The following is a 72,089-nucleotide window of genomic DNA, read 5'->3' as shown; positions in this document are numbered from 1 at the left end:
ATGACTTCATTATATGTCTTTATTATTTTATCAGTGGTTAAACTCTTACCAAAACAACTTTACAGGAACGTACTTGGACGATCACCTACCCACGACTTAAGCATTCTGATTGATCCATCAAAAACTGTAGACAGGAAGTTGCAAGCAGAAGGACACACTTACAGATTAACCCAAAAATACAGAAAATTCAACAAAGAACTGTTGGTTACACCTGCAATGACCCAATGACCCAAACTGAAAAAAAAATGTAAAAACACACTAATTCAAATCACCACATTGACATTTAACACTTAATCTACACAAAAATGTGTGTATTTGATTGACTAAATGTGTGCGTGGGTGTATGTTTCAGCAGATGTCTCAAAGAGATGACCCTGTTACACAAAATGTCTTTAAAATAAAGCATAAAGAGAGAAGAAGAGGTTCAAAGACTCGCTATTTGAGACTCATTTAAGGAGTGTGTGATCAGGACGGTGTGTGTGTGTGTGTGTGTGTGTTTGACCCAGGGTTGGGCTCAGATTTTCCATCACAAACGCACAGACAATGGCCTCCAGAGTCGACTAAATGGAAGTGTGTGTGTGTGTGTGTTTGCCAGTAAAAGGAAACGCACACTCTTCCATCCACTTTCATACACACTCATCAAATCCATCTCCATGTCCCCAGCGCCCTCTCCATCCTCGACTCCCATCCCAAGCTCTACACTAATTAATTCCCACCCCAGAACGCGGCGTGAGGAATGGAGCAGAGCGAGCAGGGGGAGCCGCGTCAGCCGCGAGCAGAATAATAAGAGAAGCGAGAGGAAAGAAGCACAAAAGTGTGCGTGTGTGTGTGTGTCTGTGTGTGTGTTTCGCTGTACCACTCGTTTGAGCTGGATTTGTGGCCCCGATGGCTTCTCACAGAAACTCAGTGAAAAGAGTCGGATCAGCGGAAGCTTTCGCACGAATTCAAACAGCATCTGCGTCTACTTGTGCGTGCGGTGTATACGAGGTCCCTCGTGAGTCCACCATCAATAATATATCATACCTGGTATCCGTGGTCCTCAATCCAATTGATTCAGATTAATGGAGCAAACGGAAACGGGATAGCAGAAACAATTGATCCCGGTGTTGACTATATATAGAAACTGTCGGAGCGTTTCATTCTTCTGATAATGTTCCTCGGCTACTGTGCGACACAGGTTTCTTTATGCGGGAAGGGATTAAGTTATCTTAACTGCTCTCTGTGAATTTGATGCCACCACAAGATGATACCAGGCTCGGTGTTTCCTCTTCCCCTCTTTGCTAAGCTAAGCTAAGCTAAGCTAAGCTAAGACACTGAATCAACTGTAGCCACATTTTCACTTTGCAAGAGTTTCTCAAATGTAAAACCGTGCTTTCTGAGCTTAAAACAGTCGTGTAAAACCGAACATATTGGGAAAACCTAACACTTTCACATACATATGTGTGATAAGAATTATTTCAAATGACAAAAACTATCTTTGAGAAGAGTTTTTTAGCTTATAGTTTCAAAAAATAATCCATTTACATTAATATAATTACTCTCCTGATACGATATGCGACATGTACATATCAATAAATGATAACTTTATAACATAAACGCTTTGTTATTCAGTGAATTCTTCACATACACTATGCATGACAGCTATATACGTATGCTGTCATTCTTTCTGCTTCTTGCATTAGAAGCCACAGCGGGAACAATGTTCAAAGGTCGGCGGAGGAAAAAGAAAGAAAGTGATGAAACCTGACTGAGTTCCTTAGGTACAAGAAAAAAAATGTACAGTGGTGAGATCACACTTCATCTTTTCATCAGTCTCTCTCTTCATTCGTTTCCCTTTCTCTTTGTAAGCGCTGACTCACTCACATTTCCTCATGATTACTGTGTGGACGCTGTAATGAGAGGGCGCCCTAATATATAATTCACCACACACTCATTGTTTACCGTTGAATGGTACGGAGATTGTTTTTGTGCCGCGTCGACATAAAAGGTGGGCAACAGCTGTTCCGAGAGCGGCGGGAAAAGCCCGATTGTTCTCTGTAATTGACACGCAAGACTCCAAACACGAGAGAACACGCCGCTGCAGGCGAGTTCACTGATTCACGAGCGGGGAATGACGTGCTGATAACACAATGACTTCAGAAACAAAGAGGAGAGAGTCATAAACTTTTACCAGCACGTAGACAATACCTCGGTGTAAGAGAGCGTGGTAATTGGCTCATTTGTAATTTCTTCCCGTGCTGTTCTGTTGTTATTTGTGTGGTTACGCGGCTTAGTGCGAGACGCAAGAGCAAATTGATGCGCGGTGTTGTTCTAATTTATAGGGCAATTTTTCAATTTTCCCAGTCATTATTTTTGAGGATGTTATATAATTCAGTGTTTTAGATGTTTCCCCCTGCTCCAACACACCAATTACACACACACAAATGGGTCATTACCAGGCTTTTGCAGAGCTTGTTGATGAGCTGACTGTTCTCGTTCTTGGTCTTGAGGACCAGGATTGAGAAACACGGATGCTGCAACCTCTAAAGTCCACGTTTGAATCCCATCAATGTTGCGTTTTGCAACTTTTCACTTGAAAGGATGGAGGAGGTATATTTAGTCCCCCTCCTCCTCCTCCTCCTCCTCCTCCTCCTCCTCCTCCTCCTCACAAGACTCTGCCTCAGCGTTTGTCACTCATCGAGATGAGCCGTCCACCTTGAGCCTGAGGCAGGAGGAACACGGTGTCCACACGGAACAGGAGAAGAAATCAACCACCGACAGAGACGGTGAGTAACAGTTCAAGAGGAAGATCTTTAACCGTGTGTACATCAAATACTGTGTCACAGACACAGGAAACAGTTTATATCAGGCAAACACAATGATTAATGTCCGTGCTTCTAAAGACTTTGATTGTACCAGGCAAAAGGGACTAAAACAGCAATGAACCAAAGCCAGGTCATGGTACTGGACCAAGTTCAGCCCAGAACCCCAATATCTATGTTTACATGTGCAAAATTTCGAAAAGATTTGTTCTGATTGGAATTTACAATTCCATCATTTACTTGGAGGCGAAATGAAATTATCTGATTGTGGTCTTTCTTGGCCTTTACAGCAAGAAGACCAGAGTCCACAACCCAGTTGGAACAAGGGCCTCTCTGCATGTTTGCATGTTCTACCCGTGTGTGTGTGGGTTTTCTCAATATGGGGATTAGGTAAATTGGACACTCTAAATTGACCCTAGAGAGTGGATGGTTGTTTGTCTGTGGGCCTGTGATGGACTGACGATCTGTCCAGGGTGAACCTTACTTATCACCCTATGTCAGCTGAGAGTGGCACAGCACCCACCCAAGACCCTCATGTGGAGGATAAAGTGGTATAAAATGGATGGATGGATTGTGGTATTGTGACATGAGCAGTGTTGTCCACTTCTGTAGTAAACAAACACTGCACGTGTCCTCTCGTCCCCTCGCTGTCCACTTCCCGTCTCATCTTCCACGTCTGTGACTTTCGTGTCTGTTCATCTATTCTTTTGGAGTAAAAATACAGCAGTAACAAAAGGGAAATACGTCACGTGTGGCGCCAAACAGGATTGGCATGTTAACAAGGCGTCATTTTTATTCCGCTTTAAGCTTTTATTTCATTTGCTTGTGTCCATGTAAACATACAGTAGCTACTGTGTCGTGGCACTGTCCAAAACACAAGCAATCATTAAAAATGAAGGGGTTCCATTACTGCTGTGGATCAACATAACAGCTGTTTGGAGAAACACTAAATGCCCCAAACTACATTTACATGTTGCTGTATTAATTACTACACCAGAAAAACAAACAGTAGAAACAGTAATGATCGTGTTATCTACAGGACTTTTTTCAGTTTCATTCACTAGCTTTCATAATTTCACATCCTAAATAATAATTAATTCTGCCACGCAGGCATTTTCAAATATCCATTGTGACGATTATGTGACGACACAATGGAGGTTGTTGTAATTATTTATTTGAATTTATTTATGATGGTCACTGTGTGAGTGACTATGTTTCCATAAAAGAGGGAGAATATTTCAAACTCAGACAAGAACATTTAAAATCCTCCGTACATACAAAGCCGAGTCACTCTTCATTCTCTGTGTCTGTGACTCGTGTACGTCCAGCATCTCTCTCTGATTATTCAAGCCTGTCATCGAACAGGCAAAGAGTCGTATATCACGCGCTCGAAGTGATTCACTGAGAAGAACTGGGGTCCATGATAATCAGATGATCGAATGATTTCCGCTCTCTGAGTCGCAGCCTCGCCCGTGACATACAGTAAATGCAGCGTTTGCACACTGACGGTGGCTCACGACATGGTTCACCACAGCGCTGCGTGTGCATGCGTGTTCTCTTCATGAGAAACCGGGTCTGAGAAAGTCAATAAAATTAAAGGGCCAGTGTGTAAAATACAGGTTAGGTCATTTTCATTTCATTACCCGAGAATAAGCCTTTTTATTCTAGGGATTTTGTTATTTTAGGTACCAGGCCGCCATTTAGTATTTAGTAGTTTTTTTTGCTTATTTTAACCATAATAGGGCCAGAAAGTGTCCTGTAACTAAGCGCTCTTGTGTTATTTATGTTTTTATTTATGTTACGGAGGTGAATACACTGCTTGGATCCAAATGTACGAGACAGAAGGCAAGATGAAAGATTCAAGGGTTTTTATTGTCCTCTTGAACAGACAAACAAAATCAATATTACTTCTGCCTTGAAGATGAATAAACAAGACACAGTTTGGTACTTGAGCTAACTTAACAAAAGGAGAAATAGACTTGGACTCTGACGTGTTCTCTAGAAGCATAAACGACGCACTGGCACATGACAGAGAGACTGGGGACACTATATAAGGAAGAGGGAATCAAGGGCAGGTGCTAGTGATTACTTAAGGATCACCAGGTGAAGTGCATGAGGGAATTAAGGGAGATGTGTCAAGACAACTGAAGAAACCACACGACAGGAAGACATGAACGTTTACCAAAACAAAAGGGGAAGTGAAAATTAAACCCACAGCAAAGGTCACATGAACTTCACATGATTTCAAACCTAAACTAACACAAGAACTGAACTAAGCAAGACAAAAACACGAACAGATCTGACGCTTTGTGACAATTTACAATTCCCTGCATGTTAAAATACAGTGTTAAACATATTAAAAATAACATTTGTTTGCATTTTTGTCGAAATGTGCAAAAACAGGCCAAAAAATGGAAACTATTTACCGGCATTTTTCCATCTCGCTCCTCTCTGGTGACAAAGGCGCCGATTCACCGGCTTCCTGCAACAACGTGAGGGAAATTACCGTAATAACCATTGTGTAATTACGGTAATGCAAAGTGCGCTTGTGCAAACGTGTCACCTGCGATATGCTCAGTGTTTAAGGGTTAACATGCAACTTCACCAATAAATGCATGTTCAATTTAACACACTGCATCTTTTTTTTAATAGAATGAATATATACTTTATTAATTTATATACTTTATTAATACTTTTTCTAAGGTTTTATTGTTAAGTCAAGCTCTGTATAGCTTGTTAACATCAAAATAAACCAAGACATAAGATAAGATAGTTTTATTTGTCACACACACAATCATAAATACTACAACATTTCTTGCTCCTGCTACAAAGAGAACAAATTAAAATGAAATATGAAGAAAAGAAAGCACAATAATTACACATAAGATAAGGAATGAATCTAGCCGAGTAGCCGTGATATCAATATCATACCAGACATAAAGGACGCAGTAACATAGTTACACACTGAGTCTTTATATTGTGTGGAAAAAAGAAAGGAAATGACATTCAAAGACAGACTAAGCTCATCATTTGTCAGCGTGTTACGTATCTCCATCGTCTCCTTTTTGCCTGAATGGTTTTCCACTGATGTTTCCATTAATTCGGGGCCCACACGGGTCACACTGAGCTCTGAGATGGAGGTTTTTCCCTGCCATCCAAACCTAAAACAGCATGACAGAGAGCAGTAAAGAAGATCACAAACCCGCTCAACCCCACCGTCGACACGCTGACACTGCCACTTAATGAAATGTGAGCTCGATGCTTTAAGAAGCGGAGTCGGAGTAACAGGATTATCCCTGAAACACTGTAGTTTCTACACCTCACAAACTGTAGTGCTTATTGATTTTTTGTTAGTTCTCCTTCTTCGACGTTATTTATTACCAAGTTCCAGCAATGCACAGGCAACAACAGAGCAGTCAGATCAGCCTGACGCTGTTTGCATGAGCAGGAAAAGTTAAGATCCCTTCTTTAAAGCTGAGTGTTAGAAAGTGTGTGTGCTCTGCTCTCCACGAGCCTGGGCTTGTAGCGCGAGAGTTAATAATTCACACTGGGAACAAGAGGTCCATTATGGGTTGCAATGATACAGCAGAGGAGAGAGAGAGAGAGAGAGAGAGAAGACGTGCCTGTTTTAGAAGACGAGGTGTGTGTGTGTGTGTGTGTGTGTGGGAGGAGAGAAGTCTACTCTCACCCAGCTCACTCATCCTCTCGCTCTGTGTTTGTGCCAAGTATCTGGAACAGAGACAGTGAGAGAGGGAGGGAGGATACAGACGCGATGAGTGTGCGTGCTTGTTTGTGTGCCATATAGTGAGTAAACTTTTATGATAAAGCACCTTTTTCAAACAAGTGTATCCGTCTCGAAATAGATAGAGTGTCATAATTTGATGTAAAAAGCTCATCCTACCTGTGTGACTCCATGTGGGAAGATGTGTAAATCACCCGGGGGACATGACAGCGGAAAAAGGTCAAAGAGTTGTTTACCAGCAGAGAACAGACACACCGGGCATCCCACGTGTGTGTGTGTGTGTGTGTGTGTGTGTGTGTGTGTGTGTGAAGGTTATACAGTTTACTCAGTGACTGAATGTGCTTCTGTGTACAGGTGACTCAAAAGTTGTCTAAAAGCTATTTAAAGGGAAAAAAAGTATTAAAACTGCAGTACGCAGAGTGGCAAGAAATAACGTAGATTATTAGAGTTGGCAATTCCCTACTATTGTTTTTCTGTTTTGCTGCAAAACTGAATTGTTTCAGTTTTCTCCATTAGACATAAATGATGATTAATTACAGTACAGCTTAGTACAGTGACTTCTAACTGAAACAAACTTTATAAGCTGATTGACAACGTTTAAAGACAAGCCTAGTTTTATCAATCCTGGTCCTGAGGAAAAAAACAAAAAAAAAAACTGTGGATGAAGTCATGGCGGAGAAGACCAATCAACTTGGTTTGTACAAGTTATGGTTCTACTCTGGTGCATCTGATGACGTTAAAATTATGCCGTCTTTTCATCGCTCACACGACAGGATAATCTGCTCAAATGAAAATTGGAAGGCATCCTCGATTGTCGGAAGGGCCAGATTGGGGACCTTAAAGGGCCACAGTCACTCCAACAGATGCATCTGAGGTGTCATTTGATACTGGATTTTCCTGTAACACTTTGGTATTTCTGGGCCACACGGTGGTGTAGTGGTTAGCACTCTCGCCTTGCAGCGAGAAGACCCGGGTTCGAGCCCCGGTTGGAACAAGGGCCTTTCTGCATGGAGTTTGCATGTTCTCCCCGTGTGTGCGTGGGTTCTCTCCGGGTTCTCCGGCTTCCTCCCACAGTCCAAAAACATGCAATGTGGGGATTAGGTAAATTGGACACTCCAAATTGACCATAGGAGTGAGTGTGAGAGTGAATGGTTGTTTGTCTCTATCTGTGTGTGGCCCTGCGATGGACTGGCGAACTGTCCAGGGTGTACCCCGCCTATCGCCCGATGTAGCTGAGATTGGCACAGCACCCCCTGCGACCCTCCGGTGGAGGATAAAGCGGTAGATGATGACTGACTGACTGACTTTGGTATTTCTTGATTAAAATTGAAAGCCATGCATTGACTTGTGAATGTGAGACTGAACGGGTTGTTTATCTCTGTAACGTTGACCCTGCGATGGACTGTGCAGGGTGTGACCCCCGCCTTCCGCGCTGTGTCAGCTGGGACTGGTGGCTCCAGCTCCCCCCGTGTGTCCTTCATGTGGACGATAAAAAGCGCGCTGACGACGCATATTTCCACAACTCCCGTTTCCCTGCAAAGCCACAGATGATGAAGACACCTCTCTCCCTTAAGAGACTCCCTCCTCTTTCTTCCCCGCTGCACTGACTCATTGAGAGCATCCTGATAAGAAGCCACTTTACTCTATTTTTGCACTGTAAATCAACTTAATGGTACGGCCATTGGAGAACAAGGCCTTGCTGATGGCCTCTCAATTTAGTCATAATTTAGCTCCCGTCACTCACTGCTCACTGAGAGTGTGTGTGTTGTAGTGAGATACATTGTCATGAAAGACGGACCGAAAATTTCAAACGGTAAGTGTTCTTGTGAAGACTGTCATTTATTCCAAATGCTGAGTTCATTTCATTTCATTTTTTTTATCTTGCACATCTAAAATACTATCAAAATACTAAACCATCTCAGCCTCAGCAGGAGCTTCTAAACATGAGCTGCATGACTTCAAATATTCCAGTGATTGGCAGCAGGTTAACGGCCTCGAAGCCACAGAAAAATAACACACGCACGTTGACTCTTCAACGGCTCTTTCTTCAGGTTCTAGTTGCTTCTGGCAACAACCTTCACATTTTAATTGTTTATACGATTTAGTGCCAGCTCCACTCAGATCACAGAGCTGTGGCTCTAGTTACACAATATGTAGTGACATCTTAGTTAAATTTGAGGTTTAAGTTTATGTGGTTTATAATAAACATTGGAAGACCTTCCACTAATGAGAGAAAGACATTGTTCCTGCACGATTTCCAGAAAAGCAAGTTATTTGCGCATAAAAATGAATTTAGTTGGTTCATTTAGTTGTGTTGCAGACTACATTTGATGCTTAAAGCGAATATTTTAATTACAATTCAACAGCGGTTTCCACTAATTGGTGGTTCATTCCGTTGCTTTTCACAAAAATTGAAGGACCCAAATCAAATGCAGGATGCAAAAAAAAAACTAACACACAAAAACTGAAACATCTTTAACATGGAGAGCAGAAACACAACTAACACAGTCAGAAAACCAGGTGAAGTGATGCAAACACTGCGGAGCACAGAGACTAAAAGCAGGTGACACTAATTAGACACAGGTGAAACACATGAGGGCGGGGCAGGCAATCAAGGCTGGACACACCCATCACGTCATCACATCATGTGACACTCACTGCCACAGTTGTGAGGGAGTCTTATGGTGTGCTTCTGTTGGAGTTTTATTTTTTTATTTATTAACCTTTATTTGACCAGATAGAAAAACCCATCTTTTTTCCAAGGGTGACCGAGGTCAAGAGGTCATAGTAACTGGTACAGATTTATTATTTATTTATTTGACAAAAACAGTGATAAATTAAAGACACAGGCTCTGTTTAATGGCTCTTTGTCACGACTGTTACGACGGAGTATTAGAAAAAAAAGTTATCTTTCGAGAATAAAGTCATAAAATTATGAGAATGAAGTCACAATATTTCAAAAAGTCATAATGCTATAAGAGTAAAGTTAAGTTAATAGGTTTTTTTCTCTTCAGTTTGGCCCTAACACGCCTTCGTACCTCGTTGTTTGTCTAATAACAAAGAACGGAACTCTGCAAGTGCTGTTTTTCAGGCTCTACCCCAACTGGCTTCCTTTTGCACGTTCAGAGACTTTATCCATTATTAATAACGCTGCAACCTTTTGAACCTTTTATATGAAATATCCAATGTTGGAAAAATGTTCGTGTTGCGCCCCAGCACTCACAGAGAGAAGCTGCTTATTGAAAGAACCTTCCAACGTTTTCTTTTTATTATTATTATTCTTGCTCCTCCTTCTCCCTCTTCCTTTTCAGTCATTCTGTGTGTTTAACGATCTCACTCCTCTGCAGCACATCCAAGGTCAGCCGCTGAGCATCTGCACTGTACACACATCGCTCCGATTTCTGTGTACAGTGTCGACGGACTCGTGGAAACACTCACGAGTCAGCGTGAATATAGATGAGACATAATCTTTACATTTACAGGACTGTAAATCATTGCTCACGGTGGTGTTAAAAGGATTTTCCTCAACCGAAAGGACCGTAAACATCTAAACTGCAACAGCAGCACATACTTCTCCACTGCTATCAATGTTCGATTAGGCATGAAACTGCAGCATTAAAGGCGGCGCAGGCGGCGCGGCTGCCGCACACACGGACACTGATCTTTAATCATCATATTATAAACATTTAGGTCATTATCACCAACAGATTTCTCAGACTCTGAGGAGCAATAATGAGAGACGGAGCAACGCTGCAGTGCATACAAACATAATGAAACTGGAAAACTGGTCCTTTAAAGGTTCTTTTATTTGTACTCGACCTACTCAACCTTCCTCTCCTCCCCTAACTCATCCTCCTCAGCTGTCCTTTTGCCCTCCAGTAATCAGTTATCTCCCTTTTTTTTTGGCGAAGGCTGTAGGTGGGAGTCTGCTGCTCTCAGAGTTCAAGAGCACTGTCAACATCTGTGCATGTATTTATACCTTCACACAGAAAAAAAGAATGTGGCTCACAAGCAAAACTGCTGCACTGCACAACATTTGCCAAATGCAAATAAACAGGTTTTAATTTAACATAAAGAGATGCAGGGTTTGGACCTAATGTTAAAGTGTAACTTTGCAAGTCTGGTTCTGTCACCTTGTCAATGTCATAAAAACTCACTGCTGATGCTCCGCCCTCCCTTCGCCTCTCCTGGCCATGTGCATTTGTTTTCAACGGCGCCCGCTGAACACAAGCCGTGGAGCCAAGTCCATGCCGATGGAAGAACTGCCAAACACTGAGGAAGTGCAAACACACATTAATACAGAGAACAGAGTTTATTCCAAAGATACTTACAAGAGCAACAGCAAAAGAACACCAGGTCAGGTTCTGTGTTTTTCAATTCTCGCCATCCAGAATAAAGCCGGTCCGATGTTTCTAGAACGCGACGGCGCGTCTGGTCTTCAATCAGCCTAAAATGGCACGTGTCACCCATCTGTTCATTGAGCTCCACTGGCTACCCAAATTCAAATCACTGATGCTAGCCTACAAAGTGGCTCCATGGGTCTTCTCCCACTTACTTATATGCTCTCCTAAAGGCTTAAGTTACCCCTCGACTACTCCGTCCATCAAAGGATTCTCGTCTGGCGGTGCCAACACCCCGCACAAGACAATCCAGACTCTTTTCGTGTGTCGTTCCACGTTGGTGGAATGACCTCCTAGCACTTACCTTACTCTTCACTCTCTGTCAGTCCACTATTCCTATCTAGTGGATTTCTTTTCAAGACTTCTTCTATGCACTCATGTGCCTTGCTCAGTCAGAGCGTCGTTTCCTCTTCCTCGCTTCCCCAACAACGGTTTTTCTCTGCTTCTTTTTCGCCGCCTCTGTCATGATGAATGTCTAAAATAACACCATCACTGCCTCGGTCTTGTAGCCAGTACCTGGCTGACAGCCTGTGTGTGTAGTACCATAAAGCAATTTGTTTTTTCCCGCAAGACCCGAGACTTTGTAAGACCTCCCGCTTCTGAGGACTCTGATCTTGTTTTCCACTAAGAGACAGTAGAGGGAGTGGAGATTCATAGTTACACACTGCAGCTGTAAGGTTGTGAAATATTTGTACCAGAGTCTATTATTATGTTGTTAAAGGGTTAAGGCCCTGGTATAGTTCCGCGTGCACCGTGCCCATGATGCGAATTGCATCATCAACGTGTTCTTTGAGTGTGCAGCCCAGATTTTGGAACCGTGCACAAAGAGCGCATTGGGTGTGCTTGGACAGTGCATGTGCAAACTGAATTTCCAACAACAGCAGAAGTAGTGGCCAAGAAAAGTCATCCGAGGAGCGACCTGGCGACACCTGGACAGCAGCAGTGATGGCGTTAAACTGTGCAAATTCAACTTATATCGTAGATTTACTTGCCCTTTAAAGCCTAAATGCACTGCATCGTGGCATTTCCGCTGTTGTCAAGCACGCTGACCTAACAGCATTAAGCTGCGTCACAGACTCTTGCATACAGCCTTTTCATAAGCTGTGCAGTAATAACATTTTCCATGCTGTGCCGATGTCCAGCATCTCTCCTCATTATACAGCGAGAACCTTAACTCTAACTCGTGGAACTGCTTTCATTTTCAGCTCGTAACGAACGTCAGAGCTTTTAATGACACGAGCAGCTATAGAAGCTGATGTTATCTGTGTGCGTACGTGTCACACACATGACCTTTGCTGAATCCCCCCCCCCCCATCAGCTCTGAGATGTGCCGCAGAGCCTGTGATAATCAGCCTAATGTCGCACTAAAACATGCAAATGGACCTCGATTCAGTGCCAGTCATTTTAGGTTAAAACGAAAACCTACCCAGTGTGAAACCCTGCACACAGAGGCTTCTTCTCGCTCATCGTCATCACGCTGATCATTATCAGTCCTCTCTGCTTACATCACCTGACTAATGTGCAGGTGATGGTGTTCACTGGTACGTGCAGCGGCGCCCCTCCATCAAAAACTTTCTTCCCACATAAAAGACACGGTAATTACCTCACATGAGAGCGGAGAATAGCTTCCTTCTGAGGATTAACAGCGCGAGGAGCTGCAGCACAGTCCCAGTGTTCGCTGTAAGTGCCAAGTGAGAGGTGGCTTCATTTCAATCTAAATTGAATCGTTAAAAAACAAAAGGCAAGAGGTGGAAAAAGGAACTTGTTTTTTAGAGGCAGAGGAATTGAAATTGATCAAACTGGGAACGCAGTGGATTTCGAGGGTATTGACCTCAATCTAATCCCGAGCTAATTGTTCAGGGAATGAAGGAATTGAGGGTGATTGTGTGTGTGTGTGTGTGTGTGTGTCAGGCTCTAGAGCGTCAAATAAACCTCACCAGTGAATAGGAGAGGACTTTATGTTAAATATGCCACTGGGAGTTTTACTGGAGTTGGTGTGTGTGTGGTTTTGGGTGATGGAGGTGAGGTTGTGCGTGTAAATGAGTAGATGTGTTCATAAGAGTGTGCTGTGTGCGTGACCTTACAAGCCAAGTAGTGAAAAGAGTATAGGGAAAGCAGCAGAGCGCACACACACACACACACACAGACAGACACACACACTGAACTACTGAACATATGGTAAAAAAAAACAACACAAAATGGTGCCAATTCCTTTTCAAATTGGGGACCAGCTGTGGCACAGTGACACGATGGATGTTCTACTCTTCGTGGACTGACCTCCCATCTCTGTTAAACTGGAGTCATTTACAGTGACATACCTGAAATGATGGGATGTGAAGAGACAGACCTATCTGTCTGTCTACAGTCAAGGACACAAATGAAGTAAAAAAGACTGAGATAAAAAGTTCGCCAGGCTTCACTTAAACAGGACCTGAAATCATGATAGTGAATAAATAAATAAAAACTAACCACTGAAACTAGTATAAGAGTAATAAATGAATAAATAAATAAATAAATAGATAATTGTGCAATATCAGCAGGAACAAGGCTACATTTCAATCTGTCAAATCAACATTTAGTGAGTTTTATGTCACCTGTAGGACCTTTTTATGTTCTTCTTGTATGTGTGGGTTCTCTGGGTGGTGCTGTCTCCTACCACAGTCCAAGGATTGGGTATTATATTATTTAGAGACCCTGTGATGGACTGGCGACCTGTACAGGGTGTACCCCGCCACCTTTAGGTCCCTAAATCTGGAATAGTTCCAGTCCCACTGTGACAGGATAATCAGTAGAAAATGAGCCCTGAGAACTTTAATTCTCCAACAGATCAATTAGTGCTTTGACTCTCTGACTATTTTAAAGACAACGTGTCTCTTCAATCTCATCAGTATTGTCCTCACGCAGCAGTGAGTTAAGACTTCTGTCATCTTTCGTCTTCCTGGAGTCGAGTGTTTTGGTCGTTGCCCGCCGGCGCGTCGTCTGACTCCACTGCAGCAAACTACTAATGCCTCTGAGTGACATGACGCTCTCCATCATGATGGACAGCCACGCACACACAAGCTGCACAAACTCCTCATACCATTTAAGGACAGCAAAACTGGCAAAAGATTCACAGATTGAAAATAAATATATATATATATATATATATATATACAGTATATAAATACACACATCACACAGTCCCCTTAACCAGACTAATGGTTCCAAAATAAATTGGAGTGAGAAACAAGATGTAAAAAGAGCGATCGGGCCATCTGTGAGTGAAGCTTCAGACGGAGATGGACGACTGACAGTGAAAGCAGAGGCGTGTGTGTGTGTGTGTGTGTGTGTGTGTACCACGGGGGAGCAGTTGGTGGAGAAAAGGGCAACAGAGATGTGTTTATCCTCAAAAATCTTCCCATGTCTCTTCACTTTCATTTATCAAAACGCCTTTAACAAACATAACTCTATGTTTCAAAAGCAGAGACTGGATGTCTCTGATCTAAACTGTGGTTCTGACTCCCTGGTTCGGAGCGGCGGCCCAGATGAGACTCTTGATCAGAGAGGTTTGATCCTCGTCTTGCTGGGTCGTTCCCTCCTCTTCGTGCTGTGTGGAGCTGCACTGGCTCTATGAACCATCTGTTTGTTTCAGGCCTGGTTGACTTCACCTCCACAGAGACTGCTTCAGGGTAAAAAAACCCAACTATATTTCTGTCCCGTCAACTACAGTACAAAAATGTTTCCCTCTAAATAACAAGGAGTACATTTCATCCATCTAATATCTTCACTACTGATGTCTGCTTATGCTTTGAGGTTTGCAGGAGACATGGGCGAGAGCCACGTCTGTTCCTTTCTATCTAAAATACAGATGTTGGGATAACCCAATCTGGCAACCGTAACTTAACCCTTTCGTTGAAAACAATAGAGGTAATAGTAAGTAGCCACACTTTTGCACGTGCGTAGAACAAATCAGGTTTCTGGAGGCGTCTCAGAGGGACATCGACCTCACGTGAATAATGGTAATGATAAGTAATTATCATTTCGATGTGTGGGCGGGGAGTTTATCTAAGTGTCGTGTATTCATTCTAACTTCAGTCGTGGAAACCGTGGCACACAGAGGTCACTAGCTATTGACCTAACCCCAATCTGCACGTCTTCGGTGGAAGCTGGAGCGCCCACTGCTGAGTGGGTCCCGAGGACCAGGATTGAGAGACACTGACCTAATAATTGCTTCATACACAACAAAATGGGAAAAAAACAAATAAATGTAAGATAAGATCCGCTCTATTGAGACTACAGTATATGTATATGTGAGGAAAACAGCTGACACAAGTGAGAATTAAGATACGATACAATGATGTCATGGATATGGTAACTGGTGTGTCGTGTGATCAGATTAGATTAGATTTTATTGATCCCCACACTGGGGAAAATCACTTTACTCACACATGTGCTGTAACCCCGGGTCTTTCTGAGCCACGCCCCCCCCCCCCCCGCGCTCTAACCTGGCACCTCCCCTCGTTGCCCTCGTTTAACAGCAGTTACACAACTGTTTCCGACCATCTGCTCGGTCTACACACGGACCATCATTTGGTTGAAAGACATTTGTCCTTTTCCCTCCTCTCTGCTCTCTCTGCAGTCTGTGACCGAGCAAAACAAAACAAAAGGCATCCATCTCGAGGTTCTGATGGTGTCCCGCTGCGTCTGGCCTGTCAGTACATGCCCAGGAACGATGCTGCTGTCCCGGACTGTGGGACCGTGAGACCGCTCTGAGCCCAGAGCCATCTGGCCACGCTACATTTCCCAAAAGCATACAGTTCGACTTGCACTTTGTCTCACAGCCTGTGCACTTTTGTCTTGTGCGTTCATCGTTAACAACCCCCCCCATTTATAACAGCACAGTTTTCTATATTGTTTTCCACTTTGCTTTTAATACCTACTACATCTCCCTGTCTGCTATGCTGCTGCCGTCTCCTCCTCCCTTTTAGTGCTCGATCTCAGACCTGGAAGGCTGTATGGAATTTGACTGCATCTAAACACCATCTGGTAAATGGATTCCCTGAACACTCACAGACTCTTTTTTTTTTTAAACTTCTGTTACCAGCTCCTTATCTGCTCTGCTCCCTCATTTTTTTAATAAAAGAGAGGTCAAAAGTTAATTTCAGATACTGGTTGTAGTTTTAAAAAAAAAATAAATGAGCGGATAAATCTTTTTGTTGGTCTTAGTGATAAAATACGGTCCGATTTTTTTCCCCCAGAGCGAAATGGCTTTCACTGCTACTTATCCAGGACCATCTGTCTGCTTTGAAATTGGATTTCCAAAACTGAAATGAGTCTGATTCCACCGTGTGTCACTGATTTATCCTGTTATTTAACAGTAGAGGAAAGCAAAGCCCCATATATCTCATTTAAATTAAAGATTTGCAAGAAAAACCAAAAAGTACAAAGATGGATGTAAGTGTTTTCCTCAGGTTGTGCTTGAAGGGATTAAAGTATATTACTCTTAATACAGGAGAGCTTATACAAATGTGTGCTGCTGCAATTACACTTACGGGATGAAGTGATTTCAGACAGTAGTCATTAATTATGCGGTATACACAGTGAGGCGTGCAAAAAAGTTGAGGTTTTGTTTTTATGTCACAGTGTGATAGAAAATCAATTCAAACATTTTAGTTGTGATTTATGTGCTTATACTGTGGAAATATAGTTTTGGAGAACACTGACAAACACACTGGAGCCCTTAAATAATGATGATAAGTTTATGTTTACGTACTATGCGCATCTAACTTTATAACTTCAAATCTTTCTTATTTCTCTATAATCATTAAATATTCATGACTATATTTGCAACATAAAAATGAGCAAAAACACCATCAGTTATCATTTGTCAACTTTGCTGGAGTCTAATTGCTGTAGGGTCGAGGTTTTCAAACTTAATATCAAGTTATTATGACTTATTTCAGTATGTTTTTTTATACACTTTTATTTTGAAATTATGTGAAATATCATCATAAATATTATTTTGATGTATTTTTCACCAAAAAGTTGGACTTTTGGATACCTGCTGTATAGGAATATACCACTTTTATAAGCTGTATGTATACGTATATACAATGGGTACGGAAAGTATTCAGACCCCCTTAAAGTTTCCACTCTTTGTTAATTTGCAACCATTTTGCTAAACTTATTTAAGTTGATTTTTTTCCTCATTAATGTACACACAGCACAGAAAAACACAGAATTGTAGACATTTGTGCAAATTTATGAAGAACAACAACTGAAATATCACATGGCCATAAGTATTCAGACCCTTTGCTCAGTATTGGGTAGAAACACGCTTTTGAGCTAATACAGCCATGAGTCTTCTTGGGAATGATACAACAAGTGTTTCACACCTGGATTTGGGGATCCTCTGCTATTCCTCCTTGCAGATCCTCTCCAGTTCTGTCAGGTTGGATGCTGAACGTTGATGGACAGCCATTTTCAGGTATCTCCAGAGCTGCTCAATTGGATTTAAGTCAGGGCTCTGGCTGGGCCATTCAAGAGTCACGGCGTTGTTCCTAAACCACTCCTTTGTAACGTTAGCTGTGTGCTTCGGGTCATTGTTTGTTGTCTGAGGTCTTGAGCACACTGGAAAAGGTTTTTCTTCCATGACATCTCTGTACTTGGCCGCATTCATCTTACCTTCAGTTGTCCTGTCCCTGCAGCTGAAAAACCACCAGCATGCTTCACTGTTGGGATTGTATTGGGCAGGTGATGAGCAGTGCCTGGTTTTCTCCACACATACCGCTTAGAGTTAAGGCCAAAAAGTTCAATCGTGGTCTCATCAGACCAGAGAATCTTATTTCTCATACTCATACTCCCATATCCCCACTGCATCTCTGAAGCTCAGCCACAGTGATCTTTGGGTTCTTCTTTACCTCTCTCACCAAGGCTCCTCTCCCCCCATTGCTCAGTTTGGCCGGATGGCCAGCACTAGGAAGAGTTCTGGTTGTTCCATTTAAGGATCATGGAGGCCACTGAGCTCTTAGGAACCTTAAGTGCAGCAGAAATTCTTTTGTAGCCCTGATTCTGCCTCTGAGCTCTTCGGGCAGTTCCTTCTACCTCATTATTCTCATTTGCTCTGACATGCACGGTAAGCTGTAAGATCTTATATCGACAGGTGTGTGCCCTTCCTAATGAAGTCCAAATAATTTAATTAAACACAGCTGGACTCCAATAAAGGTGTAGAACCATCGAGAACTTTTGAGTGTCACAGCAAAGGGTCTGAATACTTATGGCCATGTGACAACATGGCCATAAGTATTCAGACAGTATTCAAACATTTCAGTTGTTGTTCTTTAATAAATTTGCAAACATTTCTACAATTCTGTGTTTTTTTGTCAAAATGGGGTGGTCTGTGTACATTAATGAAGAAAAAAATCAACTTATTTATTTTTTAGCAAATGGCTGCAAATTAACAAAGAGTGAAAAATGTACGGGGTTCTGAATATATATGTATATATATATATATATAGATATACACATACATATATATATACATATATATATATTAATATATTGTTATGACCGGCTCTTAGGTCAAGGCAAAAATAGAAGTTATCTATATCAAGCTGAAATGAGTCGGTGTTGTGTGAAAGTGTGAAAGTGCAGCGATCGATAAATAGTGTTGTATGTGTTAAAAAAAGGATAAAACTACAGAGACCCACCGGTTTGGTGCAGAGTGGAGATCATCATCAGCAGCAGCAGCAGCAGCAGCGGCAGCAGCAGCAGTAGAAACACACTGCTGTCTTGATTAGAAAGTAATTGGGACCAGGTTTTCCCCGTCAGCTTAACAACACCTCAGCTACACACCTGCAAGACAATCACAGACAGATAAACAGCATACAGGACCCTGACTCTGTCCGTCTTATCATTAAACATCTAAATTATAAAAATCTTCAGTAAATAAAAAGATACCAGAAGATGTGATTATAGTTAACCCTTTAACAGCTAACTCTCAAAATGTCTGCCTGGACTTTCTTTTTGTTGTTGCTTATTTTAACCATAAAACTGGACCAGAGAATGTCCTTTAACTAAGTGCTTTTTCCAGAATAACTTCCAATATCTGGCAGTTATTTACAATTTACTGCATGTTAAAATACTGTTTTAACAATTTAAAATGAAGAAAAACACTGCAGTTGTACACGAACAACAGATTTTGCGTGTTCAATTTGAAATGTGAACAGAACAAAACATTTACAGTAACATTTGTTCGAGTCTTTGTCTCTCAATGTGCAAGAACGGGACAAAAAATGGAAACTAAGTCACACTACTGCATACTGGACAGTACCGGCCCACTTCAAGCACTACATATACCCACATAGATGCCCACATATGTGATGGACAAAGTTTCCAGGTCCAGAAAGTAAAGCCAATGTGGAAATCCATGAAACCTGCATTATCTCAATTGACCATCAGAGGGCGACTCCAAAAGTTGAGATAAAAAGTCTGTCTATGAGAAAATTGACCCTTATTTTTTACTTGGGTTTTAAGATCAGTAATTTATGGTCTCATCGTTAAAACAGTATGATCTCCATGGTCCCATGATTTTTGTCAGTAACTGGCTAGAGCAATTTAGTAAAGTATTTCTCGTGAGACCTGAGACTTTACAAGGCCTCTTGATTCTGAGGACTCCGGGTCGGCGTCCCTGATCTTGCAAAGATGGTTTTCCGCTAACAGACATTAGGGGAAGTGAAGACAGCACCCAATCTCCCCCACAACAAGACATTAAAACCATCACGATGTTAAATTCGGGTAAAAATCTGCTTTAAGTCACACAGGGTTCACTGTCTATTCCTGGCCGCCAGTGCACCAAGTCTGAAACCATCAGCTTTTAAAGCATGACGAGGCCCTATCTTTAAAAACGCTGCGCAGGATGGGGGTCAGAGCGGAGTGTGGAGGACAGGTCGCCCATTTTAGCTGCTTCATCTATCATTAAAACAAGCCACTGTACGGACGGACATGTCGGAGGACCCGGTGATGGATGACTGAATGGAAAGACGGGAAGACACATGGTGGCGGGCAGCCGGCCAAGTCCATCACAAGCAATAAGGTAAAGGCCTCTAACTATTCCACGGGGGGAAAGTCGTACGTCTCTGTTGCCTCCACGGCAGAGTGATGACATGCGGGCAGACTCTATGACACATTAGCATCAGGTACACAGACAGGCTCCAGCTTGGCTTCTGGGGAGCTGATTATTAATGGATGGTATGAGGCAGATCAGGAGATGAGTACAGGGAGGGCACCAACAGGTGCAGCACACCGTTTGTCCTTGTCCAACTCATCTATTAACCATAAAGAGCCTCCCCATTATCTAGTGTATCCACTTTAATATTTTACTGTCCACACTGCAGTGCTCCTCCACACCGCTTACACTCCGTGGTCTAACCTTGTGATGCTTGTGTGTATCGGTGTTTGTGTGTGTGTGTGTGTGTGTGTGAGGATGCATTACCCACAGGGGATTAAAGCCTTAAAGGCACAAAACACATCTTAATTATCCTGCACTCACCGTTGTCGTCGTCCCTCCCTCTGTCCAGCAGCAGAAACTGTCACAAAATCCTGGAATTAAGGTTTTCCATCTAAGAGGATTTATATGCAGGTGCATTACACCGTTCTTTTTATCTGTACGTGATTCAGGGCTGATATTCCAGGTCGGCTGAGCTCACAGTTGGGTTCATGTGAGGTTTCAGGGACAGATTAAGGGGTCGAAATCCTCTGTAATTCCACCTGGATATTAAAGAGGCAGCCTATGCTCGTATCAGATCACATTTTTGGTTACCTTCTTTGCTTTTTTCTGTATTAAGTTTGTATTAAGATGTTTATTTCTCACTTTCTGTGATATCTTAGTGGAAAGGTAGGGTTTTTTTGTGAAATAAATCTGGAAAATTGGAAACTCTCCATGGTAATTTACAAGAATAAACAGAACATTTTCAAAATTGAAGGTTGGGAATTTAAATATAGTTGGTAAATAGTACATTGTAGCATAAGCTTGTCTAATATGATCAAATTTTTTGCAAATAGTTTTTTTTGGTTTTGTTGTTCAATGAAATAATTGTCTAAATGAAAGAGTTAAACACTGATAAAGTTGCACTGACAAATTAATCTGCATCATGTTGTATTTTGACAAAAAATACAAAAACAACAATAGTGTAGGCCTCCAGTTAATTGCCATGAATTTCCATGAGAAGTTTCCCATTTAGAATATTTCCAAAATTCCTGAATTTTAAGTTCCCATGGACAGTTTCTGGAAATGTACCGGATATTTTCCATCCCTTGGTAACCCAGTGTCAAGGTCCTTCTCTCCTTCTCGGCTTCTTCAGTCTACATGCTAATGTGTCTCTGACCAAATCCCAAGCCTGGATGTTGTGACAGGAAAATAAAATGATTTTTTTTATTTGTGTAAAAAAATACATAAATAAATGTATGCTAAATAAACAGCGTGGACAAAGAATCTGCTGTGTTTGACCCCAAAAAATTGGAACAGCTGAAGGTAAAAAAAAAAAGAAAGTATTTAAGACAGGAGAACAAGATAGTAAACTAATATTACTATATATAACCAAATATTCCCCTCTTACCTGCACTCATACATGCACACCGTTGGACACACTGCAGGAAGAGAGAAATACAAAAGTCTGTGAAACATTCATTTATACTGACTGATAATAAGAACACACGACACGTGCTGAATATAAATATTTTATGTGTGAGAAAATAACATGATAAATATTTCACAATCATACATATACAGTCTCCATAAGACAGGAAAAATAACATGTGGATACTAATCGGTCTTTTTAAGTATCAGTGTTGCAGCGATACGAGCCATTATACTGAACTAGTTCAGTAAACGTAGGTACATTTTAACTGTTTAAAGGCAACAACTCTTGACTTTGAAGTTGTGGTTTCACAGATGCTGTAAGAAAAACAATAATACAGTAAGTTAAATTCACACAGATTCTCATAAGGCTCTTGTTTGCTGCACATGAATCAAGATGTACATAAAAGTATGCTCACACCTGGTGGAAGCAACAGTCTGAGTCATGCTGCTGTTGTCGTGGTGATAACAACAAGTGTGTTTATCATCACATGAACTTGGCTGAGGGATTATACATGTGTCCTATAGGCCAAAATAAACCTATAGCGATGGCGTGTTTCTGAGCCTCTGTTGAAAGGAAAAACCAATATGGAGGATAGACATCTGTGGTGATACAAGAATACAGAACACAGAAATGATCCAGGCCGGGCAGAGCAGATAAAGTTCACACCATGAAATGTCAGAAAACTGGGATTGAATAATACATGTACACGCAGGCTCAGTCAGCACATATACAGTAGACACCCACATTAAGAGGGTTTATGAATATAAAGTTGGGACTTTACATGTGTTACATCAACAGTAGAGACGCATTTACAGACACAGTGTGACTGAAAAGCTTCCATTAAACACACGATTGTGATGTTTTTGAAAGGTTTAACGTTGAAGGGTGTTTCTCCTTCATACGCCGTGTCGGCTTTGGCTTTGGTTTGTGGTCTTACAGCGCTTCACAGAGACCGATGACAAGACTTCAAATGTCACGAAAAGACCCTGTAATCTCATGTGTATGGTCGATGTGGCGCTATAGCAAGTGAGCATTAGCTTAGCTTAGCACAAAGCATGGCTGTGCTTCTAAGGAGTAAAACTCATAATATGACTATAAGGTCAGAGTCAAAAGTGCTATTTTCTTTCTGTAGCTTCTTATTTACTTCACAGGCATGAGAGTAGTGTCATGTTATCGCTCCAAAAATGACAAACTATGACACTCAGTAACAATCAAAACCTTAAACTGAGTGTTTAGTGCAGCTATGCCCAACATACTGTGTTCTAATTTCAGAATATCCTGTGACCCACTGAAACTTTTAATCTTTAATCGACACATTTTCCTTTTCCATCATCATCAATCATCATCAAATATGATCACCCGCCAATTATGAATGATCCCATTGTAAATATGAGGGGTTAACAAATCAAATGGAACCTGTAAGATTAACATTTTAATCAAATGTGGCTTTGTTTTATTACCTTGATTACTTGATACAACTCAATCTTTTAAGTTAAATTTTTTTTTCAATTTGTATTTTAATGACCTCTCACGGCCTGCCCCCATCAGGGGGGCCACGGCCCACAGTTTGGGTTTAGTGTTATTTTCCACTCCTGAAATAATCCCAGAATATAATAATCAGATCCATAAATACATGCTCTACAAAACCTGCACTCTTTAATATTAACATGTAATCCAGTGTTGGATAACATTATATCTTTGTTGTCATTTACAAAGACATAATGTTCATTTTGTGGGCGGCAGTTTCTACAAACTTATCCAGAGATTAACTGAACAAATAAACGCACACCTCTGTAGCTAACAATGATACCATTTCCAATTCCAGACAAAGTGAGTGCAAGGGCATCATGTTGTCATATTACATGTTTACTCAGTGATGTGGATGCATTACAGGGGGAAAAAAACAAAAACTCAGGCACTTTAGGGAGCAGTGTTTTCAGAGGGAGAGAAAGGATCATTTTACTTTGGTCTTTGGTCGCTCAGCACAAAAGAAAAAAAGGAAACCCTGAAAGGCATAAAATGGGCTCTTTGCCTATGACATTTGCTGAGGTGAATCTACACAGAGGGTTATGGATTAAGTGATGGACACAAAATGGTGGTGGATAAAAAAAAAACGTTGACAGTAAGACCTAATAAGCAGGTAGCATTAATACTTAATCAGCCAAGGCCGAGGGGAGAGAAACCTGCGCTGACTACTGATCAGCCGCTGGAGCTGATGTATTTTCATCCCGCAGTGCTCTCTCGTAGGAGGAGGAAGCAAGTGAGTAACAACGAGTCAAACAACAACAAAACTCCTAGAGGCCACATTGTTAAATTAGTATTTTGCACTGAGGCTTCGGAATTGAATATGGGAAATGTTGTGATGAATAAGAGTGTTGGTTTGTTTCTGAAATGGCTGCAATGTTTCCACTGAAGCTATTAGACTGAGGAAGTGTTCATCTGCAAGCCAGGTGAGTAAAGGTGAACTGGAACACACGGCAGCTATAGCAAAAGCAAAGCAGGAGTCGGGGCTAATGGGACAATCCTAGTAAATGACTGTGCTACATACAGGTTGTACAGTTTATAACCTCGTTGCCTCCACAACTCAGCTGCAAGTGTCTGTAAATGACAATTTTAGGAGGAGGAGGGTGGACTTAAATCAAAAACACGGCTGCCCATGCGCTACACAAACTGTCCTCAGCTTCCTGGTGATTGAAGACATTTCAGGTAGGATCGCTACTTTAGATTGCAGCTGGGACTGACAAAAAAAGTATAATTTGTCAAACGTGTTGCTTGGAAATGATTTGGTGTCACAGAACTTTTGGGTAGTGATAGTTCGCCATCTTTAAACCCTTAGATGCATAAGTAGGGTCAAAAATAACCCAATGGCTTGTTATTCTTCAAAATCTTTGGAATTAAAAGTTTTTAGATTTTCATATTCCAGACATTCCTTTTAAAACCTGTTTGTGACATGAGGCCATTTGCATTTTTATTTTTTTCATTCATTTTAAGAAATTGCAGTTTTTGTATCACTACCCCACTTTCAAAACATTTCCTATGGAATCTCCTATAGGAACCTTCGATTCTTATCAACTTATGACTGTCGGTATAAAGTGTTACCCTAAGTATAAATCACTCTTTGTTGACCAAAATATAATGAAAATCATCATCTTTAACCAAAATTAAAGAAATGTCAAAAATGCATTGATTATATTGGGGTCATGCATCCAAGGGTTAAAAAGTGGGGGCCCCCACATATACAAAACATTAGGAGAGGGACAACTATGAAGTATTCTGAGAGTGAAGGGAAGAGTCTTTGACATTCTGGTAGCGCAGCCCTGCATTCTGTATTTATATTTTATTTATCTCCGTGTCCCACAACAAATAATGAAATAAATAAAGAACTGCATAAACAGGTATGTGACCAAAATATACAACCTGACATTTTATCACTCAGTATCTGGGGTACATAGTAAATAATCAATCAATCACATACCGCAGGGTTGTATTTTCTATAAATTTGATCAAAGCAAAATTGTTCATTGCTATTTTCAAGGTCAGTCTAGACACTATAACTATAACTATGCCGTGGTTATGACTGAAATGTATCCCATAACAAATCCGTGTCTAGGAAAAGTGTCAGTTTCATTGACTCTGCATGTGTGAAAGTAGCATGAGTAACAAATGATAACAGTGTTAACAGTGTTCTTTTCTGGTCACGGTCCTCACAGCGTCATCAGATTGTTTGAGTCGGCTACTGGGATGTAAGTCTGTCATATCTGTCGGTGAAGTCGATGCACGAATGTACGGCTCTGTGATCGCCTCAGCTGACAAATGACAGACAAAAAAACTTGCTCATTTCTTTGGTAAATGTTCAAGTTCTGGCCATTTCTTGCAGTAAAGCTGTTAAAAACGTAAAAAAAAGTATTCAGTAACACTGTCATATTGAACTTGTGTTGAATTGCTTTGGTATCTGTAAAGATTAAGGGCAAATGTAGCCTGTGTGGCATCGTGTCAGTCAGCTCACAGAGTCATAACACACAGATTGATGGTCTGCACAGAAGTTACTGTTCCTTGTTGTGCATTCTTTGGCCTTGGCTCTGATGCCAACAGCAAAAAAAAAAAAGAAACGATCTTGGACGCATCAGTAAGCATGGCAACACACTCCCCAACTCACTCACACACAGAGAACACACATACACAGTCACTATATATCAACGAGAACAATGCAGTCAGGTGAGACTCATCAGTCAGACAGCAGATTCAGAGCAGGGCTGCAGGTGTAGGACAGGTTGTTACAGCTGCACAGATCTGCTGAGGCAAATCACTAAAATAGCCTAAAATCTATTCCATGGCGTTTTTCGAGGTAAAGTGTTCATTAAAGGGCAAATAACAAACTACACCTACACTGACTTCAGAGTCCATAGAAAACAGCTGGGCTCAGCCAAATTTAACCCGCGTGTCCCGGTTGTAGAAAAGCACCTGGAGCAGGATGGCGACGTCGATCAGGATCTGCACCGAGCCGCAAACCCAGAACTGGGCGGGGCTGTCGTTCATCACAAAGTAGGCGGTTTTGAAGACGTCGCCCGCCATCCACAGCAGCACCATCTTCACACTGGACAGGAAATAAAAGAGGGAGAAAAACAGCAGTCCAGTTAGCTTTCTGGCCAAGATACCAGTGTTATGTCTGTAGTTGGAGCCACTAATCGAAATATACAGGTTAAAGAGCGAATACAATGAGTTATACATGGGTAATATAATCTGCCAATAATCGTCCTGAATGTTACACACTGACATGCCGAAATGTTCCCTCTTGTGTTAGTGTGCATTTGACATATTGGAAGGTGGATTTTTAATCACTTATCACACACAAGTAGCCAAAGAAATGTAGTGAACTTGATATAACAGCAGCGTGTGAGAAAACCCACACCATTCCCGAGTGCTGGCTGAAGTTTAGACTTCACTGAATGTACCTCCACCTAAAACACAATAAAGGCTTTAAACAAAGCTATCAGTGCTTGGCGTACGAGCAACGCATACAAGCAAAACCCATTTTTGAGAGTCACAGGAGGAGGAGGAGGACAGACCCTGAAGACAACAGCTGTCCTTGAGGAGCCTTTAGAAAGTTCATGGAAAGCATCACATGAAATATAGAATAGAAACTCTTGTCGCACTGCTGATTGTACTGCAGTTATCACTCTCTATAGTGTCTTCATCCATCACTTTCTTTTACCACGCTCTGTCCCCTCTTTCCATTCCTATTCTCTGATGTAACCGCCACTAATCTACCTCCGTGCGCCTTTGACTCCTACCCTTCACAGTTTCCGCCCTCGCTCCTCGTCTGCCTACTCTCTACCCACTCTTTTATTCTATATTCTTGTGCTCTGGAGAGTGAAGTCCCATAGGCATGAATGCAATATGAGTTTATTCTTTTCATTAAAGCTGACTGGGCCTGAGGACGGAGCAGGACCATCAGTCATCGGTGAAACATACTGTAGGGGTTGGTCAGGGTCAGGGGAGAAAGGACAGGAGGGAGACAGAGACAAAGAGGCGGCGGAGGACAGTATTCATCTAACATGCTGTAGCACAGGCAACAAACCCACCAGAGAGACGGAGAGGGAGCTCTCTGGGATGGATATGGATGATGAGTGCGCGTGGGGGCAGAGGCAGCCTAATGACTACGGGGACAGCTGTCCTGTACTATCCTTGGGCTCTCCTTGCAGAGTCATGTCAAACCTCCGAACTCTCCCTCGAGTTCCCTTAAGGCCCCCGAACCACAACATTAGCGGCAAACAATCCAGGGCCCGACATGGAAATGAGGACATCGTTATTCAACATAGATGAGAGTGTACCGCATGTGGTATGGAATAGGAATAAACAACCAAGACTGTCGCAGACGCCAAACAAGGGGCTGCACGAGCAAACCTCCGAGCGGTTATGAAACTGTCCCCGTGTGCACGTAAAGGTTCAGTCATGAACTATCAGAAAATGCATCAGCTGCACAATCTCTCTTAATATTCTTTGTTGTTTTGTTTACTCTGCTGACACACCATTGATGCTACTGAACAGAATAGACGACTTACTGAATGTGATTGATTACATGTGAAAAAAACAAGACACAAATGCCTTCTTGACAGCCATGTTGGAATCTTATGTCAAAGTTTGTGACGTTACTTCAACTTTCTGAGATGGAAATCCAATCTGAGTGGTTGTTCCTTTTGAAATGCCCAACTACAAAAGTTTGACTTCAAACGACAACTGGAACACATTATGAATGCAACAGCTAGTGCGTGCAGTGCTGCAGTGCTAATTTGCTGCATCTCGCACACATTTAAATACTATAAAATATCCTCTGTACTCAACTAAATACCCAGACTCTTCGGATTTTAGTGCTGCACGTATTTCACAATAAAACTTTTTTGAAAAAAAAATTCAAAATGAATGGAATCAGGCACCAGAAAACACTAGAGTGCTTTTACTTTGAAAGAGAAAAGAAAGTATTGCATATGCAACAGATGTAGAGGCTGAGATGTTGAAGAAATAACCATTTTCACTGCACGTTGTTGCTGTGAGACGCTACTATTAAACATAAGAGGTTGATTCAGGTCATTCACACGAGTCATTCATGATACACCACCAATGCACCCTCACTTTGATCCAAATAGCTGAGCTACTTTGTAGCTTTTACTTGAGCTATTACTGTTATCTTTTTTCATTTCTCTTTTATATTAAAAAAAGAAAAGAAAAGACAATACCCATTAATTACCTTGATCATTGGGGTCCATTATGTGAATGTGCCTGATTTAGCCACACAGACTTATTTTCCTCTGGCACATAGCTATCTTACATATTGGATTTTAAATTGAGCTAGAATTCCACCTCTAAAGTAGAACATGTCTAACCTAAATATGAGATTAAAGGAAATGGAGCCAGTCTGCTTAGTCAAGCCAAAGCTTACTCGGTCTTCCCCCCTCTGGTCCAACTAGTCCTCCCAGCGCCAATGTAACCACCTCAGGCTATAGAACTGTACTGTACTGTAGTTTTGGAGAATTCTCGAGTCCTACTGATGTGTTCATTTACCCTAACAATTTAAACTTTCAGGGTAAACACTCCAGGGTTTGATTAAACTGCTGCGCTTCTCCCTCTCTCTCTTAGCTGCCAGCATTCCTCAGGGGAAATACTTGGTTTTTGTTCCACTGAAGCCCCACCCCCCTCATGGTACTGTTCACTGAACTTGAGATATCTTGTTTCATCTTTCTCCTCATCTTTTCATTTCACTGCACCACTTCCCTCGTTTCTCAGTTTTCCCCCCCAGAACTGTCATCTTTACATTCATTGCCCCAGTCACTGCCTTTACTCGGCTCCTCTGTTCTCCAGAAAAAAAGGACATGCAGTTATAGTGACTGTGAAGCTTGATGAAGTCAAATGATGAAGTTGCATTTTACAGCAATGCAAGGAGGAGGCATCATCCACATCATACAGAATAAAATAGAAAAAAGGCACAGTCACTCTTATTGTCATTTTAAATATCCATACTGTTTCATCTCTAGTCACCATGTCCTCTGCTGTTGAAAAAAATACAGTGACTATCCCTTTATATTTGTGGTTCAATTATGAGAAGGACAAATAGTGAAAAGAGAGAAGAAAACTTTTGTTGAAAAGTTTTTTCTTAAGATTTTTAAGTTATTTAGTTTGAACTACTTGCGGTGCCCGTGTTCTAATAAGTGTTTTAGAATGACCTTTGTCTTAACAGAAGTAAGACTTCTTTTAATTAAAACTCAGGGTGTAATCACACCAGCCACTCCAGCTGAACTCCGGTGCTTTTACAGCCTCAGTTCGGTTCATTTGGTTTCGGTGTGTGCGCAGTCCGAGGCCTCTGATATGAACGAGTGACTAAACTCGTGTTCACGGGTGACTGCTTGCGAGTGAACTCTGCGGCGCTTTGTCATTGCTGTGAACTCTTTAACAGGACCTTTTGCTGGAAGCGTAATATTTACTGCTCGAGCCTCAGTAAAGGAGTAAAGGAGGACCGGGGGGAGAGCTGCTGATAGACGAGAACCGAGAACGGCACGTCAATCCTTCATGTCTTTCTCAGGGTACATAAGAACCTTTCAAGGACTTCCCAAGGCCAATTCCCTCAAACTTAAGGACAAAACGTGCTGACACCGCTTAAGATGAGAGGGCAACTTGTAAGAGCCGTGTCGCCGATGGCGTCCACTTTCATTGACTTGCAGCACGCTCTGCATCTGGACAAGTGATCGTCCTTGGGATCAAGTCAGTCTTTGTAATTTTCTTTGGTGAGCCAGAGATGTTGGAATTTGCATTTCCCAGGCATCATGTAATTTGCTCTCTCTTGCATAACGTTACTCGCTCATTTTGTTCTTCTTCGATACCCCTTTATGTCTGTTTTTCTCCCCTCATTAGCCCTCCTTTCCCCTTCTTACTCTTCCAAATTCTGTGCTTTCCCCCTTAGGCTAATTTCTTTGTCCATGTAATTAAGGAGGGCAGGCCATCAGAACAAAGGTAGCCTCGCAGTGCAGAGGAATGGACACGGAACCTGGACACATGCACTTACACGGCGTAGTTCCCACATCTTCACACGCTGTTTGTCATTCTGCTCTCATGTACGTATATCCATCTGGCACAGACAGATTTAATCAAGACTCATGACTTGGTTGACAAGTGATGAAAGACAGACAGAGCCAACAAATGAACTGGGTCCTGGGTGAGGCTTTGAGGGTCCACAGGGGGAAGGAGTGATTATGGTATTGATTTAGAGTAGTGCCTGACCGACCAACTACCTCTGTGCCACACACACACATTCTTGTATCTGTGTCCACTTGATCTAAACATCCCGTGTGACATCTAATGGTAAGACTGCAGCATCGTTAGACTAGAAATGCAGCGCCTATATTGACAAAAAAGAAAACTAACTGGAAAAACAACGTCTTGAATCACTTTTATACACTGCATCAGTCAGCATTTAGTAGTCCAGGTCCAGTGTGTACCAATTTGTGGCCTCTATCTGCTCAGGCCTTCAGGCAAGGTCCTCGGCCCTTTCAATTTCTACCAATAAACTCCTCCTAAATGTTCCACACTGGATGATTCATTTGCAAAGAAAGACACAAAAATGAAGCGCGTAACAAAATAAATTGCTTCACATTCACACATACACTGATACACACACACACACACACACACTTGTGCACTCACACTGACTCCATTCAGCCTTGCCTGGACAGATCTCTCATTGACTATCACTGACCTGACACTTTCATCTGAGCTAAGTGGAAAGAGATGAGAGTGGAAAGGGTGAAATGGTGAACTGGGCTCTTCTGGGCAGAATGGTGAGAGAAGGAAAATTACAAGCAATGGATGACGATGTTCCCCTGGGAGGAAGGCTGTGGGGGGGGGGGGGGGGGGGGGAGCATAAATCTTGAGAGGTGAGAAGCAATGCCACCCTGATAGTTGGAGATTGACAGGGACAGCGGAGAGTGATGGAGAAAGCAAGAGAGGGGAGGATTGATTGCATGGTGTGATGACTCCGCCGTACGTGGAACCCTCAGTAATTGTGCTGTGTATTGAATGAGTTCTGTCAGGCAGCACCATTAGCTCCTCTAAGCGGCGAGAGTGGACAAGTGGAGCAGGATTGCTGGAAACTGGACGCAGTGACATTTAGAGAGACAGAGACAGAGGGAGAGAATTAAATGTGTAGTTTGTGCAACTGAATGATTTCACGACCCGAATGTTTGCAAAGTTGTCTGACAAACCTTTAAATGTCACTTTCTGCAGCCAAATGCTAGCTGTTTGTCACTGCGAAGCGTAGAGTGTTGTAAATCATTGTTTAATTCATTTCTTTTAATCGAAAGCTGCGCTTAATCTGTCTTTCAAACATTTAGAAGTATAGTTTAATTTGGAAAAACACCCAACAACAACTACAAGTGTCATTCCTCATAGTGAAAGCAAACTTCTTCCAACACGATTGATTTTTAAACCTGCAGCCATAGCTGTAAAGATGCAATCGACATCAAAATAACATTGAACCCTACCCCCTAAATTAACCTCAATCTGGGTTACATGAAAGGGTTAACAGGCTTTTTGTCAGAGAAACTGCCTCGATTAATGTAGAACAAGTGCTTCATTTGGTCTGTCCACTTACTTATCGTTTGATCTTTTAACAAATTGCCTGGTGTTCCGACCTCATTAACTGGTTTATCTACTACGCACCAATCTGTGTCTCTTTTTGTTCAAATTGCTCACACAATCCATCGCACCATCTCTATTTACAGTACTTCTCTCCACCTTTAACCTGCTTCTACATCTTCATTCTCAGCTGTCCTTCCCTACTCTTACACCTACAGTAATCCTGCTTTTTGCTATCTTCTTGTCCCAGACTCCTCTGCAGTGATTTACCTATTCTACTGCCAAAGGAGCCATTAGATGGATGGATAGATGGATGGATGGATGGCCATAGGCGGGCTGACGTTTACTTGCAGGCCATTGTTTTTCACTGCATTTCTATGTGTGTAAATGATGTGGCAGCAGTTTGGAATACAGATTAGTCATCCAACAGAAAATATTTGGACTACATCTGACAAAACTGCACTCACTGGTATAAGCCGTTGCCATCTTGGTTCTACAGCAGCCCAAAAAGCCGCCAACTTTGTTTTTTGAAGCTTACTACAGGTGGAGAGAGTTGTGAAAGAGTTTTTACATCCAAAGTAGGGATGGATGTTTAAAGGTGGACTTAAACTGGAAGTCTGTCAACTTAAACTCTAAACGGGCTCTGAGTTGATAATGTTGTTGGCATTTTGTAATTTCCATAAGCAAAAAAAGCCAAAAAGTCCAGTCCACTGATTCCCATTTTCCCCTAATGCTGTGGAGGCAGCTGATCACAGATTAGACCCAGTGCAGTTTCCCCCCTTTAAGTGGGGGAATCACAAATTGTATGTGAGACTCTAAGACTCTCCAGAGGGAAGTAAGACAGTCTTGGTAATTGGCTGATGATACTTAAGCTACTAACTCAAAGCTCTGTGGAAAAAGACACACTGGAGCAGCTGCGGCTGATGTTTACAGCTTCAAAGAACTTCAGTCACCTCCTCTTCCATCTCTTCTCCACCACAACCCAGCGTGTATAGATTTTCATGATGTTTGTCCATGTATGTTACTTTGTGAGTCTGTGTGTGTGTGTGTGTGTACCTATGTGCGCCCACACATGAGGGCGTGTGTGTGTGTGAGGTGATTTAGCAGCAGGACTGTAGCGGTCCCTGGGGGGGGGGGCATATAGGGAGACGGAAATCAAAGGGGCTAGCGAGAGAGAAGCCGAGCTGCTCTTAACCCACTAACAATGAATTATGCATGTTGATCGATTGCACACAGGCAAAACACCAAAAAGTTCCCAACCTGCCAGAAAAAGATGGATTCAACCCCACAACATGAAGCAGAGGGGAGGGGAGGGGAGGAGAATCATGCAGAGTTTGCCTAGAGATATTTTAGACACTTTTTTTAGAGAACGTAAACAACTCAGAATAAATGAGAGAGCCTGCTGGCGATGGCTATTTCAGAACATTCGTTTCATCCATAACCTTACAGTCATCTGTCTGTCATTTACCCGAAACATCATTTGCAAATGCTTGTAAAAAGAACAAATACGGGTCGTTTAGACCTTGTTCAGACCTGGTAATAACATCCGAGTATAGGCCTGAACGCTCTTCGTACGTCCTCGGGATTCATAATATTTCAGCTTCCTACTACTTCCTAAAAATCACAATTCCCACCTCTCCAATATCTACTCATGAACTACCTCAATGTCAAGAGGAAACAGTTTCACAATACATCAAATTAATCAGTGTATTTGTGTATTACTATGATGTATGGTGTCCCCAAAAAGTGTTAGGAAGATCTGCACTGGAAGAAACTCAAGACTGAGAGATTTATAAAATACAAGTGTGAGTTTCCCTTCAAGCAAGTCCGGGGTTGCATCAGAAGAGGGTGAAAGCACTTAAAAAATACATCTAACAATGTTATGAAAACCTTCACTGGTCTCCATTCTCATGTTTCTTTAACCATAGAACTGAGAAAGTTTCATTTTCCACACTTGTTTTCCTTTTGTTTGCAGACCCAAACTAACCCACATTCAATTCAAGTAAATAGTTTTTGAGCGTTGTTCCAGTGAAACAGTAAATCTCTCCATTTCTGGCTCACAAAGAAATATCATTTGATGGATTTGCATTCATTACAGATAATGAGATGTGGATGTCTGGATACTTAACACTAAGTTTATCTGCTACCACTGTGAAACATGTGAGGGAAAAGGTAGAATTGGCCTAATGACAAGTGCTCCAGGTACTGGAGTCAGGAGGAGTCTGAAAAAAATGCTGTTTTTCACTGATGTAACAGTGTGTGGGTTTAAAAATAAATAACAGGGGATGACTTCATGATGCCAGAGTGTTTTGGGCTTCAAGAAGTCTCATTTCGTCTCAAGCTGCAGGGAACATCATGACCTTGACATCTGGCTCCCTCCTGCTGCCACTTATCCTGCACACTAGAAACTCAAATCAGCAGTAGAAAGCCCCAGGCTGGTCAGTTCTTCAGTGTGGTACTACTCTAAGGCCAAGCTAGTTTTTCTTCCTTGTGTCTGCTTGAACTCTGCTGTGCTCCTTAAGTGCACCGCCCCTTGCTCCTCCTAGTCAATTACACTGCTTCCTCTTCCTGTTATGTGCCCCCACCAGCCCAATTGCCTGTGGGTGTCCTGCTTTACCATCAACCCTGGCTCTGGTAGTTTCTAAACTCTACATTTTGAGCAAAACATCTAAACATCATTACCAAATCCCTACCATGACCATGTAGAGCAGGCAGTCACATGCTCGAATGACCTTGGGGCTCTTGAAAAAAAAAAAAAGTCTAACATTTTTGGAAAAAAACAACTATTCAGTAGAGGATATGCCATCATGATATCGCAATTAAAAAATAGTAGTAAAATATGATGGATATTTCAAAAGTCACGTTCATTAAAATATAACTTACACTGAAAACACTGCAAAATGAAAGCTACTTTTCTATCACTACTTTTATGTGTGTGACAAAAACAGACTGTCCCTGTCAGTGTCTCTGTCTCTCTATGACATTGTAAATGTTGGCAGCGCTCGTGCAGAGGTGAGAGAGGAACAGGAGGGAAGGCAAAAAAGATAAAGTTTAATGAGAGGAAAGAGAATAACAGGGCCGGCTCCCCGGGCAGCCAAATATGAAGAGAGCTGTGCAATCAGTCACACACGGTAACACCACACAGAGTTGTTTACATAAATAAATCACAACTTCAACACTAAACTGTAGCTGCCAGTTGAATAACCGGTGCTTTCAAATGTCAGCATCGATCAACAACCAAACCCTGTCACGTATCTTTTTTAACTCTCATTAAAAATAGGTTTGAAAAATAATAAATGATCATATAAGCCATGTTTCCACCAAGTGGAATGGTTCATATCTTTTTGCGTTTCCATTAGGAATAGTAATAAAATAACGGGCCATAACTATTCCAATTTTGGAACCATTCGCTTAAAATAATACTGTATGGTATGGGTGGAGCTAGACCACAACAGTGGACATCAAAGCTTGATGTCTTGACAGTATTTTAATGCTTTATAACGCTTTATATATATATATGAATAATACTGCCTTGACTTGTTTGTTAATTGTGTTGAATAACTGTTGTTTGTTCGCTCTTGGGAAAGAGATCTCAATCTATAAGCTCAAAATTCCTCCACTTTTTCTGCTGACCCGCACACACGTTACCATGGTTACCAGAGGATTTAGCAAGTTGCACAAATATCTGTGTTTTTTACCGTCCCCTCAGTCCACACATAGACCGAATAAATCTAATACAGTATCTGTGTTAATGAAAACCATCGCACCGTCAGTCCCAATTCACAATTCAAATAAAATGGACCACAGTTCACTTGGAACAGATTTAGACCAACATTTCAATAAGCTGAGCTCAGACTTTGGTGACTTTATTTACAGTAAAAATGTAAGGTGTGCTCACTTCTCTTTCTGTCATGTTCTTCCTCTTGCTCCCTCTCACTCTCTGACTCTATCTTTCCATCCCCAACCTGTCCCTTCCTCACTTTCCCCAGAGTAGCGATGAGTGTGAAAACACACGTGCGCACATGGAAAGTGTCAATGGTGACCAAGTCACGTAAGAGTGTTTGTTTCCGAGTGTGTTTGTGCCTCTAAACCTCTGTACTTTACCACAGCACATGTCTATTTAAAGGCTCTCATTGGTGACCTGCAAAAGGTGTGCGGTCCTTGATTAAACAGATCCATACGATCACTATCACACCTCAGTAATGGGACTCAAGGGGAACGCGACCGGGCAACAACAAGTAACTGTTTCACATGGGATAACATGAGAGGAAGGAAGTGCCGAAAGTGTGCCGTCATTACTTATGGAAGACAGTTTGTTCCAGCATTAAGCGAAACAACTACGAGAATCATTAAACACACGTGATGAGGGTCAACAGATCTGAAACGTGGTCAACGTGCGGGCCGACAGAAGTGCTGAGTGTGCTGTTCCCAGCCTACTGGGTGATTTGTCCAATTAGGCTGCTGAGATCAATAGTGCAGATGGAAAAATCCTCATGTTAAATTTACAACATTTTCTGCCTCTCATTTAGTGCAGTGAAGTACTCAGTAATATCTGCGATCGTTAGTTTTGGTGGCAGATATAATATCATATAAATGACTATGCAGGGACGTCACCAGAGATCTGGCTTTAGTGAACTAATGGTCTTCTCTAATTCATCATTTACATGAGACATGTAGTGTTACAGCATATTTAATCTTTGCCATAATATTCACTCTGAGCTTAATGGGCGCTCACAGGAAGTGGAGGCGTAGATTCCCAGCCTGAGGAAACTTTATATGAAAAGAAGCAAACATCTTGCCATATTTTTTAAAACCTATCGACAATGGACAACGCCTGATTCTGGATCTATGAAAGATCCAGTACATGAGAGCTAGTGAGTATAATGCAGAGTTCACGGCGTGTTGCACTCAGAGGTGCATTCAGTGAATCTCATGAGTTTTCATTAATTCTGCAAACACACATGCAGTCCACAAACTAAATGACCAGTTGCTGATGCATTCAAGGAACCTTGCAAATCTCATTACATCAGTATACATACCTACTAATCCAATGCTTGTTGCCGCTGCCACCATGAGGTAATAGATGCACATAATTACATGTAATTAAGTAACCATAAGGTCATTGGAGAAGTGTTGATATACAGTTCATTTTGAATGCAAGAACACCAATTCTTTATCTGGAGACTGAAATACAGCACACTTGTGTTTATGGATGCACGTGAAATGAAGCGAAACACACACACACAGGCTTTCCTCTTTCAGTGTAAAAGCTACAGCGACATTTCTGAGAGACAGTTAATCCAGAGAAAACATGCAGTGAGACGTAAAGAAGAAGGACAGATATACAGTAAAGTCTACAGAAATGTGGAGTAAATAAACAGGGTTGACACCTGACACCTCTGTCAGCTTCCTGCAGCAAGAAGGATTGTCTTATGGGAAAAAAAACTACATGAAGAGCACCATCATTAATCAATGCTCTTCTCACCTTCTTTGGGGAATTCGTGAAAAACAAATGCAGTCTAGAGATCTAGAACAGAAGAGCTAAGAGAGGAGGGATTGCCAATGTGGAGAGGAACACTTGAGAGAAAACAGAGTTATGAGATGAAGGAGTTTCTTTAAGGGCCAGGTCATACTTTCCCTGTACACGCTTCCCCAGAGGTCCAATAGGGTACATGCAATGTAAATTTACTTCTGTGGTTGCCTGTGCAGCCTCTATGCCTATCTCCTACTCTATCTATACCTCCAGTTGGAGTCCCCATGGGTTGTATACACAATACTTTCCAGTCCAGTTGGTGGCATGCTCTTGTTTTTGGTCAAAAGAGACAGCAAGGAGGATGGTAACCATGGAAACGTGCACGATTACATTAGGAAGTCCACCGATGCCAACACATAAAACACTATACTCAAAGAATACACGGATGTACAAAAGTCAAGAAATCAAGTACGGATGTGTGGAACGCTTGATGTTCAAACTGAGCATCAGAATGACAAAGAAAGGTCATTTACGTGAATGTGGAACGAGTTAGTCTTGCTCTATGCAGAAGAAACAACTCTGAAAGAGCAAAACCTTGACACTCCTGCCATTTAATTATTGAATTTATATCACAGCAGTGCATGCTCAGGAAGGACCAGGCTGCATGTGTAAAATATACTGAAAATTACTTATGATGACAGTTTAATCAGTATAAACAGTTGACAGTAAATAGAGGATCCACCACTTTCCATAATGAATTAAATAAATGGTCATGCAACTAAGGCAGTCTCAGGTCTCTTAGGTTCTCAATCTTAACTCTTGAATCAAAATGATAGAAAAACAAAAAACTGGGTCCAAAATTACAGGTAAAATATGAAGCACTGGAGAGGGGAAAAAAAGGATATTTTTAAAACACAACCAAATATAAAGACACAACACCAGCTGAGCAGGGAACCTCCAGCCTGCATATCCCAGCAGGGCTGATTGCCCTCAGCTGTGGGGAACACAGGTGCAGACCAATAGTTCCTGATTAACAATGAAACCTAAGGCCATTTTCAGATTACCAGCCACACTGCTCGATTTAATTCGATTTTAAATCTGATGCACAACCAATCAGACTCAGAGGTTCACATTGATTACTACAAGTGTATCTGAGTGCTCTCTCAAACAACATACATGCACACTAACCCTGTAATCATCAACAACAACAACAAAAAACATCATATTTGTATGAGAGCACTCTGTATTGTAGCAGGAGGCTGGTAAGATATGATGCACCTTTATTGATCCCCCCCCCCCATAGAGGACGTTCCGAAACAGAAGCAATTTAGTGAATGAGATTCAACTCCCTCCTCAATTGTCTGATTTTTGTCGAAGATAACAATGTTCAGTGCATACATATAAGCAAAAAGCCTCATGGGTTTTTATATGACTGTCGCATGGCCACATCAGATAGAGACATCTAATCTCGGACCACACATACTAGAGATTCTGATTTGAAAATTGGAATTGACACTTGGTTCCTGTGATTTTTTTTTCCACATTTCTGAAAAAAAAAAAACAGAAATAAAAGGAATATGAGTGACTTCAGCCTGGTGATCTGAGTGTAGCCTTAGATTCTAGATCCCCTGGATGTCCGTGACAGTGTCCATCAAATAACTACTTCAGAATTGGCCCTTTGGATTTATCCAATCTTTGACCTGCTGTTTTTATATGGCTTGCAATGATTATAAATGACCTTATTAGCAATTCATTAGCATATTTTTCATAATATTATAAATTACTGGCACACCCTGGCCATTACGTTTAATGAGAGCACATGGCATGTGGCCTACGGGGTACTCGTGTAGTTCTTGAGAACATTAAGAGCAGCGTGGGAGCGTGCCACTGTGTGTCAGTATGAGCACTGACACTGTCTGTTACCTCATGCCTTTGGTGGAGCGGTTGTGGAAGTTTTGCAGTAGCTGCGGGAGGCCCAGCATGGCCTCGAACATCACCGCGAGAGAGCCCAGCGTCTCCACAAACACGGGCGAGTCGAGCAGCAGCAGCGTGACCACGGCACACAGCACAGTGAAGCCGAAACAGAAGAGCAGGTAGTCCTCAAACGCGGTCCACTTCCAGAAGTAATGAATATTCAGATCTAGAGGGGGTGAAAAAGGAAACACAGGAGATAATTACCTCACAGTTTTCATCCTTCTTTACAGCCTATGCTTATGTAGGGTTCATGGATCATATCCATTGTATAAGATATCCGATCTGGTGATGTAGACATTCAAAATGATACAGAGTATCATACTGACTCATCCCAAGAAACAAGTGGGAAAGAAAGTGGACACAGGAGTCTATAGTGTAGATAATGGACTAGAGGAGTAAAGTAAGAAGCAAAGCAAGAGTGAGGAATAAGCCCGCATTTGTGTTGCTGAGATGAGTTACTGTGCACATGTGGAAAGAGAAGAGCATTAGTGACAGACACAGAGACTGAAAGCAATGAGGGCAATATAGCTGGGGGGGGAAAAGATGGTGAGAGCAAAGAGCATGGATGAGAGTTTCATTGAAGGATGCATGGAGATTCTGCAAAGACAGCACTCCTTGATCAATACTGTGTGCATGCTTAAGTGAACGGCACAAAGATAAATGAGCTACTCAAAGGCTTTTACATTTCTATTACTTTGGAGGAACCTGCCCTTTGGCGAGGCCCTGCGGCTACACATTTAAAAAGTTTATTACCTTTGATTTTTTTTCACAATGCTATTAGTCGCATGCAAAAACTTTCACTGAGAAATTCCGCCACTGAGTAAAGCTGTAGTTCCTTCTCTCAAAGAACAACTTAGCTTAAATGAAGGAAGTGGCCAGTACGTGTGACAAATCTGAATAAATACTGGTGTTTCTGTACTGGTGTTGTAAGCTATGATGCCGATTGATTACACTTAATGTAACTTGCAATTTGGAAGTTAAACAATTTCACAAAGTTGAGTCAAATCAAATCTAATTTCCATTTCAGCTCGGTAGTTCCGTTAAATCTGTATAAATGTGTAATACAGTGCATAAAACAATAGTTCGACATATGTAAAGAGGGAGAACAGAACCAACAGCTGCACCTCCAGTCACCAGTCCGTCAAGCTCCTGAAGTTCGCGGACGACACCACTCTCATCGGACTCATCTCTGATGGTGACGAGTCCGCCTACAGGTGGGAGGTTGAACAGCTGGTCACTTGGTGCAACCGTAACAACCTAGAGCTCAACGCTCTAAAGACAGTGGAGATGGTTGTGGACTTCAGGAAGAACTCAGCCTCACCTGCACCCATCAACCTCTGTGACTCCACAATTGACACTGTGGATTCCTTTCGCTTCCTGGGAACTATCATCTCCCAGGACCTCAAGTGGGAGCTGAACATCAGCTCTCTCATCAAAAAAGCCCAGCAGAGGATGTACTTCCTGCGGCAGCTGAAGAAATTCAACCTGCCAAAGACAATGATGGTGCACTTCTACTCCTCCATCATTGAGTCCATCCTCACCTCCTCCATCACCATCTGGTACGCTGCTGCCACGGCCAAGGACAAGGGCAGACTGCAGCGTGTCATTCGGTCTGCAGAGAAGGTGATTGGCTGCAATCTTCCATCTCTCCAGGACCTGTTCGCCTCCAGAACTCTGAGGCGTGCAGGAAAGATTATGGCTGATCCCTCCCACCCCGGTCAGAAACCTTTTGAGTCACTCCCCTCTGGCAGGAGGCTGCGGTCCATCAGGACCAGAACCTCACGCCACAAGAACAGTTTTTTCCCGTCTGCTACTAGCCTTATCAACAAGGCCCGGAGCCCCCCCCTGACACTCTGACTCCTCACACTCCTCCTCTGCCTCTACATGTCACATTATCATTACATCTTTTTTATGCGTTACATTAACGTCATTACTGTGAACTTTTGCTCCTGGTGAATATTTCACTGTTACTCACTTCTGCCCAGCTGTACTGCTCTTTCTGTAGTGCTCTTTTCATCTTTTTAAAAAAAAACATTTATATACTGTGTATATTAAAATTTTGTATGCTTGTTATGCACCAATGACACCAGAACAAATTCCTTGTATGTGCAAATCGTACTTGGCAATAAAGCTCTTCTGATTCTGATTCTGATTCTGATTCAATTCAACATAAATCTTGGGAACTCAGTGGGAAACTTTGATGCTAACTAAACACAGCTTAAGAGGACATCATTCTGTAACGAAGAAGGCCTGACACTAGTCATAGAGACTATAAATTCTTCAGGAAAATGTTTACAGACATTATAAATCAAGTGAGAAGTAGGGTAATTCATACAGTCCATGGACTAAACCCATCTTTAAATTATTTAATTCAGCCTTCATTTCAATCCCACGTACACTGTCAAGTTTAATGATTGTAAATTGTGACCCAGTATGGTCTGGGTTTGGTTCAGGAGCTGCCAAAGGAAGCTTTATGGGAAGAAGCATTCGTCTTACTCCATCAACAGTCACATCACCAACAGCCATCTTCTCAACAGACCATAATGTGAGATGATCAACGATCTCTCATTGCTTATGTATGACCATGGAGCTCGGGAAACGGCTGACATCAGCTAAAGCAGATTGATGGCTAAATAAGAGCAGATAAGTTAGCGTTGGAATTCAAGTGCAACGCTGCAGACTGCTAAGAACCTGGCTTTTACTTGCACCCCATGGCCTTTCTTTCCTTGACTGCACAGGCTGTACCTGCATGAGCAAAATGCACGTACATTTGTCTATATTTGCATGTGAGTGCATGACTTTGAATCTCTATACAGACGAAAGACAAAGGACAGAGAAGAACCCTCTTTAGAGAAGCAGCAAATCATCTGTATTATTGATTATCAACTATATATGTGTTATTCTTTCTTATTAATCAGCATACAAAATTAGAAATTTGACACATTTCACAATATACCCCTGAACTTCTTTGGTGGACAAATTGTCTGGTGGATATTTTTTGGTGCAATAGGCAGTAGGGGTGGGAATCACAGGGTACATCATAATATGATACATGGTCCATGACACCAATAATATTACGATACAACTATTCCGTAATAATTAGGACAATCATATAATGTATAATATTGTGCAAGGAAGGGTGACGATATATCACCAAATTGAGATTTTTACCCACCTCTAATGGGCAGTATACAGAGGCATGTTTATGTAGAGCTATTCCTGAAAAATGTAGCCCTGTGTACTTTTTCATTGATGTGTGTCACCATCCTCTGTATTTTCTGTGTGTCTCTCTGAACAAGGCTTCAAGCATTAATTAATCTCAGGTAATGTGCATAAACAGTTCTGTAAAGAATGCACACACACACGCACACAAACACAAGGTTGGGACGTGTCCCATTCCACTCCAGTGAGCTGCATCTGCTGTGACGTCCCAGGACCGTCAGAGTGAGACATTGCGCAGCGAGTGCAGTGTGGCATATTCATGGCAAACCGTGAACGTGATTAATGGCTTTATTACCCAGAGCCACAACAGACTCATCACCCATGGCTGTCAACAGACATGTGAGGTGGGAGGGAACAGAGATACAACCCTGTTCTCAGCTATGGTCGCGATGATGACTTATGTCTGTCCTCACTCACCATGACACTGACAGAAGCCAACAATGTGGAGAGTGGAAAGCCTGGCACAAGTGGGTTCATATTTACAAGTCCCTCTTCCGTCCCGATGCCCTGTTGCCTCAACAAAACAGCAAACCCGATACACTGCAGTCGTGCTGGCGGCTGGCAGAGGGAGACTGCAGAGAGGCTCCACATTAACGTCCTTCCACTTGCTTCTGAATGTGTCCAAGGTAATGCAACATGCTGACAGTGGCAACAATGAGACGAGTGGCATTTCAAATCTACTGCCAACTTTTCAGCGTATGAAACCGCCGGAGCTAAGCTAGTCACATTTCCCTTTCTTGATTGTGTAAAATGTACAGTACACATACACTCCAAAACACACTTATCTTCTTACCGAGAAATCCAATCTGTTTTCATACATACAGCCACACACCCTCTATCCTCCTTTACCCCATTTCATCTCTCGGTTATACAGCTTTGTATGTTTACCTGCATAATCAAATTTCCTGGAAGAGTATAACGAAGAGAGAGGGAGATAGAGAGAGAGCTATGCATCATTCATAGAACCATCTCTTTTATTTGTCCTCCTCTCATGGCACATGCATAATCCTCAGCTTCCTTTCCCTGACCAGCTCCTGTCTGTTTCCACCCACCACGCCAAGACAGAGAGAGAGAGAGACAAAAACAATGTCTTCAATTTCACATAGTCCTATACACGCACTCACAAACTTGCAGTAACCCCAGGTTAGAGCAGGTGGCCTGGCCTTTTCTGAACAGCATCTTTCGATCTGGTGAGCGTTGAAGCCGTGTGGCCACATTTCAAAGACCTGCAGAGCCAGGAGGAGGTGAGGGCCGTCTTTCTTCACACAAAGTCTTTGTTTACACAAAAACCCATTCAAGATCAAACAATTCAATTACTAAAACAGGAAAGGAAGCAGCCCTGAGGATGGCAATACATGCGTGTGAAGTTACTCGGGGATAGCATGAAGTTGCTAAGGCAGGATAAGCCTGTCAGTCAGTGCATTAACATTTGTATGTTTACCTGCGTAAACAAATTCCCTGGAAGAGTAATTGAAGAGAAATAGTCTGATTTTTTGGGTTCCCACACCTTGGTTGAAATCAAATTCAAGGACTTTCCATGACCAATTTTCCTCAAATTCAAGGACCGAATGTGTTGACACAGCTTAAGATGGGAGGGCAACATGTAAGAGCTGCTTCACTCATGGTGTCCACGTTTATTGATTTGCAGCAAGATCTGCTTCTGGACAAGTGATTGTCCTTGGGATCTTGGTCAAAGTCAGGCTCTGTAATTTTCTTTGGTGAGACATAATTTGCTCTCTCTATTTTGTCTGTAAACCACTGTGAAAACCTATTTTGACATTTTTGGATAATGGAACAAACGTATAAAAGGAGGGAGCGGAGAGGGACAGGTTAAGGTCTGCAGTATAGCTGTCCACAGACTCTGCTGCGGTCATAAATGGAATCAGGGCTGCAGGCAGACGCTCACTGAATGTAGCTATAGTGGAAGCATCGATGGGACGAGACGTACAAACATCCCTGCCACAATTTTGTGGACCAGCTAGTGTAACTTCAAATGATGTGACACTGCAGAAGACTTTGAGGATACATTCAAAGCTGAAACCTCTAATGAGATCTAAGGTCTGATTCTGCGAGTATTGCGACTACTGCATCTGCAGTCATTTTGGTCTTGCTTTATGTTTCTTAACAGCCAGAGCGTGCTCTTCACATAGGTTTACTGCCCAGACAAAGAACGACAATATCCTTTTCTGGAGAACAAAGGCCACTGAAGTTGCCTGACACATTTGTGAAAGAGAGGGGTAAGCGGTGGAGTCCTCCATTAGTTACAATTTGCAGCCTCACCATCAGATGTCCCTAATTCTGACAGGCTGGACCTTAAAAGCCGTCACAAACAAAGTTAGAGGAGGTAGTGGAGTGATGAAGAGATGGAGGGAGCGAGGGCCAGTCCAGCACAGAAGGAGAGCAGCCAAGTGGAGTCAGTCAAGTAGATATATTCTGACTAAACCAGTGTTTCGCATCATGCTGAGTGAGCGAGCACAGTTTAGAGGTGAGAGTAAGAATCTGAGGCAGAGACGAGGATAAACACTGACAGTTTGAGAGCCTCAACATATGCTGACTCAGCACAAAAAAAAGACCACACTGTGCACTTTTACATAATGGATTTTTTTTTTTAGATTACTGTAACAGGAAAAAAACAAAACAACAACTATGTTTTATTTTAGTTGGTCCACAAATGGCTGACAACTGATATATGATTTGAAGCTAAAAACTGCCTCTAGTCCATTAATGCAGCTCCACGGAGCAGTGGCAGCAAAGATACACCAGAGAAGAGGTTGTCATTACTTCCTGACAAGCTTTAACAAGCACAAGACGCGTGTGCTACAGTCATTTAGACAGACAGAAAGTCACTGAACCATCCTGAAACCGTCCTTACTGTCCAAAGAGAGAGAGCAGATTATTTCTGTAGCAGACACATAACTTGGTTCACCAGGCTAACAGGTCTGAGTGTAGACAGAATGTAAATGGTCTACTGCTCCCTGCTCCCCTGTCAGCTTTATGAATAATACAAAAGCTTATAAAACATGGTTAAGACTATTTTTCTTTTAAGGACAATTTCCTTTTTTTTTTTTTTACAACATCCTTCAAGGTCAATGAACACATACTGTATATCACACTGACTTCTCTAATTAGAAGGCAGGAACTGCTTTTCTTATCTGATGGCATGTTCAAGTCCCCCCAAAAAAATCTAACTCAAACACTATGAGGAAAAAAGGTAAGTTTGGGGATGAATAGAGTGAGCGCTCATAGCTTTCAAGCTACTCTCTTAGGTAAGATGCTTTCAATGATTCATGTTTCCGACAGTTCCAAGCAGACATGGACACGGGGGTTAACTGAGAGAGCAACTTTAGAGAGATAATATTGCCTGGGTTTTGTTTGGTATCATGTCGGCAAAATATGTTCATGAATTTTTTATTTGGATACAGCCTTACCAGACTTTGCAGAGACCAAACGGACAACAAAATCAAAGTCTGTGACACAGAAAACCTACACATCAAACAGCCAGTGCAAATAAAGCGAGTTGATAAAAGGGAAATTAGAAAAGAAACATCTATCACTCCTCATATCCATCTGCTGCATTTCACTATCGCATTCGCAATTCAGACAAAACCCAGCATCTGCACTGTGAGGAGAGCAGATGGCTCAGATACAGGCATGTGTTACTTGAGGTAACAAGTACTGCTATTTTGGTCTGAATTCACATCTGCCTGGCTGTAAACTTTTGTATCTTATTCTTCACAGACTGTGCTTAGTCAGCAAATATTGGATGCCCTCAAACAATCAAGTTTTTCTGTTTCATTGTCTTTTTTAATAGCAATTTACCAGAATCCGCTGATCCCACGATAGTGCTGAGAAATGTGATGAGCCACGATCTTAACAGGCTACAAATGTAAACTGCTAGTATTCCAGACATTGAATAAAAACGCAGAGTGAAAGCAGATTTCTAGTCGGATAACGCAGTTTCCCTTGTGACTCCTCCTTTAATCTAATTTGCATTCACTTATTTTCCCAAAGAAGACGTGGGATAGGAGCCGTGCCATGACCAGTTTTATAAACTGTACATGCATTCGCATGTTTAATCCGATTGCTGAAAAAAAATGACATAATAACACAATTTACCAGTGCACTAGTATTTCTAGCTGTTTTTTTGAGGAGAGTGCATAGTGAGTTTTAAAACATCTAGTCGTGGTTTATAGAACGGCTTCACAATTTTATAAAGTGGGCACTTGTGTTGTTCAAGGCAGCGTTGACTTAGCTTTAAAGAAAATGTTCCATATCAACCTGTTAAATGAATACTGCACTGATTTGCATTTAGCGTTGTATTACCGGAATAGGGGTAGTATTTTAAAAAAATTGTGCTTCTTTATCTTCATTCTTTTCTTTGTTACGTGCCCACCAGTGACGCTTGGTCCTGTTAGCGTAACTGTTAGCAAAGATGGCGGACGTGGCTTACATTCGGGGAATGAGGTCCTGACCCCCTACGAGTGGGTCGTTGCAGTCTCAAGCCTCGGACCCAGGCTCGGAACAAGTGTCACTGGCGGGCCCGTAACAACAATAAGAATGAAGATATTTCTCAACTCAGGCGAAACTGAGGTTGGGAAGCACATCTTTTCCTATTCTAATAATACAAAGCTAAATGCAAATCGGTGACGTATTCCTTTAAACATGTGAAACAGTGGAAGTTGTAGTTAAGATCTGGGTTATAATTATTCTAAATATTCCAATATTTCCTATAAACGTCCTAAGTTGGCAATATATATTGTTGTCCTTCCTCATGCGATGCGATAATCGATACACCAGGGCGGACATTGATATTTTAATTCGTAAATTAAGGCGCTCTAAAGAGAAAGCTACTTTAAGAGATGCCCCATTCACGTTCAATACAAAGACTGTATGCAATTTGTTCTCTATGTTGTGCATAAATAGAGAAATGCTGCATTTTTAATCTCTTTATGATTGTCTTGCAATATACTGATTATCACAGAATCGTTGTATCGTGATATTATTGGTATCATGGACCATGTATTGCGTATTGTGAGGTACCCTGTGATTCCCACCCCAATAACCGCAATAAACACACATATAAATGTCGCTTTTCTAATAAACTGTACAATGCTGTGTGCATTATCCTTTCAGCTTGTTTAATAAAGTTTTAGTTGCTTCACTGCACAATTTGTTAAATGTATCCTCTATTTTAATGCTTCGTATGCAATAAATTATCAAACAAAAAAAAAGTAGTTGTAACAGAGGGCCATGTTGTTTCTCTACTCCCTAACGACTCTGCGCTGGTCGACATAAGCTGTTTTGTCGCAGCTGCCAAAAGAAAAAGCCTGCCAGCACCTCCTAATGCACAGCCCATCTACTCAATGGGACAACACTCACATTCATTTGCATAATATTTTGTGTATTACAAAAGCCATTCATGCAGACACTTCATACATTCAGAAGTCAGTTTGTGGCTTAGTTGCTGTCTTGAATGCCTAATGGGAATTTATTGTGTGCCTTTTATTAGAGGGCCATTTTGGCAGCTACGAAAAAAGTGCTATTAGCTGCAAGATTTAAAGTTTAAATGAATGATGGTTTAGAGCGAGTTAGCTTTGCACAATTACTGGATATTTATGAAGCTGGGAGCTGTTTTATTTTTGCAAAGGAACATACCAGTACCAATTCTAATTAAAATGAAAATTAAATATTAATTTAATTGATACGGAAAAGAGATTTTGTGTTCAGTTTGTGAAAACTCTGCTTTCTATTTTATGTAAAAATAGAAATAGGAGTTATTGGATAGACTCATTCATCCACTAACCTTGATTAAAAAATACATCTTGAGAGGTAAAAGGTAAAATAATAAAGCGGGAAGAGAGAGAGGGAGGCAATGTAAAATGTTCTGTAATTGTGTTCTGCAGCAAATAATCTTTTATCAGAAAAATGTTTTTCTCTGCAGTAGCACGTCTTAAAATATGCAGCGTTGATCTTGCTGGTGAACTATGCCTGTGTTTTTCCACCACTGATTGCTTGCTCACTAACATGCATCTTCTAGCCTCTTGATCTAGAGAGGAGGAGGGGTTAACCAATGCGCTCTGTTGGCATTAACAACCCACACCAGCTACTCTTCCACCACACAACCTCAGTTATGTCCCAATGGATTCCACATTCCAGAGTCTGTTTAATGTAGCTGATAATAATTTGTGCTGGAATACACTGTATACTCATGCCGTATCGACACAACCAGACAAATGTAAACTAATCTATTTCATTTTCAAGTTCTTTGTAAACATGGCATCATTTCAGGACACATCAAAAACATAGAAGAGGCAGAGACAGAACGAACAAAGCCAGGAGAACAGAAGGAGAAAATAAAGAAAATAAAGCAAACAAATCAAAAAATCTCCAAGCGACGAAGGTGGCGACAGTGAATGCCAGTGTAAGACAAAGGTGGGACTTTGACGTCATTGTTTTGTATTGGTTGTCTACATGAAAACTCAAGGGGCGCCATTTTAGGGCTTCCCAAACGCTGAATATAAAATAAAAACCTATGCAAATTCACCTACAATCATTTTTGTATGGTACATGGCCCTCATTTTCCTGAACTGGGCTCAACCTTTCATCAACATGAAGGATGATTAAGAGGAAAAAGGTCGGCTAAAACCTTTTTTGTGAACAGGTATGGTGAAGACAGCTTCAGAAAGATTGATCCCCCCCCCCATCCCCCCAACCGAGCTGATTTGTGTGCATCCTGACAGAACACATCAGACAGCCCAGTCGGTACACAACTCCTACACCTAACAGCATTTGTTTCAGCTTGAGCTCCACAAACAATTCTGACTTACTGTCAAACATCCAATCCACACCTTTGACACTCACTGCTGCTCTGAGGCGCAGCTCTGTCCACTTCACTCACACAAGTCACTGGTCAACACAGAAATAACAGCAAAAGAAACAACGGCTGACTAATTGTTCAGACAACAAAAGAGATTCATTCAATCTCATTGCAAACAAGGAATCATGATGTCGAATAGGTGTGCACTCACTCAGGGTGGAAGGTAGGGTCACACCGCGGTGACTGGTAGCCAGACCATCACAGGGCCAACACATAGAGACAAAACTATTTATTGTCAGACTCACAACTATGGACAATTTAGAGAATCCAATTAACCTCATGCAAACTCCACACATAAGATGCAATTAGCAAAAGGCAAAGGCTGCAATTTCTTGTTGTATATAAAAATGTCATACAAACATGTTGGATTAAGTTTTTAACCTTGCAAAAGAATGCACAGTATAGTCAATATTTTGATGGTGTCATATGGTAATGCTCCATCAACTTTCAGGTTTGATTTTTGAGAATGATATCACAAATCACACCGCAAATGCAACATCTATGAGTAAAAATTACAGTTCAATATAATCCCAAAATCGTTCAGCCCTAGATTTTATCGCACCAGTTCCACTCATGCTCAATTAAATATTTGAACTCAACTTTAATATATATATGCCTGCAAAATTTATGTTCATTTTTTGTCTCCCATATTCCAATTAAAGGTCCATCGATAATTAATGATCATGACGAAACTGCATAATGCAACAAACTGAGGACTCCTCCTCCTCCTCCTACCTCTTCCTTTCCCAAGAATATCAACAATCCATGGTGACCTTCACATACCAGAAAGGATGTAAACACACTTTCACAGCTCTCTCAACTTAATCTCCCACACTGCTATCGGTTTGTGTGGCTCAATCTATTCTATTCAAAATGCACGTCTGTCTGGGTTGGTGGAGCAACATTGTGGCCTCTGTACAGAAAGGTCCTTGCCTTAAGTACAAACCTAAGTCTTCAAAGACTATGAAAACCAATTGATTTAATGCTACAACACACACTTCAAGGCTGTCCTAGGTCCCTTAGACTAATTTGCCCAAACCAAAAGTACTTAATTAAAACCACATTATGCAATGGAGTGTGGTGTCCCAGGGGAGCCAAAATGTTCTTACCACAAAAACAGTTTCACACTTCTTATTTTTAACATTTACCACAACACTGCTTCACTGTAGAGCTGTGTACATTGCCTTACTCACCCCCCCCCACAACTACAATCTGTCCATCATTGTCAGACAGGCCATCATTAGTGGAAGCATTCATGATCCTCAGCAGAACTTGACATAACACCGTTAACACGAGTCCTCTTTGTGAAACTAATTGTCATTCAGAGTGTGAACATGTGAGAAGAGTATGCTGTGTGTGTGTGTTACTGTGCACCAGGTATTGGGACCATTGTAACTTTCCATTTACTAGAAGCATAAAGAACAAACGAAGGCCACTCCTTTCTCAACGTTCTTTTCTAGCCGTGATGATTAGTGTCAAACTGCTTTACGCTACAGTTTTTTTTCACTCACACATTCTTGCAGCTATATTATTTTCTACCACACATCTTTCACACCCCTTCACACGCTGCCTGTACAGCCGTCAGCAACAATGTGGGGGTAAGTGTCTCGCCCCTAGCAGAGCCCACGGCCCTCCAGTTAAAAGACGACTCCTTTCACCACTGATCCACCGTCAACCCCGAAGCTTTTAACACCGACTCCTCTCTTGCTTTTGATTTCAACACCAACACCTCATTCTGCATCTATGCAACGAGCGGAGAAAATGTGAGACTTCAGTTGTTATGACAGCAGCTGTGTGAGCCTGTGCTCCTTCACTTGCAAGCTAAATCTGTTAATATCTCAAATCTCTTGAAGTTCACAGGAACTCCACTGTGTCTGCAGGTGGTTTGTATAGGGATATAAAAAAAAACGAGTATCAGATTATATCGGACTGCCTCTAAAATCTCCGATACAAGCACTCCGATACAAGCACAATCACAACAGCGGGTGTGTGCTACTGATATTTTAGAGGTTAAACATTTTTCTTTAACCTCTGAAATCATAGGCTATGAAGCCGCACTACAAAATAAGTAATTAAAGCATGTATGATTCGTGCTAATATCGTATCGAATCGATGTCGGTATCGGCCAATACTCAAGGCTGCAATATCAGCATCGTAAAAATCGGAAGTGAAAAAGTTGTATTGGGACATCCCTAGTTTCAAACCACTTCAAACTCCGGAGATTCAAATGAGGTAAACATATTCTTGGCCTCAATTTTATTTTGTCCTACGCAGACTTGTACTTTCAAACAGCAGAGGCAATCATCTCTGTCTGACTGCAGTGAACTGGATACGGATATTTGTTTGATAGCAAAACATCCAAGCATATATATGACGGTGAGAAAAACATCAGTTTAGCGTGGTATATTTTCCCATATTGATCGATAACGAAAGCTATTAAGACCAGCTGCTACTGATTCAATGAAATGTGAGAAGCTATGACCTGAGACAAATTTTCGCTGATTGCCTGAAGGAAACCAAAAGTTTATGTTTCACCAACTGATATAAAATGAAACAACATTCCTTTAGCCTGACAGTCCCTTAGTATACAGTATTATACCTCTTGTTCTGGCTCTGCCCCAACATGGTAAATGGGAAAGATTAAAGTGCTGGTTTTCAGCTCTAATGGTGTTTCACCCACTTTTAACCATAATAACACAGGCCGATAATGAAATCCTTACAGATGTAAGGATGAAATAGATATAAGAAGTTCTGTCCTGAATATATTATAGACATAAAAGAAGTTTGCAGAGTTTCCAGAGAGACGGGACCACAAAAACCAAACGGAAGCAGGACCTGGGCTGTGCTTTTGAAGATGATAACTATGAATCTCGCTGACATGAGCCCTTGCTGTTCAACATTATCCACAAAAGCTAATTTACACCACAGTGAGTTTCTTTTTGCCCGCGAGTAATGATAGATAAATTCACACATTCTGGAACTGTAATTCTGAGGTTCTGATTCTGATATTGTAAGGGATTGAGATTCCAGAAATACTTCATACGAATGTTACCCACAAGAAAACCACACGTCTTGTTGATACCGGTGTTGTGGTTTGATTAAACATATATAAGTACATAACTGTTTGTTCTGTTTAGCTCTGATTAAATTCGTTAAATCTACAAGTTTGTGCGAGAAGGTAACGAGACATTCGCTTCTGTCACATCGGATGATATAAAAGGGGGGCTGTGAAACGCTGACGTGCTGGTGTTGCAGTTACATTTGGTGTCGAAAATATCCGAACTGGCAGGGGGGGCGAAGCCAAGAGGCTGAGCAGCAGTGACCTTGGTGCTGAGGAAGGAGAGTGGGACTGAGGAGGCTCTACACCTTTTCCCTCATAAATGCTGAGAGACAGAGAGACAGAGAGAGAGAAGGAGGTGATCAAATAAACTACACTAGATAGACACAGATGACGGCGATGTGGGAGTTAACACAGTATAATATAAACAAAGACAAGTGGACAGCATTATTCTTTGTCTCTCTGTTTCCTTTATATCACATATACTGTATCTCACATGGACACACACACACACACACATACACAGAGTCAAAGTAAAGCCTGGCTGCTTGTGAAGGTGATCTGGTCTGATAATGATCGGCTGTGAACCAGATGGATGAGTCGGGAGGTCCAGATAAGAACACGGCTACACAGGAGGGAGGATCCAAACTATTTATGAGGGTCCGCCGGGGCAGACACACTATCAATGGGAGGGTTTTTACTTCCTATAGAAATAAGCAGGTGTAAATCAAAGATAATGTGAAGGGAAAACAAAGTCCGACGGGGGCGGCGAGTTTGTTATTAGCTGCCGAATGACAATGTGTGCGTCTCAAGCGTTCCCAATCACAACTGTGACCTTGATACCAGAGGTGGTCGCCTGTGTCGTCTTACACACCAGATCAGATAAGATGTTTTCAATTTAGACTTAAAGGATGAAACCTGAAATGTCTGAGCTGTAGGTTTGATCTACTGCACCACACACGCCTATATTCCAATCTATTAGAAGCATCATTTAAATAACAATGGCTGCTGGAGCTGACATTTCAAAATGGTATGGATTTGAGAAGAATGCATTCGCGGTAAGAGCCACTTAAAACGCGACATTCAGACTCTTACATCATCTCACATCCTCACATGTTTCATACAGTATATGACAATGTGACTTTATACTGTAAATTACAAATGCATAGAGCAGTGCATTACATTAATCTAAAGATTAATCTATATAATGCATGCGAGGGCATGGTGAGATGCAGCATCTGATATTTTAATGCTCAAAGCAGAAAAAATGCACTTCGGCACAAAACAGCCAATTTCACAGACGCTGCGGCGGCTTAATTTTCTGCTTGAGCAATGCACAGGAAAATGCACAACATGATCCAATAACTGGAGCTGATGGGCGAGGACGGATCCATACATATGTATTATAATTTTTTTCGTCAGCAACAAACACAATATCTATACAAATTTGTGCCTCAACAGTTAATCGATTAACTATTTTGATAACTGAGTAATGTTTGCGTGTGTGTTTTCTTTCTTTCTTTTTTTTTTAAATAATTCATGTGGGCAGCATAACCACATGGTTATCCCTCACGTTAACTATAACCAGTTAATGCTTAAACCTAACCTTAATCTAACTCTATCTTACTCAGAAATAAGGTTCTGCCTCAGCAGGAGCAGGTTTTGATCTCCATGAGGACGACTGGTCCTGACAAGGTCAGTGTTGATGCCGCCAAGAAAAAGTCATAAAGAGGTAACAAATACAAGTACACACACACACACATGTGCACACAGAGGAGAACAAAGAAAAAGGTGCCTTGGGGAACAATTACCTCATAACTCAGTCCAGAGTAATTAGCTAAGCTTCAACTCATTAAAAGTCATTATTTAGTTATAATGTCCATTGACCTTCCACGCTACACAGTTGGCTGTGCTTTTGTCCTCTTCTCCCTGTGTGCAATCATGGGAGTGTGTGTTTGTGCGTGCATGTGTGGATAAAACCCTAACATAACTGCTTAAACCTGTAGATTATTTATCATTTATTACACACCTGTAGTACTGGAGTGAGTGGTAATGAAAGGGAGGAGTTAGCCAGGCTCAATATTTTACCATCTGTGGCAGGCAGCAGAGAACACCAGACATAATAATAATAATAATAATTAAAAAAAAACATACAAAATTGAAATTAAAATCTCACTTTCTCACTTTCACATTCTCTCGCCCTGCTGGTGTCTATTTGCGTGAGCTGGCACTGCAGCATCTCTAAAGAGAAAACATGAAAATGACAACCACACTGCGGGTCACACCATGACTGCCAACGCTGCTCACGCTGGGTTTATTTTATAATATATTTGGCCGATAGTTTGAATCTTGAAAAATAAATTTATTTATTTATTGAACAATAATAATAATAATAATAATAATAATAATAATATGGATGGCCATGAATATTTGTTTGATTATTAAAAACAGGGATTAGTTAATGTGATTATTCGTTATTCATAACAAACGACAAAGACGAGCCACGGCGAATGTATCATCCATGACTGAGTCTGTCTCTGTTGTGTTGGACATTTACTGACTTTCAGTGTTTTTGCGGTTATAAATGTGACACAGATCAGATCCGAGCACGAGCAAACATGGTGTTGCTGTGAGGTTGCATCAGTGTTAACTTGTTGGCTTCAACAGTTTAGACAGTTGTTTAGACACGGGAGGGGGGTGTACAGGGCCGTGCAGAGACAAGGGAGATTTAATCAAAAAAAGGAGATGGTTCAAGTGTGAAAATGACAGAGAGGAAGCAGAGGGAAAGAAAGAAAGAGCAAGACTGCTTATGAGAGGGAGAAAAACTACTGAGAAATGTTTTGTTTTTTTCGTCTTGAAATATTCCTGCAATGTTCTCCACTGTGACATTAACCTTTGGTTGACTGTGCCTACCGCTTCGCTTTCAAAGCGTTTATTATGTTCAGGAAATGGGTCGTGCTTTACATCAGTACATTTCTTGTGAGGCACTCACTCAGTGAATAAAATGGTAACCTTGACGACTCAGGCTGGCTTTGTAGTACATTTAAAGGTTCACTATACTGTATTATTACCAATTATGTACATGGAATCCCTCTATCCTAACCATTATCTTTGGCAGACTGGTTGTATTTGGTCAAACATGATGACAGTGGGGTGTGCAAACCTCCATTAATTTCAAATCCAACATGAACAATGTGGAAGCACTTAGGGCTGTCAAACTAAATTTGGAATTAATCATTCAGAGGCAACACAGCAGAGCAGTTTGCCTTTCGTTCAGACTAAGTTTGCATGTTCTCCCCGTGTGTGTGGGTTTTTCTACGGGTTCTCCATTTTTCTACCACAGTCAAAAAACATGCAAAGGTTAACTGGACACTCTGTAGGTGTGAATGTGAGATCTCTGTATGTTTGTCCTGTGATGGACTAGCGACCTGTCCAGGGTGTGACCCTCCTTTCACCCTGTGTCAGCTGGGACTGGCTCCAGTCAAGCGCAACCCTCACATGGAGGATAAAGTGGTAGACTATGAATGAATGAATGAATAATTAATTTACAGTGATGATTAAAAAGTTGTTTATCTTACTTAGTCCACCTACATTTGAACAAGTGGGTTGCAGTGAACACACTTTGAGAGGCAGTGGGATGAGTTTACAAGGACACCGATTGGGCACAGCATGGAAAACGCCAGCTGGTTTAAGTGTCGTGGGAGGCTGGTGCGTATCCAAGGCTTCACTCTGAACTGTAAATAATATAATTTTAAACTTTGATTAGCTGAGAAATTGGGTCAGGATAGTCTATAAAAGTTTGGCAGTCACATATTCCCAGTGCAGTGGGAGATAGCATGAGAATATCTAGAGTATCCAGGTGAGATGGTGGAGCCTGGCGTGGGCATTTAGGAAGCAGGACACTTTATTCGCGATGGATTATCAGGAGATCCTCCCGCTGTGTTCTCACACAAGATCACTCAGACATAATCCAGAGATTATGCTAGTGGAGAACCTCCAAGATGTCTAGACTTTCAGTGCATATCTGTAAACAGCTTGTGTTTCTTCAGTTATGTTACTGAATGGTCAGGCTCAGGAGCTCCCTTTCGAAGGATTTTTATTGCCAGTGACCTTTCACTCACAGTCATCCTTTCCTTATTTGTACTGTCATGAGATTTTGTGATTGATCCACTGTCCTTGTGTTTGTTTTTATTGGATGTGTGTGTGTATGTGTGGGATTTTTTATTTGTTCTCTCATGGTCGATCTCAACGTTACACAAAGGGTTTTCCTGTTTGAAAACTGTGCCCAATCAGTTTACACAGCATGTCTTTGTGGGTATTCATTTCCTGTCATGCAACAGGGTTTGTTTTGTTTTTTTGTTGTTCTGTTAATCATTGACTGAGCTGCATGTAGGACGACAAGATGGAACTATTCGATTTTGAGTAAGACAGCAAGAGAGTCCGAGAAAAGTCACGAAATCGACACATGCACAGCCAAACAAGCTCTCATCATTGGGTGTCCTAGTTTTTTAGTGACATACGTATTTCTCTTGCCAGTTTACTATGGTCATGGTGTGTGTGTGTGTGGTTAAGGGCAGTTCTTCAGGCAGTGATATTCTCTGGAAGCACATTGTGACACATTGGAGACAAGTCTGAGGATGTCTGTGCAGGTCTAGTCTGGTGGATGGCACAGTGCTCAGGGCATGGCATCACCTCTCCAATTAAGGACAGTGAAAAAAAACACCCTGCTATATCCTCTACCTCACACACACACACACACACACAGACACACTGTCACACAGAGAAAACACATGACTCTAAGTTCCTGTTGTTCCCTAAAATGCATCATCTCGGTAAAGTTTAGAGTTGGAAAACTTGGCGTTTCTTGGCAAGTGCGAGTATCTCAAACTCTTAAGTGACTCATGAATTTAATTAGACGAATGAACTGACAACAAGCGCCTAATGTGTTTGGGTAATTATCCACAGAAATAAGAAAAATGTACCAATTAACAATCATGTAATTCTTCTTCCAATCATTTTCAGCAGGCTGTACACTAGGAGGTGTGACGCTGCCCTCCACAATATGAAGTTTTTAAATCACATTTAAAAGTCCATAATCACAGTTCAAACTGCTTTAACACAGACTGAAGTTGTCTCGTCCACAGCTATTTATGATTTTATGTGAGAAACAGGAAGAGTGTTCTCTTAACGATTGGAGTGAGAAGGTTTCTTGTTGTCGTTGATGATAGTTCTGCCTTTGTCATTCATCTGTAAAACTATCAGGGATTAGATGAATGCCTTTGACGGTATCGCGTGTCATGTAATATTTGTTCGAGCACCATTTATCTCCTCGTTTGTCTGCCCTCCTCACAGCGGGTAAGCAGCAGATGATTAGATGGGACATGATTCTCGGGATACAATGCAAATAGATGATTAAAAAGAGTCTTTGACAATGGGGCGGTCAACCTGCGAACTTATATCTGTGTGCGCGGTCTCGTCTCGCACCTGCCCGAGGCTGCCCTTCAAGGACCCGGCATATAATTAAAACGTACTCATTAAAGAGAGCACACTGTGGGAATTACTGTATCGTTTCTGTAAGCTGTTTTCTAGCTTTAATAATCATGGCAGCCTGGCCACAATGCAGCTGATTAGGCCACAGTTTGTTTACTGAATGTACCAGCAGCTATTCAAGAAAAGAAATTGTCAAATCAACTGTGAACTGTAAACTGTGGTATAGTTAATGCATCTCACATCGGCTGATTTCTTCATGCCATAAACCTTGAGCTTCATGGTGCAAATACTTTTAGTAATGATTTAAATATTAAAAGTTAATTCAGTCATCAGTCATTCAACCATCCACTGATTTTTTTTATCGTTCTCCTGAGCTAGTTTAACATTTCTTTAGAATCAATTAATATCTTTGAGTTCCCATCCCTGAATTAAAGTAAAGAGTTTTTTGAAGATATCTCTTATGGTAATGCTCGATCTTGTAATAAATCCATTATATATATATTAAACTGGCTTTAATCCTTAGTCATATTCAGAACTTAAGTTCAATTGCAACATTATTTGGGGCGACGGTAGCTCAGTGGTAGAACGCTTAACCCCACATTGGTCCTGTCGACTGTGATGAAAGATCCATCCATATTCTACCACTTTATCCTCTACATGAGGGTCTCAGCTGACATAGGGCGATAGGTGGGGTAGACCCTGGACAGTTTGCCAGTCCATCACAGGGGCACATTTAGACAAATAACCATAACCATTCACTCTCACACCTACGGAAAACGGAGAACCCGGAGAAAATCCACCCACACACACACACGGGGGAGAAAGGACCTTGTTCCGACTGGGTCTCAAACCCGGGTCTTCTTGCTGCAAAGGCAAGAGTGCTAACCACTGTGTGCTGCACATAGATGCACTGTATGAAAGTGTGAGTGAATGGGTGAATGGGAAAACTGTAGTCATCAAGACGAGAAAATGTGCTGCATAAATACAGACCATTCATTTACACATTTGGGGTTAAATGTCAGAATCAGCTAAGTAGGACAATATGGAAAATATGTCATTATAATATTTTCTTTCCATATTATATAGACAGACTATTAAATAGCTGAGGCTGCTCTATGAATATAACAGTGACTCGGAGGTACTGACTTAATTGTCAGTGAGCAGACATCTGGCTATCTAATAGTGTATATGGGCACCATAATCAACACAACTCACACACACACACACACTCACATACAAAACAGATGGGTGCATATACACATAGACATTCTTGTGCAGCATTCTCTATGAGGACACTCATATAAATGACACATTCCTGAGCCCCTTACCCTAAACTTAACCATCACAACTAAATACCTGACCCTCAATCTTAACCTTAACATAAAGCCAATTCTAAAACTAACCCTAAGACCAAGTCATAACCATGAAAAAGCAGGAGCAGCCAAAATGTCCTCACAAAGGCAGATTCTGTAGTAGTTGGGCAATATGATGAAAATGGTTTGTAAGTCTTCTGTTGTCTAACACCACACACACACACACACACACTCTCAACTGACACCAACCAATGGCACAGGGTCAAAAAAACGTTCATGAATCACTAACCCACATCCATAAATAACCACAGGTTATGAGGGCAGACCCCCAGAGAGAGAGAGAGAGACGGAGAAATTTGTTCAATATTAAATTTTCCATTTGAAACCACAGGGTTTTCACCCTGTTTGATGTGACCTTTCCTGGACAAGGTGGTGCTAATTAAGAACAAATCAGATGCACGGTTACCAGGACATGTCTGAGGAAAGGCGCTCTAAGACATGACATGAGGCTCCGACACTAGAAAATAAAGTGGATGTACTGCACCATATCAGCTATAATCCAGTTACATCACATCCCATCCCTCAATCCACAGAATTCCTTAACCTCAAACATCTCTGACACATAATTAGAAAAACTTATCTTTGGTTTAGGAAAATGTTTTCTCACCTCAGGTCCTCTTTGATAATTTAAAAGCAAATAATAAAAAAATAATCTCACAAACAGTCCCTGGAAGGTATGTTTCCAACATTTGTTTTTAAATATTCTGCCCTAATCATCCAATGTGCTCGTTTACCTCTCACCTTCCTGACTACATTTGACTTGCTAATTAAACTTTACTATTATCTGGGGTTTAATTAAACACACTCGACAAAAGCAAACAGAGCGCTTTTCTGTGTGGTGTGCGATATGTAAATGTAATTGGCTCGATTGCCCTGTCATGCTTGCAGTTGTGTGTGTGTGTGTGTGAAAATACTTGTATTTGTTACATCATTAGGACCTTCTCTGGCATAAAGACTGACCTTGTCAGTACCAAAAACCTGGTCCTAATGAGGCAGCACCTCATTTCTGAGAAAGTGGCTAAGTTTAAGGCAGAAGATTTGAATTGTGGTCGGGTTGCACGGTCCTGAGAAGAATCGCTGTTCTTAGCGTCTTTCACACACAAGTTAGCAGGTACACCTGGGATTCTTAAACCTGGGTTAAGCTGCTAAAAATGAGATTAACACCATTCTCATTGGCAGTGGTTGTGTTGTGGTGTTTTCCCCCCCAGCTGCATTACCCAAGTGTATATTGTGACGTCATGAATGTGAGGGAAGAAAAAAAGCAACACCATAGAACTTCAGTCATTACGTGCTTTTTTTTTACTTTGGTTTCTACTTAAATGGATTATTTAAAGGTGACATCGAATGCTCGTATCGCACATATATGTTAGTTATGGAGGTCTACTTACATATATTAACCTGTTTTCATGGTCAAAATCCTCCTAGTCGCTGCAAACGAGCCAATCGAAATATCTCCTCTCCTATTTCAGATCAAAATCACACCCCCAGAACGCAGACTGTGGTGATTGGCCAGCCAACGATTGGCCAGGTACCTGGAAGTGACGTAATTAGCACGTCAGCTCTCAGATACACAGCTCCCCCTCTGGCACGGTGGATGCTCTGCATCTCAACAGCTACAACGAGAGAAGTTCTTCTTCTGCGGTTGAATGTACGCAACCGGATGTGCCCAGGAGGTGGTGAGAGGAGTGGTGAGGTTTCCTGATGACATCATCAGCAAACGGAAGTGCCGTTCCGCTTTGCAGAGTTATTTTCTCAGCAGTGGCTGAACTGTTTGTTCTAAGACTTAAGGGTTTCATAAACAAGGTAATGACGCAGATACACACACAAAAGCAGCGTTAATTGGAGCTTCCGGTCTATGTCGCCTTTAAAAGATCTTACTGATGAAAAAAAAAATACTGCATTACATACATTACAGCAGTCTTGTTGCTTTGTTGCCTTTTTGTCTATGGGGCTCCCTCTACTGTTTCGGAGTGAATATTCATGCCAGTTGGCATCTGTTTTGCAAGCTTCTATGTTTTTGCTCACTCAGACAGTCGCTTCCTACTCTGACAGTTTTCCCTGCTTATTTTTTCGACGGCTCTTTCACGTCTAAATAATGCTATCACTGCCTTGATTTTATAGCTGGTACCTGGCTAGGGTGTGTGTGTGTGTGTAGTACTATAAAGAAATACATGTTTCTTGTGAGACCTGTGACTTCGCAGGACCTCCTGATTCTGAGGACTCTGGTTCGACCGGCCCTGATCTTGCAAGGCTGGATTTCCGCTAACGGACAATATGGGTGGAGTGGAGACAGAAACAACAATCTCCTCACAAAAAAGACATTTAACCATCACAATGACTCCAAAGCTGTTAAATTAGGGTACATATCATATGGTAATAGCCAGAAGATGAATAATAGTCATAATGTTGTGACGGAAATGGTGCATCTCTGCCAAAAATAGAGCAGAAAGAAGAAATTGGCAATTTTTTTAAAAAAGACAGCCTGAACCCAAGATAGTTACCTATTCTCAGAGTGGGACAGAAGTGTGGCTGTAAACGACAGTTATGCTGTGACTTTATGGGACATTAAGTTGTTGGATCACAGCGAATGAGCTCAGTTGTTCTCGTGGGAGCAAATGAAAGAAAAGTTTAAGTTCATTTTGCAGCATTACAGACAATGAATTAGACACAGCCTGGGCTGGCATTTAAAAAAAAAATAAAATTAATTCCTATCACGCTTCCAATATCTGCTTGGTCTAACCTCTCCTGAAGGGGTTATCTGGAGCAAATTGAAATTGCTTTCACCACTTGAGCGATAAGGGTTTTAAGGTTGAGCGCAGGGTCAAAGCCAGCTATCAAGAGTTCCATCTCTTCCTCAGTTTATGGTCTGGTGGACACTCGTTGATCTCACACAAACCGCATGCTTAAATAAGGAAATGAGGCTCTGGTGACGCACAATATGTGGTCGGTTGGCGAGCGCTGCAATTTGATGAGAAAGAAATGGAAAGAATAAAAAAACTGCAAATATAATACCTTCATAGGTGAGATAGTTCAGTGAGATAGAAATAGTTTGAATGTGCTTTACCTGCTATGACCAGCAGAGGAGGATGTTGTCCAACTTTTTACTGGACCTTAATTAAGACAAACGTCCAAGTTGAAAAGACTTCACCTCCTGAATTAATCATTTTTGGGAAAATAAACTATTCATATTACCGGCATAAGACTAATTTTGGCAGCCCTTGGATTTCACAGTTTCACTTGTTCAAAGTTACTCCACACTTTAATTGCACCAAGTCTGACACTGGAGCCTGAGGCCACATTTGCCTTTGAACATATTCTCTCCCCTCACACTCTCTCATCAGCCTCCTGATCTCTGTATCATACAGATATGTGATGAGTTAACCTGCAGGGGCAACTGATGGAAGTCACTGCAAAGTCATCTCACTGTAGAGATGAAGAGAATAAACATTTGACCTATTCATTTTGAACATATGGTATTATTTTACAGCCAAATATTAAAAGTTTTACATCGTGTGGAGGATAAAACTGTAAAGTGCTGATGAAGAAGGAAACAAGGCTTCTGTTTTGCTGATATTTCAGTCTGCACTTAAAGCAACATCACTGCTTTAAGGCTGCATAAATAAAAAAAAAAGCCAAAGCACATACACACACACACAGAGGAAAAATCATTCACATACACCAAAACACAATAATAAAGGTGTCGTGATTTAATTAATTTCTTACAGTTATTTTCTTTAACTCTCAGCACATTTTAAATTAAAACCCTTGAAAACATAAAACCCTGCATTTCATTTTGTTATTGTTACCGCAGACTTGAGGTTATTTATTTTATAACACGGTTTCACTATGTGTGCCGTGTATAAAGGTACATAAACTTTGTAAACTTGGTCCAAACCTGGGAGTTAAATCATCCATAATGTCTGTACTACTGATGGATCAATGTGTGACTCATACTAAAAACACCCCATTCAGAAAAATGTCCTGATTATAATTCTGTGAGTATTTCAATGTTCAGGATCAATGCAGCTCTGCAAAGCCAGTTGAAATTTACGGACAAAGCTCAGACAGCTTCATCAGAAAGACACTGAATGAACTTGGCTGATAAAGAGTAAAAAAAACAAGGCAGAGATGGAAAACTTTACCCCATTCACACAACAAGCTTCTGTCTGCCTCTGCTGTTAAAGTTAAATATTCTGGTTTTAGACCTAAGCTTTCTGATATGTTTTATAAGTTTAACAGACTCTGTGGCGCAACGGTAGTGCGTCTGACTCCAGATCAGAAGGTTGCGTGTTCAAATCACGTCAGGGTCAAAATTATTGGGCAACGTACATAAACATGTGCCTGATGTGTGTGTCTACCACAAATTCTAACACGCCTCAGTTGCTCGTATTGGCAAGTGTGGAAGCACAGAACTAGAGCTCAAACGATGAATCGGTTTTAAGCTTTTTTCATGATTAAAACAAGATTTATGATTGTTTAAGCTTCTTAAATGTGAATATTTTCTTAATTTCTTTGCTCTGGATAACAAAGAAATCATTAAAAGTGAATCCTTTTGGTTTGTGGACAAAACAAGACATTTGAGAACGTCATCATTTCCAGGTTTGACGAATACCGATCAACATTTTTTAAGGTTTTCTGATATTTTATGGACCAAACGATTAATCGATTAATCGAGAAAGTAATCGACAGATTAATCGATTATGAAAATAATCATTAGTTGCAGCTCTACACAGAACCACCAAAAACAATGCTTTACTCCCACTCTGTGTGGTGAATTAATAAGCTCTATGTCATTAGTATATGGAATAGTGTCCATTCTTTATCTAGTCCACTGTGAGGTTGATAGGAGAGCTAGAGCTAATGCCAGCTGCCATTGGGTGACAAGCAGGGTACAGCTTTGGAGATCTGGAGAAATGGGAACCCAGAGTTCCTGGAGAAAACCCACACAGACACAGAGACGGTGGAAGAACATGTAAACGCATGAAGTATTTTCATGAAGCGTTTTTAAGAACTAACCAACCACAACACTGGCAACATGGTGGATCGCAATGAACTTCTGTGAGCTGGAATTCACTGGACGCCTAAATCACCACCAAACATCTCATCTCTTCTGGAGACCACTGCATGTTCTTTGTTTCCTTGTTTCCTTTCCTGTTCTTTGCATTTAAACATTTGGGTACAAACAAGAGCTAGATGATAGTAATATGTTCACAAGGAGAAAACTTCCTGCTGGGAACCAGACTTTCACATTGCAAACCTATTTACATTTGAAGCAAACGTGCTGCTGCAGCTCATAACTTGGTTTGGGGACCGGATTCGTGCTGGAATTGCTGTGCAAGTGTGAAAGTGTCTGCTTGCAGTGAGGAACCAATGCTAACGGCCACGTCATCTTACTGACTATTTGGTAAGATGATGTGGTAGTGTAATGGAAAGTGAGAATCAGGAACAACATGTTCCTCAGTGATCACTGCACAGACAAGTGACAGTTTTATGTTTCTGCTTGTGGTTTTTGTTTTTATGTGTCTTTAATAAGTGGAATATGAAGTCAGTAAGAGGCAGAGAGGTGTTGGCAGGCGAGCAGGAGGATCATGTAAGACACACGCAGACGTTTTGCAGTGTCAGATGAAGCAAATGTAAGACGTGGGAAGGAAGAAGAAAGTGAAGGAAGAATAAAGCAAACTGAAGATAAGGAGTCAAAGATCTTGGCGTGATAGTTTCTCAAGAAGAACAGCATTTGGAAGTCATGCATCTTGGGGTGAGGGAACTATTTTGCACAGAGATGACCCTGAGCTGTTGGAAAGACATGGCCATGGAGGGACAGAAAGAGGAGCGGACAGTTGAGACGCATGAGCTTTTGAGCTATTCTCGTCCTAACATCACCGTCTCCCTTCATACCCATGTCCTGTGAAACAGGATCCCAGAGTTGCCCTTCATGTGAGAGGGTGGTCACTCTTGAGTTTTTAATGGTGTTAACGGTAAAACTTGTGCATGGAAACTCGATCCCATTAAATCAATCATCCGTCCCTGTCTTACCGTCTTACAGGCAGATGTATTGTTTACCGTTCTTTTGTAACGACTGCACAAATAGTCAATGAAAATGTTTGAGCATGGGCTTTAACAACCAACTCTTTTTGCTGAGACAGGAGAAACGCAGGCACCTGAGATAACAATGAACATTTCTCCACATACACACACACACACAATCTCTTTACTTTCTCTATAAAAAAAAATACTGGCAGCAAAATAAATAGCCCGGCATTAAGTTCCCCCTCGGGCTATAATGAAATATTTCCATCCTTCAAACATCAAACAGTTACCGTAATTTATGCCTTTAATGACGCATTCTGCTCTGCATGATCAGAGTGTTACAAGATTCCATCATTCAATTTCACGACATGGGCCGTTATCTAATAAAAAGCTGTGCTCAGATTGAATTTCTGTCAGCCCATTTGTGAAAGCAATCAACTCCCGAGTCTGTAAAAACACACGCACGCACACAATTACACATAACGGACGGCGCCCTATAAAGAGTGACGCTAAAAATATAATCTTGGATGAGACATAAGATATACTGTAGATACACACACACACACACACATACAATTCACAGTGAATTGGTCTACTTAATCTTAGCTTCCTTCATCTCCTCTCCAATTCTCCTTTACCCAGCACTGACGCCTCTTCTATTCTCTCCTTACACACACGTCCAAACTTGTTTTTATATCTTAGTGAGGACACATTATAGAAATAATGCATTTCCTATCCCCGTACCCTAACAATAACCATCACAACTAAGTGCCTAACCATAAGCCTTAATCTAACCCTGATTTAAATCGAATTCTAACCCTAATCCCTAAAAGCCCAGACAAAAATGTCCCAACAAGGCCAAAATGTCCTCACAAAGGTCACACAGGTTTGTGCAGCTCTTCTTAGGACACTGCATTGACCTCAGTTCATCGGCACAGCCTAAACAAAGCATTATCCCTAATCTTACTCATAATTCAAATCTTAGCTCCAAACATAACACTTCCTTTAGAGGAAATTAGGTTCTGCTTCCCTCATTAGGACCAAATGTTGGGTGTCAATGAGGTGTGTGCGGTCCAAATGCAATCTAATTCTAACCCCAACCCAAAAACCAAAGTCATAACCATCAAAAAAGCTCTTTAACATTGTGAGGTCGAGCTAAAATGTCCTCACAATGACGGTTTTAAACCAAAAGCTGTCCTTACAGACTGATTAAAACATGTACACACACACACACATAAAGAGTCAGTGGTGCTCAGAATAGACTAATCTCATGTGACAGTACACAACTAATACATCTACTGGACATTTCTGCTTTGCTTCACAACTTTCATATAGGGGCACTATATTTCATACAATGTCTAAAATACCACTAATTTCACCTTTGGGGTTTACTGTTAGCAGCATATAGTTTGATGCATGGGACAAAAGCAGCAATTAAGTATAGAAAAGGGTAAATGAAAATGAGATAAAAGAATCCTGTTTCACAGCAGCTTTGCCATTTAGTTCTTTTCCAATGGCGCCCTCTTTTGTCAAGACGGGGGAGTTGAAGCGCTGTGTTCAGAAACTGCTGACTGACACAGAGGTGTGGCATGCTGGATACGTTATTGCCACCTTGACATGATTGATGTAGACACGTGTAAGTGACAGTGGGTGTCGTGTGTGTACTTATTGTGTCGTCCTGTAACGGCTGCGGTTTTGGCACCGAGCCCCGTTTACCTGCGAGTCTGTGCTGCTTGGTGCTCACACGGTTGGTGTTCTGGACGGCGCAGCACAGGTGGAGCATGGCAAACATGGTGAGGATCATCACCACACTCTGCAGCAGCAGCGTCAGCTCAAACTGCTTCCCTATCCTGTACAGACACGACCACAACACCAGACATGTTTTTATAAAAGGAGTGGGGAAAAAATGCAGTCGAGACAAAAAAAACAAATTAATGTCATTTGCAAACAAAGCAATTGATATGTGGGGATGTCATACTGTATATGCTGTAAGGGGCAGAGATAGAGCTTTTAAGATTATAAACACTATGTTCTTTGACTGCAGCACTGAAAAATGGACGAATGGACTGGGGCTAATCTGACAATTATCTTCTGACATAGGACCAAACGACTTCAAGGAAAATATCTAATGAGAACGGTGCTGACAGATATTGCAATTATGATTTAATTTGGGAGTTAATCACTAGATTGTGAATATGACGGAGGATTACTGCATGTCACCATCAAAACGCAATACATTCTATTGCGAGAACTTAAAGATATGAACTGTTTCCAGTGTGTATGAGATACATTTTCGTTTTATTTTAGTGTATATAAGTCAAAAATAGAAGATGTAAATAGCAGGGTTTTTTTAAATTTTATGATATATTCTTGTTTTTTTTTTTTACCCTTATCACAAGTAGGTTGAGTGGTAACAACTTAATAAACATACATCCTTACTTCCACATTAACAAGTAGCTATCGACATTTATATTGCGGAACCAAAGGTTCCAGAATCAAACCCAAAATCAAAGTGAGCTTTTATTCTCAAAAGAAGAAGGTGGACCGCCTTGTCCTCCTCACCAGAAGAAGATGCGCAGAATGTTGGCTATGAGCAGCACCAGACACACTCTGGTGGAGAAGCCCTCGCTGTTGCTGCTCCTGGTGATCTCCTGGTACTGTGGCACGTAGGGCAGAACTCCTCCAAACACCATGACGCAGGACGCCAGCCAGGACAACAGCGTCCACGAGCCCTCCATGTCCTCCTCCTGTAGGACCACCTCTGCATCCATCACGCTGAGGGAAGCTCAGGGGGCGTCTACAGCTCAGACCCTGGAGATTAAAAGGTCACAGGATAAATGACCTTGTATTGACGTGTAAGAAGCTGCCGTTAGAGAGCAAACCAATGAACGATGGGGATCGAGTGGAACGGTTTGGTACAGTACAGCCCCAAAAGTTCCATTTTTTGGCACCCGTCCCTTTGGTACCAAAGTAAAAGGTACTGTTCTCAAGCCTGAAGTCACAGATGTGACAAATCCCATAGAGAGACGGTGAAAGGACAGTAATCCGTAATAAGTTACAACAGTGTGGCAGTGAACCAGCATGCACCCTGAACCTGAAACAGCTCAGCAGTCATTCATTTGATGATTTACACCTTGTGATTTTCCTGCCGCGTGACCTGCCGTGACAAAGGCCTACAGCCAGTGAAGGCACTGCTGAATGGGAGGAGTCAGCATGAGCTGCCACTTTTGTCGAGATAACAAGTCAAAACTCAAACTCTTTGTCTCCTCCTCCTACTAACTGACTACTATCAGACTGTAACACGTTTTTTTTTTTGGTGAGTCTACACAGAGTCACCAAGCTGCTCTGTCTCAAAGTCAAATTGTTTCATACCCGAAATGGAAATCTGATCTGCAAACAACAGGCATCAAGACTGAAAGTAAAAGACAACAAAAGTTCTCCTACCACACTGAATAAGACACTTAAAAACAATATTAAATAAGTAAATAAATGCTCGACTGAGAGACTTTCTGTGTTGCGTTTGCATGTTGCATTGAATGTGCACTTCAGGTTCTTCCTTGCACAGTCCGAAAAGCATGCAACGGTTAATTGGACACTCTAAATTGACCATTATTGGACATAATTGAGTGAATGGTTGTTTTGACTCTGTGTAACAGACTGACGACCTGTCCAGGGTGTGATCCCGCCTTTCCCCCAATATCAGCTGGGCTAACAGGTGAACTAAATTCATGTTAAGTGCTGTGCAATGGCAACAGGTGAAAAAAATACAACTAAATATTTGTTGTTTTGGTAAAAGGAAACTATCGTGCCTTACTTGCCACTTCAACCAGCTTTGAAAGCCTGTTTTTACTTTTAATTTTATTTCTAGTCAATTTCCCATTTGAATGACAGCCAAACAAAGCCACAATACAAAATGTAAGTAGAGAATCAATAAAACACTGATTCAACAAGGAAATGAAAACAAGCACGCACACATGGAGGAACTTCATTTTACTGAAACAAAAGAAAACTGGACTTTCCTGTTCTGTCTACATTACTCCTGATTCCGGTAGTGGAGCAAACTATTCCCTACATTACTGTTTTTTTATGATTAGCAGGTCATTTTTAGGGGTGATAACTTTAATTACTAATTATGCAGGGTTAATGGCTCGCTCCGCGTTCACAGCTCTTCAGAAATGCCATATGAGTGGTTTAATTCATGTGTCAACAAGATCATAACCTGCCCACAGCGAGAGGAAGTGGAGGTTGACATGGCGTGATCCCGTGGAGCTGTGTAATAATCGTTGCATAACTTGGCAGTGCTATTTTTCATTAACACACAGGGTCCTGGCATAATGTAAACATAAACCCGTTTGTTCCCATAAAGTGTTTGGCAGCCAGTCAGCTGACAACAAGTCAGTCAGTAAGGCTTAGCAGAGCACTTAAGACACAGGATCCGATTTTAGCAGGTCCAGTGTTTACATTTCCAGGAGGGTTAATTCACTGGCAGAAAATGAATGAAGGTTTTTTGTTGTTGTAGCCTTAGAATAAACTTTTATTTGTATTTGAGTTGATGGGCTTGCTCTCTGGAGGCCACCATGTGTCTACAGCAATCCCAGTGGACAAGGAATTATCCCAAACTTCTCTGAAACATGAGTAAAGTAGTGAGATACCAAAATATACTGTATGTTGACAGACAACGGTCGGGCTATGGACTTCCAGAAAACTATGCAGGGTTAACCTGGGGGTGTAACGACATTAGGGCTGAAACAATTATTCGATTATGAATCGATTACTAAATTAAGCGTCAACTTTTTGGTAATCGGTTAGAGTTTGGTTTTCTCAAGCAATAAAACAAGATCTCAGCTTCTTAAATGTGAATATTTTCTGGCTTATTGCTCCATTTGAACAAATAAATCATTAAAACTGAATATTTTAACAGGACATTTGACAACATGATCATTTCTCAGTGACACCGATCAACATTTTCTGTGGCAGCGAACTTTAGGTTAAGGAATTATTCACAAACCCCTCAAATGCAACCGGTAACCCCGGTTCTCTGAAACAGCAGGGAGGTACTCACATAGAGAAATGGCTGTTGAAAGAGAACAGTTGAAATATGTTGTGGGTTTTTTGTGTGGGGACCAAAAAAAATTCTCCCTCTTGACCTAACATAACCTAGTACAACAGTTGCTCACGTAAGTATTTGTAAATTACACAATTATTACAATCTAGTTATACATTTAGTAACTACGGGGGGATAGATCCAGTGAAATATCGCAGTATTTTGCGTGATAATATTGCTTCTGAGACACCAATAATTTCAGCATATCATTGTTTTTTTACAGATGTTACAGATTAACATTTAACTTTTTGTGGATCACTCTCTGCTCACTCTCTGTTGTGCAAGTATATCGCAATATGCAATTTCGCAAATACTCAGTATGTGTTTCTGGTAATTCCCGTCCCAACTAACTAGTTTGCATGTGTTGTTGTTTAAAAGATTAACAATGGAGCGGCCCTTTACGACATCACTCCATATTTGTATTGTTTTGATTGTTTTAAGCGTCCGTTACCATCAAGCATTGCTTTTATTTTATTTTATTGTTATTAGTGATAATATACCTTTTGTATTGGAATACAATGTCCTTGAATAATGAAAGTTTTTCATAGTTTTCTCAGGGTTTTAAGGGTCCAGGCAGAATGTGAATGAATGAGTGAGTGAGTGAGTGAACATCATCGCACACTGTATGTAGTGAGTAACAGAACAGGCTGTGTTATGTAAGCAAAGCATAGCTGCATGGGGCTGGGTCAACATGCCTGAACTTTAAGGCATCACTTTTGGTCTGACACAGCAGCGACTACTGCACAGTAGCGAGTTAGGAAACGTCACGTTAGCAACGTTAAAACATGTTTTCACGTTCAAATTACCTTTACGACATAAAAAAAACCAAAAACATCTCTAAAATAACCTGAAAAAAAATCTAAATGTGTTGCCATGATAACGCGCTGATGAGGATTTGTAGCGTGTGGCTGTTTGAGAGGTAGAATTCGAAATGTAACCGTTAGCAACGTTAAGCTTTCACTCACCAGTCGCTTTCACTTCAACAGGGACCCGCACACACCCCACGCGAGTCAAAAACACACTGGGAGCCCTGACACGGACAAGCTCACACTTTTGAAATCATTACTCCTCCTCTCCACACTGGAGAAGGAGGAGGAGACACACACACACACACTCGTTCAAGTTTACACAGCTATTCTTGTGAGGACACTGCACTGATTTTAACCAGAGCCTCAGAAATGAGGTAATTTGATCCACGGAGACCACCGTCCTCACGAACAGGGCCGGCCCAAGCCTTCCCGGAGCCCAAAGCAAACTTTGATTTCGGGGGGCTCTTTATCAGCGCCAATAATAAAGCAGTAAATGCCTTGATGCCTTATATTGGCTTTTATCTTAAAAATGATAGCAACATCAGATGAATGGTATTGTGTAGATTTTCACTTTGTATTTAAAATGGCAAAATATTAAGCGGTAAAGCTGAATAATGAATCGAAATGTTATGAATATCACAGAGGGTGCAATATTTCTTAAAGCCAAAAATGTGTGTCAAATTACCATTTTAGATTAAATAGTGTCCTGGCCCATACACGTCATATAGACTGAAGAAAACACAGATCTACACAAATACCCCCCACTAACCATTGTTATGTTATTCAAATGAAAATAGAATAAATATTACCTGTCATATCGCGATTCATATCGCAATTGCAATTTCTGTCAAAACAATAGCAAATAGATATTTATTCAAAATTGTAAAGTGAATATATGGTGAGTGTCAGCCTAATACGAAAGTAACAAAATAAAACAACACATGTATTGTCACCATGGCAATGCCTTTGATTTAAAAAAAATATATTGCAAGGTGCAA

General features: G+C 41.3%; 1 protein-coding gene and 1 non-coding gene across 2 annotated transcripts; one reads left to right on the top strand and one right to left on the bottom strand.

Annotated features, from left to right (window-relative positions):
* Positions 1–24,764: 24,764 nt before the first annotated feature.
* Positions 24,765–71,424, bottom strand: si:dkey-246g23.2 (solute carrier family 66 member 2). The gene is made up of 5 exons (XM_058645469.1): positions 71,248–71,424; positions 67,741–67,989; positions 66,895–67,028; positions 39,081–39,297; positions 24,765–26,156 (listed from the first exon to the last, which is right to left on the bottom strand). Exons 2-5 carry the CDS (start codon positions 67,947–67,949, stop codon positions 25,982–25,984), a joined length of 735 nt encoding a protein of 244 aa, XP_058501452.1. The 5' UTR covers positions 67,950–67,989; positions 71,248–71,424; the 3' UTR covers positions 24,765–25,981.
* trnaw-cca (transfer RNA tryptophan (anticodon CCA)) lies at positions 63,390–63,461 on the top strand. The gene has a single exon. It is a non-coding gene; the product is annotated as a tRNA-Trp (tRNA).
* Positions 71,425–72,089: the final 665 nt, after the last annotated feature.

Source organism: Solea solea, chromosome 12 (genome assembly GCF_958295425.1).
Source record: "Solea solea chromosome 12, fSolSol10.1, whole genome shotgun sequence".
Taxonomy (NCBI): Eukaryota; Metazoa; Chordata; class Actinopteri; order Pleuronectiformes; family Soleidae; genus Solea; species Solea solea.
Note: the sequence above shows the minus strand (reverse complement) of the source record. Positions and strands in the feature narration are given on the sequence as shown.

Excerpts from the sequence above, each read along its gene's own strand:
- si:dkey-246g23.2 (XM_058645469.1), bottom strand. The coding sequence starts at position 67,949 with ATGGATGCAGAGGTGGTCCTACAGGAGGAGGACATGGAGGGCTCGTGG. Across the intron at positions 67,029-67,740 it reads ATTCTGCGCATCTTCTTCTG|GATAGGGAAGCAGTTTGAGC; the intron begins GTGAGGAGGACA and ends GTGTCTGTACAG. Across the intron at positions 39,298-66,894 it reads CAAGCAGCACAGACTCGCAG|ATCTGAATATTCATTACTTC; the intron begins GTAAACGGGGCT and ends CACCCCCTCTAG.